Here is a 65,000-nt window from a genome sequence, read left to right on the forward strand (position 1 = left end):
TGTCTTTCTTCATGTCTCTCTCTCTGTCTCTCTCTCTCTCTCTCTCTCTCTCTCTCTCTCTCTCTGTCTCTCTCTCCCTCTCTGTATCCTAATGTGTCTGCTATGTCAAGTTCCCAAACGCCAGGGACCTTGACAATGAGGGATGTGTCGCAGTCGGCCAACAGCCAGATATCTGAGACGGGTGAAAAGAAATAAGAAGGGAAGGCTAGGATCTCTTTTTTTCCCAGACACACACCCACACACACACACACACACATACAGACACACCCACACACCCACACACACACACGTAAGACCGCCATACAAAGACACACAAACGCACACAGCCGTACAAAGACACACACTATCCATTTTAGGTCAGTCGAGGCCAGATGCGCTGTGTGTGCGTGTGCATGTGTGCGTGTGCGTGCGCGCGCGTTTGTGCGCGCTCCCCTGCAGATACAGTGGTGTCTATTGTGTCTCTCTCGGCATCCACCGTTTGGCACGCCAGTCATAGCAAGCTGGCCAATTGGTCGACATGCACGTAGCGATGCACAATGCGCCTTTAATTCTTCCTCTCGCGGGAATCTCATCCCCCAACTGGACCACGTGCTCAGACCGGCTTCTCGTGTGACACACACACACACACACACACACACACACACACACACACACACACACACACACACACACACACACACACACACACACACACACACACACACACACACACAACAAACGCACGTTCATAACGGGCGGTAAACTAGCCGTAAGCGAGCCGCACGGGGACCCGCTCATGTGACCACTAGTTCACTATCTGCCACAACCTTTCAAGGAGCAATTGCAAACATATACGTCGATCAAGGTTAAAGTCAACTGACCACCTGTCAACTCACTGAGAAGGAGGCGGAGGAGGAGGCTTTGGTGTTGATGGCTTAACGATGGTGGATAAAGTGAAAACAAAGTATAAAAGTAACACGTTGGGTGGGAGAAATGGAAATATTTGAATAAAGCGGGCAGAGAGAGAGAGAGAGAGAGAGAGAGAGAGAGAGAGAGAGAGAGAGAGAGAGAGAGATCCAGAAGTGCAGACAACGGTCCAGTTGTCCTTGTGCAGATCAGCAGGTGCATCACATCACAACAGCACGCTGCCTAAAAAAGACACCATGTGAGATTCTATTATGGACGTCATCGTGCGCCCCACGATCCGAGAGCGACACTGGCCTCTAGTGGCCGAACACGGAACTGCAAACTATTTTCTGCAAACTATTTACTTTCAAAACAGTTAAAGGAAATAGACTGAAAGACCCGTCTTCAAACTCTATTTCCACAGCCAGTCTACGAGTCCATACGCTGAAGTACCCTAGCTCAATTTGAAATATTTCGCCTACAGATTCCATATTTTTTCTACCATAGAGTTGGAGGTTTACATACACGCAGGTTTGCTTGAAATATCTACATTTGAAGTTGCTACCGACATAACAGAAGGCCTCAGATCAATTATTTAGCGCTTGGTGTCAGATTTGTAGACCAAGGCCTCCCCATTAAAATATCAGAAGGATGAGGATGACACACGTGTTGTGACATGTGTTCCCTCATCAAGGCCCATGTTAGAGATCCATAGACGCTGGGCATTTATCTGAAAACTAAACATTCCAAAGTTTACTAAATAAGCAACACACCACAGCTCTGTACATTACTGTATATGTAGGCCTAGAGGCTTTTTATGGCTCTGATTGCAAATATGGGAATAATACCAGTATGAACACTAGTTCTCGTCTGACCTGACGATTAAAAGCAATATATTGTAAGCAATGATCAAATATGAAGTGTGAAGATAAAATATGATCTTTAATACTGCAAAGATGAAAAATACAATTCAAAGTAAAAAAATAATCTTCATTAAAAAAAACAGCGGGAAAACATCTCAAATATCTTTGCCTCTCAATGAAGTTAGTTAGGGTTAGTTTTTGGTTGAACTTTGATTGTACTTGATTGTGTAATGTTATGTTGTGCATTAAGAACCGTTTCAGTCCAAACACCCATCTGTGATATTTTTATGACCAGCCCTCTCTCGCTTCGTACATGAGATCTAATACCCTACTCTTGTCTCAATGTATATGAACAGTGCATGGTCTTAAAGAAAGAGAGACAGAGGATCCTGATACGAGTCCTGATCCATCCCTGAGGTGTTCTGAGGTGAGAGTTCTGAGGTGAGATTAATCAATTAATGACACTTTGGATTCAAGTCAGTGCATAGCATTCTTTCTTTCCTCAAAACACGTCATGTATCATTTCATCATAACTTCTTCATCTTTCAATCTTTTCAATCTTGTAATAATATAAGAATAAGTGTAATAATTCAGTGGTTGAGAATCTATCGATCCGTCATACTACAATCTCAACAGTGTTTTCATCGGAACGGGTGTATCAAGGCAGGAGCGTTGGCGTAATTATTGATGGGGCTTCCCCGGCTGTCCTAGGATTGGTTGGTTTACAGGAAGCTGGGCGGGATGGCGTTGTCGAGGTCATCGTGGTGAAAGTAGGCCGGCCCGTGGAGCTTGGCGGCGGCGTGGAACTGGCCGTGCTTGGCCAGAGGGGAGACGTACAACATGACCACACCGGTGGGGTTGACGGACACCGTGAATTCGCTGGTGTCCTTCACGGTGCCGACCTTCTCCATGAACACCTCGTAGACCTGCAGGAGGAGGAGGGCAAACAGAGAGAAGACAGAAGACAAAGGAGCTGTGAGTAAACAGTGTTTTTCCATCCGCAGCAATGAGTGGTCAAGCAGGGGGGAAGGCTCAGCGTTTGTCAAAGGCGTTTGCCACTGCAAATGATCTCGGCCAATCACAACTTTCAGACTTGCTTCACGGTGTATGTCTGTCGACGAGTTCAAAACATAGCCCTGGCACTTCCTCTCTAGGAGACACTGATGCATCCTTCGCTGTTCTCCAGCGAGGACACATCATGCGTCAGGACCCGTGCATTTGGATACAATGGCGATTGAGGACACGGCCAGAGATTGAGGAAGCAACAACGAGTGGTGTTAGAGTGACCAGATCGGTATTGGAACACAGCCGGGGAATACTAGAAAACTTCCCATGATGCATTGGACCCGGATGGGACTAGGCACAGAACCTAATGACCTGAGGGGTCAAAGAGGAAAGGGAAAAAAAAAACAAGATGGGGGCCCTTCAGGAGGTTACGGTCAACCGACAGACTTACCTTGTAGATGCCGGCGGTGTAGTTGAGTTTGCTCAGAGATATCTGGTAGCGGTAGGGCATGTCATTGCGCCTACTGAAGAACACCAAGGCACTGTTGTTGTCAGACAGGGGGCGCCAGTACACGTCTATACCACTCTTCTCCTGGGGAGAGAGAGTGACACAGCGATGACGGTGGGAGCCATGTGATGTGTGATGATGAGTCAGCAAGTCAAAACCACCCGGTAAAATATTTTAATAGCAGAAAGCTATTTTAATAACATGTTTGCAGGTTAACCAATGTATAGAAAAAAGTATATATATATATATACACACACACACACATCTAACTAGGGTAATAAACTAATAACATCAAACTTCTGTTTAAATAAAAATAAATCCACCGTTGTGATTTATTATTTTTTGCTAAAAGCACCACCAGTAACTTCTTGTGAAAAATAACCTCACCTTCAGCAGGCGTTTTCCTTGGACGCCCATGGGGTCCTGGTTTATGCTTATGAGCATCTTGTTCTGCAGGATGGCGCGCGCTCCACTGCTGATGGTGCGCAGGTCGTTGGACATGAAGAGGGGGGCGGCCATGATGGCCCACAAGGCCATCTGAGATCGTGATTGGTCGATGCTAAGGCCGAAGTTGCCAATGATCAACTACAAAAAGAAACGGGGCAACAACAAAAAAATTCTGTACTTTCGGCAAGTAACACACACGTTGAAATATGTACTTAAAGGCGATGGCAAAGGATGAACAACATAACGAAACATAGCTGGATCACAAGGTGTGTGTGAGTGTGTGAGCGAGAGCCATACCATATCAGGGTCGTTCCATTTGCCAGGCCCGGCGACAGGTCCAAGAATGTCCTGGTTGTTGTAGAACCAATCAGAGATGCTCAGGACGCTGTCCCAGGAGTCCTGGATGTCCCCGTAGTTCCTCCACAGGTTGCAGATCTCCCCAAGCTGTGTGTAGTTCACCTGGGAGGACATGACACGACACTGCATATCCTTTCTCTGTTTTTGTTTGTTTTATTATTAAGTGTAAACTGAGAGTTCTAGGAAAGAGGTGGGCATGTTCATTCACCCTCATGGTTACAACCCACAGCATCTTTGTGATACTTTTGTATTGTCACAAATATAATAAATGACTGTGCTAAATAGTTACTAAATAATTGTTGCTGTGACACCCATGTTCATGAGCAATTATAATGATAAACATGTTGTCTTTTCCCCATCTCACAGACAAACAGGGTGTGGCTCAAAGTTTTCTTACTGTTTATTTGACTCTGCAGGTCCCATAAGACAAGTTCAGACTGCCGTCAAGTCAATGTTATTTGTTTAGCCCATTATCACTGTTACTGTTGCAGGATATAGGTGGCATGAGAACAAGAAGGCAGAACAGGAACTAAAATAACAAGCCTTGACTGGCTGCAATACCTTCGGTGGAAGACCACCCTGGTAGGCGGGCCAACTGCAGGAGTAGCCAATGGGACGGCCGGTAGCGTTCAAGGCCTTTGACATGCGTGGGTAGCCTATTGAAAAGAGATGATTCTATTCTAGGAACAATCGATTGATACCTTCAAACACATTCACAATGACAATAAAAAAAAAACACATAGGATTATCTTTACAACCAAGTACTATTACACTCTAATAAAACACTCTTCTCTCCTCAAGGACTTCCTTACCTTCTGCCTGTACGCTCGCGTTGGAATAGCAGCCGTCCAGCTTCAACATGTCGACCCCCCAGTCGGCAAAGGTCTGGGCGTCTGTCTCGATATTGTCCAGGGTGGTGCCCGGGTATCCTCCGCAGGTATGTGTGCCCATGTCCCCGTAGATGCCCAGCTTCAGGCCCCGGTCGTGCATGTAGCGAGCTAGCCTAGCGATGCCCCCGGGGAACCTGGGAAATAAGTTAAACATTTGGTTAAACAACTTCCTCGCTGCTTTGCACACATCAGCACCGTAGTGTGTTAAGATGTGTGTTTCTATGCCAACACGAAGAGGATGTTTAAGGATGAAATAGTACAATTATAACCCTGATTCACATATTGGCCAAACTAATTATTAGGCTGGATGAAGCGATGATGCCTAGCAGGGATGGGTTTAAACAAAAATGACAGGATACTGAAGAGGCAGGAAAATAATATAAAAAAAATCTTATAAACACATGTCTCATGAAATACATCAATCACACCTTCATCTTTAAGGTTCTTATATTTGGTGTTAACGCTCTTGTCTTGACCCCATTCTACTTGAATGCATTAGGTAACTTATTTTTTCTTTATTGCCCTCTTGTGCTGACACTGCTGAAACTAACAGACATTGCACCTCCACCACCCCCCCCCCCCCACACACACACACACACACACACACACACACACACACACACACACACACACACACACACACACACACACACACACACACACACACACACACACACACACCAACACATTCTAATCTCTACTGAATCTGAATCTTTGGCCTTTTTGGTCATATGACATGTCATGCAACAACTGACTGTCTGACTGACTGACTGATGCTGTACTCGTGGCCCTTCCTGACAGGGCCTCTCCACTACAGAAGTGCACATACCGCTTTGGGTCAGCCTGCAGCCGTCCCTGCTTGTCTCGCTCCATGGAGGCCCAGCAGTCGTCTATGTTGACGTAGACGTAGCCTAGCTCCCTCCAGCCGTCCTCCGACAGCCTGTCCGCCATGTCCTTGAAGAGGTTCTCACTAAAGGGGGGGGGGGGGGGGGCAGGTCAGCAAGGAGAGCCTCTCCGGTTAAAGAAGCTTATATGGTGGCCATGATTTTGGGTCGTGTTTTAAAAGATGGTGAAAAAATGTATCTTACACATACAATCTTACACCTGATCCAAATATTTGCATTGTGTGGTCTTTATACCAACCGTATGTTTATATAGAAACATACATTTAAAAACAGAAGGGGCATTTTATGGATTGGCCAATGCAAAATACTTGCAAAAAAAAGCTAAACTGATAAGAGTAGGAAGGACTCCATAGTACAGGCCTACATGCTATGGAGTAGTACTCATATTATTTATGCCTTGCCTGATGCAGTTCTTGGGGTCTCGCTCACAGTCAATGTCACAGCGATATCGTTCCCATGCCAACCAGCCCATCGGAGGGGTCCTCATCAGTCCATTGTCCAGGGCCAATGTACACGCAAGGGCTGAAGCAAGAATTGCCACGGCCACGTGCATTTCTGTAACACATATTAATGCAATTAGGCGCTGTTTGCAAAACAAACTGTGTAATAGCTCTACCTTTGTTGAGCTATTACATAGTAACAGGTGACTTTCACCTGACAGGGTGTGACCCGCTTTGATGAAAGGTCCTTTCAGACAAATCCATACAAAGCCAACCGGCCAGGCGACTTTTTGCAACGGCTCAAACAATGTCGCTTTAAGTTGGTAGATGTTTATATCTTCCGTTGCTGAGAGTAGTAGCGACTATGGATGCCAGCAATGCAACAGTTGCAAAATGCATAATAAATAGCTCAAATTTGTATTGCGACTGAGATGTAGATTATGGAGGTTCGACCGGTTGGCTGTGTGTTTCTGGTTTCTTTTTGACTTGCATAAAGTCATCCAATAATAATAACAACAGGACTCTGTCTACTTACTCGTTACTCAGAGGGTTCACCGACGGGTCAACAAATAGCGTTTGACAGTGAAAGACAACACAAACGCAAGATCTCCGTGGTGTATATCTCAGATGTACCGTGGTTTCAATAAACACCTCGGTTCTAACAGCAGTAAGGTATATCCACAATTTAAAAAGGGATGGCTGAGGAATGATGAGGAAGCGCACATCACGTGATACATATGATCACGTGACAAAGCATTTGCCATCAGCTGATCTGGGACCGTTGCAGGGGAAGGGGCTACATACAGGGGCGGGCCCTACATACATGGGCGGGCCTTGGGCTGGTCTGATTTCCTTTTCTTTGATGTTTGCATAGACGTTTGGCGAAAGGCAATAAGGGTCAACCCAGAGTGATAGAGATCTCTCTATTGCTCTGGGTCAACCTATCTATTTATCTATATGTGTCTGTATGACTGCCTGTCTGCCTGTCTTTATTAAAATTAGGGGTGCAGTTGGTAAGAGACAGCTATTATTTGATTGAAATTAGTTGGAAATTAAACTAGAAACTAGATCGTTTCTGAAGGACAAAACGTATCCATCAACGAGTCAATCGATTCAGGGGATTTCTTTGTATAAATCGTTTATAGAGAAAATCAAAATAGCTATAACTGTAGCGACAACTCAAGCCACTAGAGGCTGCTAATGCCGCATGATAAGCAACACATGAGTCCTCTCGCCAAATGATAAAGCAACACATGTTTCTTGCATATGATATTTTCAGCCAGAGTTTATTGCTTCCTTATTGTTCGTTTTTTGGGGGTTTGGGTTTTGGATTATTATCAGAAAAGAAAAGACGATGACACAAATACTATATTTCACGAAGCCAATCTGATCTATTTTTTTCATTGTGAGATAAGGAGAGAACCATGATGCAAGTGCAAATTGTTTACTGTAAAAATAAAGATTTATAGAATATAATAGAAAACAACTATCCAGCCTGAATCAATTCATAGGCCTATACATATAATTTATATATAGTGAACCAACCAAACATTTTGACTGGCATTACATTTCGTCAATCAATTAACTATACCTATTTCCTCCAAAAACATGTATTTATTTGTATTTACTATTTATATATATTATTATTTAATAAATATCATACATATCATATCACAGAATGGGCGGGGTTAAGGACACGAACGGTACGAACTAGGAAGACTAGTAGCCAGGTAGAAAGCGAACGACACAATGGCAGAAGAAACCCTCGGTGAGCTCTTCAGCTATAAACACAAGTTACTTACACGCAAACACATATTGGTAGAGCATCAATTAATTTAGCATTTCCCTACACTTATGTTTCTTTTCGTGAATATTCTTGTTGTAAACAAGTTATGGAATAAGGAGTCACGATAGGCCTGCATTATGCAAAAGTGTATTGTTGAGAGAACATTGGCAAAGTATCTCTGCTGTCATATTAACAGATTTGTTGTTCATTTAAACTCGTAATATGTCAGAAATAAATCCATTTATATTTTTGTACTCCCAGTTGTACATTAGACAGCAACTTCCTGGTTTCTCTTTGTTCTTAAAGGGACAAGCCCCTTAAAGAAAAGCCTTTTTTTTATCTGGTCCGGGTAGGGGATTTAAAAACGATAGAAATAATAACAACACATATATTAATTGTTATAAAGTAACATGTACTTATCATCTGTCCAATACCATCCAGGTGCGTTAGCCACAGCTAAGATCGCCCTAGCAGGTGCGGCGGCGGGGTTTGCCTTGGGGGACGCGGCGCTGATGGCGGTGGACCCTGCCCTGATCGCCGATGGCCCCCTGGGCAGCGCCACGGGCCTGGCCATGGTGGCGGACAAGGTGGGCTCCACGGGCGTGGCCGGCGTGATCGCCTGCCTCGTGTTCGCCGCCACTTTCTTCTCCCTGGGCTTCGGCTTCAACTTCGCCTCCCTGCTGATGCCGACTCTGGTGCGGTGTGGGGCGCCGCACGACGGTTGTCTGATGGACTGCGCGGCCGGCGCCTTCGTGGCCGTGGGGGCGGCGGCGGCGGGGCTGCTGGGCGGCCTGGCCCCGGCGTGGGTCTCCCTGGGGGCCCAGTGCGCCCTGGTGTTCTCGGCGTACGTCCGGACGGACGTCAACGAGACGGCCACCGCCCTGCTGGTCATCTACATCACGCTGCACGCCAACGCCGTGCTGGGCCGCATGGGCGTCCTGCTGGGGCTGTTCGCCGCGGCCATGAGCGTCTCGTTCATCGTGGGCCTCCGCAAGTTCCTGCGGAAGCGGTGGACGCCTCCGCCGCCGTCGGCCGCCCCGCAGCCCGGCGGCCTGCTGGGGCAGCTGTCGCTGAGCATCGTGGTCGTGGCCTCGCTGGGCTTCCCCATCGGCCTGGGCATCGGTGGGAAACCCGCGGAAGCGGGCGCCGACGGAGCGGCGGCGGCGGCGGGAGGAGGCGGGGGGGAGGCGGCGGAGGCGGAGGTGGCGTCGCTGCTGGAGGCGGTGCTCTGGGTGGGGGTCCTGTTCGCCCCGCTGCTCGGCGCCTCCCTGGGCACCATGGGCGCGGTGGGCCTGGGGCCCCGGGGCGCGGCACGCGCGGCCATGGCGGCGGCAGCGGCGTCGTGCCTCGCCCTGGCCGTGGTCCTCCCGGCATGCTCGGCGGCGGGGTCCCGCAGCTGCCTCGGGGGGATCCTGGGGGCGGCGGCGGCCACGGGGCTGGCCCTGGCGGCGTCCCGCGTAGCACTGAAGGCGGAGCACCGGGCCACCAACGTCGTCCACGGCGCCGTGGTTGCCGGGGTGATGCTGGGCGTGGGGTACGCCTCGTGGTCGTCTTCCGCTCCTTGGTATCAGCTCCTGGCGTCGGCCCTCACCGTGTCCCTCATCGCCACCATGGCGTTCTTCTGCGGGGCCCCCAGGAGTCCCTTTAACCTGCAGTACGGGCCGGGCTCGAGCGCGGACCTGATGAGGCAGCTCGGCAGGGAGACGGTTTCCACGGGAGCGGCGCCGTTCGGGGCGGGGGCCCTGGGGGCCGCCGCGCTGGGTACGGCGGCCCTCGGGAGCCTGGGGGCGGTGGGGGTGGCCATCGCCGTGCTGCTGGCACTCTGGAAGACTCTGAAGAGCATGGCGGAGCAGCCGGTGAAGGCTGCGGCCGCGCACGACGACTGAGGGACGGATGGTTAGGCTGTTGGGACTGGAACGAACCAATAAGTCTGAGAATGAAGGGGAGACCCAGCAGTTAAATGCAAGACATACTGACATGCACAATATTTGTGTTTATTTGTGTCAATGCATGTACATGCTTTTATTAATTAATTGTAATTTGTTTTCAAATAAATACATTTGTTGTTATTATTCGCGTGAGAATAAACAAAAAGCAAATTGTATGTTATTTTTGTGAAAATCTAAATCGAGAGAAGAATTTATATATTGCTGGATACTATTCGAATCAAGGATACCATTAGAGATAACGATACAAATGCTTACTCACTAATCATATTGGTTACTTATAAAAAATAATATATTGCAATATTCAAATATTACGGTAGAAGGTAGAACCTCTAAATTTCACTTTTCTATTTCTATACCACTCGAGATCCCTCTCTAGACCCGCTTGCCTTGTGGCTCTTGGTTCGGTTTCAACATGGCAACAGTATCAGAGGTCTTGTTATTTGAGACAAGTTGGTGTTGGGCGGGGGTTGCCAGTGAGGCGGGGAGGAGTGGAGAGAAGGAGCGAAGAGACTAACGTAACCCTTGAGCAGAATTAACACCTGATGGTGTTTGGCTGTATAGATACTCAACGATATCCTTCCCTAAGCATCTCGGGAACAACCTTTTTTATACGCTTTTCTGTTATTGCATTATTTAATTGTAGACTAATCCTTCTTTCGTTTTTTGCGTTACTTTTATCTTGACAAAGACGGTGGAAGAAGTCAACTGATTGGATATCAAACTCAAGGCTCACCAACAATCGGTACATTTTAAAATGCTTAATTATTATTTTTTACCTTGAACACTGGGGGACTGAACCTTTTCACAGTCTGGGAGCTGTTATAAGAGGCTATGAACGGTGGCGTCTGCATAGCCATTCATAACAAAAAAACTGTAATTGTTGTGTTTTTTATTCATAAACATTCGATCGTTTTGTATCAATTTTGCAATGCTGGAATTTCTGCGTGTAGGTGTATTGGATTATTGCCTATCTTTGGATGTACGTTATTCCACATGTCATTAAGACCAAAAGCAACCCAATCACAATGGAACGTGGAATTTAATATTTTCTTTCAAGAAACTCTTTTTTGAAAGAAAATGTGGTTTGGATAGTATAATTTTATGACCCAAACGGATTACCTTTACGCAGTTCCGTTTCGGCACCAAAATGGTTCTAAACACCGTCTCCACGACAGACACAGACAATTCTGCTGCAAGTTATACAGAAAATCCTGACCAGGAGGCCGGCCAGGCGGATGATGGAGTGGCTCGGACCCACGAAGTGACCGTGCGCCAGGTGGGCTACTGTTTGTGCCTGCCGCGCGTACTGCGCCTCAACTTCGCTCCCCTTTCCCTGGAGCGTCTTTATCAGACGTACTTCCGCCAACAACGGCAAGAAACCATCCCAGTGTTAGTGCTGTTTGCCGCTCTTTTCAACAGCTACATCATCATCATGTGTGCCGTGGTGTACACTGAGGACAAATTGGCAATGGTGGTGGTGGCCGCCGTAGGGCTGGCCCTGGACCTTATCTTTTACGCACTTGGTCATTTTCAGAAATTCCCTAAAGCGCCGGTGGCTCGGGGCGCCGTGCCCTATGTGCTGTGGCTCATGGTAGCTGTCCACGTCCTGTGCTACATGCGTCTGAACTACAACCGCTTCTCGCACGCCAGTGACTCCGTGGGTTGGCAGGCGTTTTTTAGTTTCTCCTGCTTTCTGACGTTGCCCCTGAACTTGGTCCCCCTCATCCTGCTCACTGCTCTCTCCTGCGGCCTTCACACCCTCATCCTGGGGGTGTCCGTCGCCCAAAGACTGATGGACGGCCAGCAGGGCCCCATGCTGGTGAGACAGGTAAACAAAGAACCAGATGTAGGCATGGAGTAGTGTCAATCTACCCGTTGCGCACACACAGTCCAGAAACGAGATGCGAAGAGTAAAAGCAGACAAAAGCTGGGCATGTAGTGTAGGCTACATGAGTACAGGGAATGTGGGATGAATCGATAATTTATTTCTATATATATTTCAGGATCGTTTAGCGTGATAAACACATCTTGAAATCGAATCTGAATCAGGGGCATTGCCCTCTAGACATCGGCCATATTGGATTGCATATTTTTTGCTGACTGATGTGATGATGGCAGCCTGTCCTTGAACGACCTACACTATTCTCTCCCCCCCCCCCCCCCCCACTCAGCTGCTGGCCAACCTGATCTTGTACCTATGTGCAGTCTGCATGGGCGTGCTGTCCTACTACATGGCGGACAGGAAGTATCGGACGGCCTTCCTGGAGGCACGTCAGTCCCTGGAGATCAAAATTACCCTTGAGGAGCAGAGTACCCAGCAGGTAGACCAAAGAAGAAGTGCAAACAAACACACACACACACACACACACTTCTGTGTGTGAGGCTAAACAGGCAGCATAAGTACACTGGCAACTTTATATATGTGTGTGTGTGTGTGTGTGTGTGTGTGTGTGTCTCGTGTGTATCTTCTCACCGGTGTGTTGGAACACCCTGCCTAATTAGGATGTGTTTTGTTCAACTCACAGCTAATAGGCTGACATGCTTTGGGACATGCTTTGCTGCTCTGTTGAGCTACTGTAGATGATGCCTGATGGGAGAATAAGCATTAGTATTCACAGGCGATAAAAACTAACCACCACTAATGATTTGACGTAAGTGAACAAATCATTTAGATTTCATAATTTCATTAAAAAATATTTTACTATTTATTAGGGGTGTAACAAAAACCGATTTGAATCGGAAAATCGATTTTGATTTAAAAGATGCAAAGCTTCTGAATCAAACTGAATCGAATCGTTCCATTTTAAAAATTTATCGTTCCTGAATCGTATCGTACCCCATGTATCGAGATACGCATCGAATCGTCTTTTATTGGAGAGATGCACACCCCTACTTTTTATGTTTTTATCCAAAGTGACGTCAACTTAACTGAACAGAGTACCGATTAGTCATACGAAACAGGGTTAATATTTGTTATTTTATGAGTGGTAGTGCAACAAGCTATCATAGATATAACAGTTCAAAGTGCTTTCTACATTTCCTACAACAGCTCAACAGTGCACTCCAGACTACTAGAGCTCAAACAACAGAAATCAGCACATACATTTGATAAAAAAATATCAATCAAATGACGTAATTACATATTAAGCATACCACAATTACCACTGAATGCAAAAGAATAGAATACCGTGTGGAATGAGGAATGGAAGAACGTTTAATCTTGCCTTTTCCAGCCTCATCCATCTCGTCCCTAAGCTTACACAAAGAGACAAGGCTGTTAAAGATCGAGTCAAAGTGCCAGGATGTTTCTATTCACCTCATTAGCTCTCTCCCATGTTGTTCATGTGGTTCACCCAGTGTGACTCATAGACTGAGCTCATGAGAGATGGAGGGTGGGTAAATTAACATAAATAGAGAGGTGGAAATAGTGTGTGTGTGTGTGTGTGTGTGTGTGTGTGTGTGTACGTGTGTATGTGTGTGTGTGTTTGTGTATGTGCGTGTGTGTTGTACCTTTTGCTTACTGTAATACACTATAAAGTAGTTTTATACAAATCCCAACCACGCACACACACACACACACTAACTAAAGTACCTGCAATACGCTATCTTTGTTTCTAGAAGTGGATCTTAACACCTGTTGGTTGTTCTCTGTTTGTAGGAAGAGTTGCTGTTGTCCATCTTGCCCAAACACATTGCGGATGAGATGCTGCAGGGCATGAAGGAACAGGCCAATCAGAGTGAAGGCCAGCAACAGCAGTTCAACACCATGTATATGTACCGCCATGAGAACGTCAGGTTAAACATAGTCAAATGCTTTCTCTTTCTTACATTTTCTTAACACTTATCCTAACACAGATCATAGAATAATAGTCTCCTCTCGTCAAACATAGCAAGTAAACATACATTTTCATGTTTACATAGCAAGTAAAAATACATTTTCATGTTTACTTGCTTTTAATAATAAATAAATGTATAGACAAAAAAAAAAAATCACTTCACGTTGAAAATATTTGTTAGAGTCAGCCAGCCAGAGCCAAAGACAATTGAGCGAGTCAAGATAGTGAAAGTTATTACTGCCTGTCGGGTTGATCATCTTTATTGATTTCCTTCCGTTCCAGCATCCTTTTCGCTGACATTGTTGGCTTCACCCAGCTGTCAGCGGCCTGCAGTGCCCAGGAACTAGTGAAGCTGCTCAATGAACTGTTTGCGCTCTTTGACAAACTGGCATCGGTGAGTTCACATACTGTACTGTTCTACAAGCAACAGTGTCACATTCTATCTTAGTCTATTCCATTCTATCCTAGGATATTCAGTTACCCTTGTCAAATACTCAAAACAATATTCTATCATATCCATCTTTATCCAGTTCTATTCTGTGGTTTATTTCCCCTCAAAAAAAAAATAATAACAGTCAGTGTATGATGCTTTGATCCTACAAACCTTTCTCATTGTCTATAAACGTCCTTGAATCAACTATAGAGACATGCTAAATACCAGACTGTTTTGCTCTTCTTCCCTGGTCCTACAGGATCACCACCAGCTAAGGATTAAGATTTTGGGGGACTGCTACTACTGCATCTGTGGCCTACCAGACTACAGAGAGGACCACGCCACCTGCTCCATCATGATGGGTCTAGCCATGGTGAAGGCCATCTCGTAAGTGATGGAACTGATTTCAGCCAATCAGAAACAGCGATTTACTATTTAAATTGCTCTCGCTATTTTATTCATTTTGATCAAATCACTTCTACTGGATTGAGATACATCCCGGTGAAGCAGATTGGTAGGGGGCTAGGACATCTTGCTCTAAGATGCCCCCCCCCCCCCCCCCCCCAAATATTTATGCAGTTAAACTGGTTTAATGTTCTGTCGTCTGCTGTGTGTTGAACGTGGTCTGTCTTTGCGACACACGCTGGTTCCTCTCTGGTCCTTCTCCCTCCCCAGGTACGTGCGGGAGAAGACCAACACGGAGGTGGACATGCGCGTGGGGGTCCACACGGGCACGGTGCTGGGCGGCGTGCTGGGCCAGAAGAGGTGGCAGTTTGACGTGTGGTCCACCGACGTCACCGTGGCCAACAAGATGGAGTCGGGGGGCATCCCCGGGTGAGAGATGGAAAGGATGGGGGGGATTGTTAAACACACATTATTAATATGTGTTTATGGCTACACACGTGTGTGTTTAATTGAGTGTGTGTGTGTGTGTGTGTGTGTGTGTGTGTGTGTGTGTGTGTGTGTGTGTGTGTGTGTGTGTCGTCTTGTGTGTGTGTGTGTGTGTGTGTGTGTGTGTGTGTGTGAGCATGTGTGTATATATTTGGGTGTGTCTGTGTGTCCGTTTGTGAATGTTTATGTGTGTGTGTGGGGGGGGGGGATGTGTATGTGTGGATGTGTGAGCATGTGTGCATCGGTCTGTCGGTCTGTGATTGTTTGTGTGTGCATGTTTGTATGTATGTTTGCATGTGTGTGTGTGTGTGTGTGTGTGTGTGTGTGTCTCTGTGTGTGTGTGTGTGTGTTCAACAGGAGGGTCCATATCTCCCAGAGCACCATGGAGTGTCTCCACGGGGAGTTTGAAATGGAGGCGGGGTGTGGGGGGGACAGGTGTGAATACCTGTTGGAGAAGGGCATTGAAACCTACTTGATCCTGTCCCCCACAGCCAATGGCACTGGGGTCAATGGAAATGTAAGAGATTTACACTCATAATGTAATTATCTGCTTTCGTCTGATTTTCAAGATTATTATTACTGCAAAGAATGTGCAATTGTTGTTATTTTTAATTTGTCTATCTATTAGAATATATCTGATTGTAATATGCAGTATTCTTGACCATTAATTCTCTGTAACCGCTTAGTCGTTTGAAAGAATGTTAATCGACTATACATTTAATAATCAATAAATCCTTTCATTCATTTTATTTTTGTTATCGCATGAGCTGTCCAGCTACGTGTATGCCACGATTAATCTGTGGTTAAATATTCTTTATAATTTTTAATGTTATTGATAATTTTTCGACAAAGAACATTTGATTGACACTTCCCCCGCCCAATGTCTGCCCTCGGCAGCAAGGCACACTGCCAGCTAGCAACTCCATACAGCTGATAAACACCACCGCTACCAATGGCAACGCTGGCTCTAACCTGGCGGTAGCCACAGAGAATAAGGTAAATGCCAACACAAACACACACATATAAAAACATTTATTGATTTATAATTGCTGAGATTGTTAAGATACATGTATGTCTCCTGACCTCTCTGTCCAGCTCTGCCCCTTCAATTTTTAATGTAACCTTTTGTTGATATTTTGATTTCATTTTATTCTTGTATTTTGTCTGGTTGTTAAGTGTCTTTGAGTGTCTAGAAAAGTGCGACACAAATTTAAAAAGTATCTGTATTATTATTGTTATTATTAAAACCTAAATAAATAAATAAAATGACAAACATGTTTAAATCTAAAGTGTGTTTTGTGTAGGGGGTGATCACGGTGAGCGGTGGGGTGAACGAGGAAGAGGGGCTCAACAATAGACTGCAACAGCAGCTGCTGGACAGAGAGAATGAGAACATGTGAGGACAAGTAGAACAGGAAAATCTGAGAAGTGGTGTGGTTATGGGAGAGGACAGATTCATACATTTGTTGAATCCCTAAACATCAAAAAATGACTGCTTGTACGCGACACGCCCACACATACACACTCATACACTATCTCTCCCTGTGGGTGTATGTGAATGCCTGTGTGTGTGTGTGTGTGTGTGTGCGTGCGTGTGTGTGTGTGTCAGTATGAAGGAGCACCACATGAACCCCTTGTTACTGCGCTTCACCGATGGCGAGCTGGAGGCACGCTACTCCTCGGAGAAGGAGGGGAGGAGCGGCGTGGCCTTCGGCTGCTGCTGCGTGGTGCTCCTCTTCATCACAGCCATGGAGGTCTTCATCGATCCCTGGTGAGGCAGGGATCCCATCGATCCCTGGTGATCCCATCGATCCCGCACGCAGCCAACCCTTTATTCGTCGTAAGGCGAGGATGTGACAGAGCTCTGACGATCGTTCGATATCTGCTTAGACGATGGAAAGAAATTCATCGACTTATCGTTGGAAAAGCATTGAATCCTTTCATTCATTAGGGAAAAATACATGTTGCTCTGTTATGAGCATCAGAAATTCACATCTTTTATTTGAATTATCATGAGACAAAAAAAATCACTTAAAGCTCCATTAACTGGGTTAGGGTTAGGGTTAGGGTTGAGGAAACGATTTATCGACAATGAAAATAATTGTCAAGTTGCAGTGTTAACTACATATTAGGCACACTACTCTACTCTACTAAAGGTAGTAAAGTACCCCAGCACTATTCATTTTGTTACCAGCAACGTAATCAAGGTTTTGAACCAGAAAAACATTAGTAGAGACTGTCAGCGAAAATGTCATAATTTTACCCAGATATTACGCAGATGATTCTGGTGTTCTTCATGGTAGATCATAACATGTCATAACATGTGTTCCTGTCCTGTGCCAGGCTGGCAGTGAACTACGTGACCCTGGCCATCGGAGAGGTTCTGCTGCTCATCCTGACGGTGTGCTCCCTGGCCGCCATCTTTCCCAGGGTGAGAAGAAGAAGGATATCCTAATCATAAACACAATGATCATGTCTGTGAGCTGCGGTCAGGTGGGGGAGAGGGGGTAATGCGTCCTTAATAAGGACACAATACAGTACAATGCTATGCAATAGCAAAACCAGACTCATTATGAGGGGGTGCCTATGATATGTAAACAGTGTCATAGTTTCAGATTAATAACTTATCTAAGAAAAACAGATAGCTGTTCTTCATTTTGTCTGTGAAAATGATTGTGGTTTTCTTTTTTCTTTGTCCTTTTTATTTGATTTGTGTATTTTAAAAACAATTTTCAAAGAAATTATAATATATTATAATCACTTTTTAACCACTTTTTTTCTGCTCTATGTATATGGGGGCGACACAGAGGTTCTCCAGGAGGCTGGTGTCGTTCTCTGTGTGGCTCGATGGCACACGCTGGGCCAGGAACACCTGGGCCATGGCCGCCATCTTTTTGCTCACCATGGCGGAGATTGCAGACATGGTATGGTCAAAGACACAGAAACACATCTCCATGAACCAGTTCTTCTGACTGGAGCTTGCCTTTGTTTCTGCCTTCCTCCACGTCCTCCTCTATTTTCCCATGTCAGGCTACCAGTAGCTTTGTGTAACAAGTGTCTGACAAGCAGGTCCCAATGGGGTCCATTATTGTGCTTTAGCTGTCTGCCTCATCGCCTGCAGGCTAATTTGACTGCCCCCCCGCCCCTCCTCACCCACCCACACATAGACACACCTCCCTTCCCCCTGGAGGGACTGCTTGTTCCACACATTGCTGCCTTGATTTCTTCCCAACTAGGCATAGACAGAGTCGCTGAGCACACTCATTTAAACCTGAACTGTCAGATACACTAGCTGGTGGCAGTCACAGGTGACAGCTGGGAGTTATCAAGGAAGCTAAAGAAACGGTTCGTTGCTCACCATGAGTATCGAACTGCAAAGTGTTGCTTTTACTATTTCGGTCCTCTGTAGAAACCCTTAAACAGTAACTCAAACAGTTAACATATTCTTTAATGCTGCATTTACAAACAGAAGCAATCAGATTTCCTTTTTTCAACCCTTCGAATCAACCCCATCCTGGTTGATTTAATCACACAGTTGTAATGATTTGATATCACATTCCATGTCACATATGTGATGTATCCCTCTTTATTACTGTACTTTTCCAACATGCAATATCATCTCCCATTTCTCGTCTTTATTACTGTGATGTTCTGATCTAACATCTTACTGCTCCTCTTTATTACTGTGATGTTCTAATCTAACATCCTATTGCTCCTCTTTCTTACTGTGATGTACTGATCTAACATCTCATGGCTCCTCTTTCTTCAAATAATGTTCTGACGTCCTTGCTCTTATGTTTGACCTCATATCCTACCATCCTCTCTCTGCCTCTCGCTGCCTCTCTTCCGGCCCACCACAGCTGAGCTGCGTCCCCCTCCTGGTCCACGTGTACAACACGAGCCGCGTCCCTGCCCTGGAGACCCCTCTGAGGGAGTTGGACTGTGCGGAGAACCCCAAGCACTACAGCTACATGGCGGTGATGTCGCTCATAGCAACCACCATGCTGGTGCAGGTGAGCCACCTGATCAAGCTGGCACTCATGGTGATGGTCGTCACGGCGACCGGCGCCGTCAACATCTTCAGCTGGCGCGACATCTACGACGTGTACGACTTCCTGGGGTTGGCCGCACACAGGTGGGGAAAAAAACGGACGCCGCATAGCACTATTGATTACCAAATTGACTAATTTAAAATTCAATCATGCAGTGCTTTGTTACAATGCATACAATTTTGACACGATGATATAAATAACTTGCAATAAAGTCCTCAATGTTTCTGACAAGTGGAACTATATTTTGATTTAAAAAATTTAATTATTATAATTTTTTTGACAGCAAACAAAATGTAAAATATTTCATCTTTCTTTCTAGAACCTTCATGGTACCGTCCAAGTACCTGATGACAATGATGATCATCGTCATGATGATCAGCTTCTACTACTTTGCTCGACTTGTGAGTCTGTCTATTTTTGTTATCTTTCAATCTATCTATCTCAATATCTAGTCTTTATTTATACTCTGACAGTGTAGTTCTTACAGCCCATCCCAGGGGATGTATTCACACCTTTATATAACCAACTCTGACCTTTAGCCTAGTCATACTCATTTCATCAAACTAACACACACACACACACACACACAAACACGCACACACGCATACACATGGATGTGTAGGTGGAGCGTCAGTCGAGAAAGCTGTTCCTGTGGAAGATTGGAGTACATGACCAGAAGGAGCGGGTGTTAGAGATGAGGCGCTGGAACGAAGCCCTGGTCACCAACATGCTGCCAGAGCATGTGGCCAGGCACTTTCTGGGCACCAAGAAGAGAGACGAGGTGTGTGTGTGTGTGTGTGTGTGTGTGTGTGTGTGTGTGTGTGTCTGTGTGTGTGTGTGTGTGTGTGTGTGTGTGTGTGAGTTTAGTGTGTGTGTGTGTGTGTGTGTGTTTGGTGTGTGTGTGTGTGTGTAGGGGGCATGTCCTTTGGCATGCATGTGTGTGTGAGAAAAAGAGAGCCTGTGATAATCAGTGTGTGAATCTGTGTGTGAAAAAAAAGTTCAAGTGAAATTGCTAAAATCATGTCTGCCCAAACCCTATCCGTAGGAGCTGTACAGCCAGTCTTACGATGAGATAGGTGTGATGTTCGCCTCCATACCAAACTTTTCTGACTTCTACACAGAGGAGGGTATCAACAACGGAGGCATCGAATGTCTTCGGATCCTCAACGAGATCATCTCTGATTTTGACAGCGTGAGTCAGCGGCCGAGAATAAAGTGCTACGGATGTGCCATTTTTAAAGGAAAGGATTGGAGAGAGAAGAATGTCACATTGTGTATTGAACTTCCTCCCTCAGCTATTGGACAAGGATGGATTCCGTTTCATCACTAAGATCAAGACCATAGGAAGCACCTACATGGCCGCCTCAGGGGTGACCCCAGAGAGTAACACCAACGGATACACCAACCGCAAGGTACCGCCTCATAGAACCACAGTACTGACCCAAGACAACTACAGCCACACAGACAGACAGTCAGTACCCTCTACAAGGTTCTCACATCAGAAGGAATCTTGGGTTTTTGTTCTTGCCGGTACAACCATACTGAGTAGTGATGGATTTCATGATTCGTTTCCTTGATTCAGTTCGCGTCGGTTAGTTCGCCAAGAAGAATCGTTCAGAATCGTTTGTTTGTTCGTTCTTTTCCGGTAGCGGTGAATCATGGAATGCACAGTTCTCAGCTGAGTCAGTCAGACTCAACTCCTCCCTCGTTCTCAAACGATCTTGCAAATGGTCATCAATCAACACACATCAAAACATTACAACTAAGTTCCTTTCAGCTGAGGAGCACTTCATGTTCGGAATCGGGATGTTGTTGCCCAGGCCAGTCCCTCTTCACCACTCTGCTAACTTAACACAGTGAACAGCGAGTCAGCGAGTGGGAGTCGAATCTGGGAGAACGAAAGATAGAGACGAACGAGAGAGAACTGAAACGAGGAATCAGGTCAGTTCGTTCTTGTTAAAGAGTCGTTCCATCAAACTGATTCAGTCGCCAACGACCCATTACTAATACTGAGAGGAATCAAGAGAGTTGTAGTACTACAAAAGCTTAAATTAACGTAAATATACTGTCACCTGGGCGATTAAAAATGTTGCTTTTCCTCGTCTTGGCAAACACTTTCAAACACAACAACGTCACCCCATAAAGACAAATCATCCCATGAATAATTAGTGAAAAATGACCAAAAAAAACAATACTACTAACAAAGTAACTAAAATTGCATGCTCTTATACTCCCAAAATGGCTGCTGTCATTGCGGTTTGGCATTGCGATGCACAAGCCCTATACAGCTACCCATGTCTGTGGTGTGACCGGCTCAGCACCAAAGTGGATTCTGCTGCTACTGACAAGAATAACAATTCTCTGTATTTGTGTCCAACCAGCCAGAGGACCAGTGTCTGATCGAGCGCTGGCAGCACTTGGCTGACTTGGCAGACTTTGCCCTGGCCATGAAAGTCATTCTCACCAACCTCAATAAGCAGTCATTCAACAACTTCATGCTCCGCATTGGTCAGTGTGCATAGGGACCGTTACTTACACTTACACTACACTGTGTGTGTGTGTGTGTGTGTGTGTGTGTGTGTGTGTGTGTGTGTGTGTGTGTGTGTGTGTGTGTGTGTGTGTGTGTGTGTGTGTGGTTGGGGGGGGTATCTTGTGGTGTTCATGTAAGGTGCATGTTTGTATGCTTGTTTGTATGTTGAAGCTTTGGTTTCATCCCTCGCAGGTCTCAATAAGGGGGGGGTGCTGGCTGGGGTCATTGGGGCTCGTAAACCTCACTATGACATCTGGGGAAACACAGTCAATGTAGCCAGCAGGATGGAGTCCACAGGAGTGATGGGAAACATACAGGTACTCCACATCTGCATGCATGCACACACACACACACACATAATTTTGCTTCATATTTACTACGGCTACGATTATATTTTATCTTCTCTGCCCTCAGGTGGTAGAAGACTGCTATATGATTCTGAAGGAATATGGCTTCCGTTTTGTCCGAAGAGGCCCCATTTTTGTCAAAGGAAAAGGGGAGCTGCTCACCTTCTTCATGAAAGGCAAAGATAAACCCAGTACTAATGGAAAGGGACTGGTCAAAACCATCCTACCACACCAGGTGCTGGAACTCTCGTGACCATTAGCACCTACTACAGCATCCATAACACACGCATGGTTAGATGTGTATTCAAACTCCCTTAACATATTCACACTTATATTTACATAGAGCTAAATCCGTCAAAACAACTAGTTACATGAAGCATCTGCAATTAGGAGGGTATTAATATTTTCTTAAGCAATCATATGCACTGTAACATCTCTTTTTCCATTGAAAAATATATTATTTAAAGACTTTATTCTGCTTATTTATATTCATGAAGCTGGGCAATCATGTTATTGGATTTATTACAAATAGGTCCCTGCTTCAAGTGTTAAAGCTTAGACTCAACCAAATTATTTTTTTCTAAAGTTCATAGTTTGTTGTACATAGTTTGTTGAGGCAGCATTGCATATTGTTGTACCATTTTTCAAATTATTTGCCTTTAATACGTACCAACAACCACACTCTCTAAAATATAACAGTAGCCTAAGCTTATTTAAATGAAAGTACATTAGTAATATCTAGCCAACCTCTAGATGTCAGCATTACAGCCCATATAAATATGTCTTCATAGTTGAATCTTGAAGATGTACTTTATTATACTTCCATGCACCAAGTTCCATGCATTAAGCGTAATAATTTCGATTTATTATAAGTTTTCAAGATAAAGAAGTTTATGTTTAATATAATAGTATTGTATTTATTGTATAAATATGTAAATAATGAAATTTGTATTAAAGTTGAATGTACTACACACTTGTTTGTTTATGTTGATATGCAGCATCGTAATTTCTGAATGGGGGAGAGCAACAGAGATGGTAAAATAAATGCATTAGGCATGTTACATAGCCTTATGAATACGTAAAATATATGACCAATGTAAACATTAATTACCTCCGTCTGACCAAGCATACGTTTTGTCTAACTCTAATTTTTAAAACAAATTATTGAACTTCAGGTGAACCAAAATCAACCATAAACCGGATAGTTTAAGTTAAAATCCCCTCTGAAATAATCCGTTATTCTAATGAAAAGTTTAAACCGGTTTAGGATTTCCAAATTCTGCGTGTACAACATGCATGAAACGTGACGAAAATATAGTGAAGATGTAAACACGGCTGTCTCTCGCGGTGAGACAAAAATAAAATTATGAAACATAGAAATTGTTAATTTATTAATTATGTTAAAACGAGTTTTGTATGCAGCACTGTAAACTCCTGGACGGTAACTCTACCCGGAAACATGGTAGTGTAGGAATTTCCGGTGACGTCAGCGCGTCAGGACTCCATTAGTGTTGCAGCTGTTTGGAGAATAACAACAAAACGGGGGCGACTGTCAGCGTTTTCGCACTTGTCAGTTCTTCGCAGTTCAATAGGGACGAGGTGTCGACACGACTGGGAGCTGAAACCTCCTTTCCCACCCGGAGCATCGCCGGCTTCTAACCACGGCCGCTCTCGGTGAGGAAACTCTGGCCTCCGCTTCCTCCTCCTCCGACTCGGACACCGGCGGAGCGTCGCCGCCCCCACGGAAGAAACACCGAGCCTCGGCGGCGGAGGGAGCAGGAGAGCCCGTGGCGTCAACAGTCGGAGCGGGCCTTCACGGTGTTGGACTCGGAATTGCTACCACTTCTTCTTCTCCCTCTCTCCATTCTCAAGCCACCTCCGCGATTCATTTTAATCGAAGTCTAGTCAGCAATCTCGGCATTAATATGCAGGCAAACGGAGCAGGACAGGAATCATCGGAGCTTTCCTGTCTTAATAGCGCACAAAACGGGGAGTCATCCTCGGGTAGTGGGACACACTCGAACGGGCTTCTGTCTAGCACAAATAACGGGAATGGTGTCGGTACCAGTAACGGGGCTTCTACCGGACCAGGCTCCGGGACCGTCTCGACGGTTTCTGGTTCTGACGCCTCGTCGAAGAAGAAGAAGCGACTCTCTCAAGCGGAGGAAGATGTCATCCGATTAATAGGACAACATCTCCACGGACTAGGGCTAAAGTAAGTTCACCAGATCCGCCAATTGAACGAAAAGCTTAAACCCATGTAAGCTTGTGGCGTATCCACCCCCGATGTGTGTGTCGAGGGTTAAAACTGCGAGATGGCAGACCATCATCGTCCCAGAGCCATCAGTGCGTTGGACAGACACAAACATGGGGGGATGGGATAGCTGTGAGCTCTGTAGTTCAGAGAAGAAGGGGTCCATCTTGCACAATAACAGTGCTAGCTCTGTGGCTAACTTCACTAGCCTGCGTTCCAGTGTTGTATTTGTCTAACTGCACGTCTTAAAACACAGTGGGATGTGAACCTTTGGACTGAACACGCATCCATCGTGCTCAGAACAAGGGGGAATCATCTGAAACAGGGTTGTTGTGTTTATTTTTTGACATAAAGCCCAATTACATCAATCCATGTAATTCACAACCCGATGGAAAAAAAACGGTTGTTGCATATCTGCAAACTACCAGTCTTGTATTGTGGCGAATACAATTAAATTAATCAGGCATGTACATATGATAACATTTATGTACCGAGAACTGTTGGACTGTGGATTTTTACCCACATCCGCCACGTTTCTCGGGTGTTTTCATCGTGGATGCACGGTCTTTAAATACCTGACAAACCATTCAGGGTCAGGCGTAGTTGCATTAACACACGGTTATGAAAACTGTCCAGAGTTATTTTAGGGTTCAAATCACGGATGCACTCTTTAAAGCCGTTTGGACTGTCATACGCCAGGACACCATCGCATAGATTATCCAGCTATTTATTGTTTATTTGCATGTTTGTATCCGCACACATGTTTTTATCAATTTATTCACGAAATGAATGCACGTTGACAGTACACATACACTTAAATCACATAATGCCATTTCATATTATGACGGTCATCCATGGCATGTGCATTGTGTGTGCGAGTCATTCCTGAAGAAGACGGATCGTTTCTCTCATTGGCGTAGTATACAGTTTCATGGCGGCCGAGGAATGCGCGTCAAAACCAGCTGTTTTAGATTAGAACGGTGGGTTTCATTCTAATTATAGTATAGCGTCCAATGGACGAACCAAGCCTCTGCGAGAGATTTATTTCTAGTCTTCTGAGTTTGGATCGGCCACTGTCAACATAGTGACCCGAAAATACACCATTAGATTTCTAGACCTCCGCAGCTCTCGGCTAAGTTCACTGTCTTGTGTTAAGCCACCATTGCACGGCAGTATAAAGTAGAGACAAGAGCAGAGAATGAATGCCCTACTCTGAACACACGGCTGCTGTTGCTGCTGCGCCATTCCATTGCTACCTGCGGATGATGTCATTCTGCCAAAGTGTCAGCAGCCCCTTCTTCTCCCAGTCGGAAATGGTCACGAGCATCAACTACCTTACAAAGCAGTTGATGGGTTCTTTGTTTATTGATTGATGTCTTGGCTATTAAGTGCTCAACATTTAACAACGTGTCTCCTTTTCAAAGCCACATGAGTTATTTCATTGAGTATTGTAAACCAATCATTAGGCATACCCAGATTCATAAAAAAGGCTTACATTACAACTGTTTCCTTTCACCTTATCAACAAGTGCACGGTAGGATAATGGATCGCAGTGATATCTTAACTCTGTAGTTAGATGTAGCTTTAAGCTGTGAAGTATGCTGTTAGGAACAAACAAAAGCACACATTCAATTAGCTATTTCACCATCTTCATAACCCTTTTAAGGTAAAATATGCGGAGGCATACATACGTCAAATAGATGCACATTACAAAACCACATACCTTTTCCAGATACACCATAGCACAAATAAATAAACAATCTCACCCTGCTGTGACATTGTAGCTCTCTTAAGTTTCACAGGTATGGACATGGACAATGTAAAAAAAAAAACACATGCTAATCCTGCTCTAAATGGTAGTCTCTTAATCCAGCTCTGCCTTAGTTAAGAGAATGGTTGATGTACACGTCCCCTGATCAAGATGTAGTTGACAATGCCTTTAAACACTCTTTGAATTACTCCATCACCATTTTCTCACCCGTCACCCGTCTTCCTGTGTACTTCCTCTGCAGTCAGACGGTGGACCTGCTGATGCAGGAGTCGGGGTGCAGACTTGAACACTCCTCGGCCACCAAGTTCCGCAACCATGTCATGGAGGGGGACTGGGACAAGGTGTGTGTATGGGGGTGACCAGTGACACGCTTATGTGGTCAGAGAGGCTGTTCATTTGAACTTCAGGTCCATTTTGGCATTCATCGTCACCTTATATGTCGGGTGTAAGTGTCTCTGAATATATAGGGCTATAGGACAGTAGGATTTTCCTAGCTTCAATCCATTAGCATATCTTTCCACTATGGCGGCATTGGATAAACAGCCAAAGTGTACTGGCCTGCAGCCAGAAGCAATCGTTGTCCATTTTGAAGGAGTAATAAAAAAAAAAACTAAACTAATTTACCCTGAAACCTGGTTTCCATAGCGAGGCAATACCATAACCCTAGCTAATAACATTTCCCTCTGTGACCCTTTGACTGTATAACTCATCATCAAGGGTGGGTGGAAGGAAAGCTATGGCTGGCTGATGGCAATATAAAGTCCTTATGGGCTGCAGTTAAAAGCAGAATGCATCTTCTGTTGTTTTCTAGAGTTCACTAGATTCCCTCGGGTGGCATAATACCCCAAGAGGAACTAAACATACCTGTCAGTGGTCGCTCATGTAATTGTTCCTGTGGTGAGCTGCAAGAGGGCTCCATTATTTTTAAAGTTAATAATGAAAAAGAAGCAACTCCCTCACCATAGGCCTACTGAGTTTAAAAGGTTTGTCGACGCCAAAGGCTCTGCAGTAAAAATAAGTCGTATACTGAACAATAACCAAGTGCAAATTGCAATAAAGAACATGTGTAATAGTTGTTTGTACAAATGGCTTGTTAGATCACTACCAAGCCTTAAGCTTGGCACTTGCTCCCATTTTTATATTTTATATTCAATCCATTTTTGAATCACTCCTATGACGTACCATAAAGTAATGGCTTCATGCAGATCCTAAAGCCATCTCATAAAATGGACGTTTATTTTGTTGTGTATACATTGTCATTTATCTTCCCCCCCCCCCGTGCCTGCATAGAAACTGCTGAGCTAACCATTTCTCTTTTTGTCCCTCTATCCCCTCATCCTCTTTGTGTGGGACCAGGCTGAGAATGATCTCAACGAGTTGAGAGCACTGATGCATTCTCCCAATGCCATTGTGGTAAGCTCCCTCCCTCTCTCTTTCTGTATCTATCTATGTCTCTCTCTCTCTTATGTCTCTGCTCGGGGGGCGGGATTGGTTCTAGAACACATGTCACACACTACAGGAAGGGTGGATGGTTCAAATCAAACCAACAGTCAAACTTTTCTGGCTGTGTACAGGATGGATACTAATGCAAATAGTGCCGTCATGTGTGACCCCTTAATGACATGGCCATCCTGAAATGCTGGCTGGCACGGATTCATTCCCCACCTATCCAGTGACCCTTCCCCATAGCAGCCCTGCCACATCACTTATCATCTAATCATTTAATTCAAATAATTAACTCATATAATTGCATGTTTAAAGAATGGACAACATAGTTAGACAGAGGTTGTGACTTTTTTGTAGAAGTTTTTAGAGGCAAAGGTGTCAAAGTACTATTACAGAGGCGTATCATGACTCAGTCATTGTTAAGCGTTAATGGACCATGTTAGTCAGCATTTAACAGCCCCCCATGTTGAAAGAAACAGTCCCGTTTTATGCTAAAATCCATTGACTAGTGAAGGATTATCATTTGTATTCCATGCAAGGGTTGCCTTTTCTTTTTTTACTTGCAGTCGATGTAAGTCCTAGAACGATTGCAGTAGTCATGTGGTCGTTCTTTACAAATAATCTATAGAGCCAAAGTGTGTGTGTGTGTGTGTGTGTGTGCTTTTATTTTGAGGGACTGTCTTATATTTGCATGTATTGTGAAGTTTGCAAGCCTTGAACGCCTCTCCGGGGCTGTGGCACAGACTGCAAAGTTCAGATAAGAAACAGTCTCTTAGATGTCTGCATGGAGCTGTAGCCACGAGTGATTCACACTTTATTATCAGTCGTCTCCATTATAATTGACCAAGCGTTCAGTTAGCGTCGTAGGAGCACCACTCCCAGTGCCCTAAAAAAACATGCAGTGAAGCCTTAAAAAAAGGCATGTCAAATGACGATAATTGTCTTTTTGATAACTTCCATAGTCATGGATGTAGCGCGGACGTGGTCTCATTCCGTACTGCGTTTCTCTCCTTCCCTCCCTCCTCTCTGTGCCTTCCCCTCCCCTCCTGACCACCGGGGGGCGCTGCTTGCAGCGGATGAAGTTCCTTCTGCTGCAGCAAAAGTACCTGGAGTACCTGGAGGACGGCAAGGTGCTGGAGGCCCTGCAGGTGCTCCGCGGCGAGCTCACACCGCTCAAGTACAACACGGACCGCATCCACGTCCTCAGCGGGTACACAACCACGTCCATCACCTACCCCCTGTTCCTCACACTCATCCATTCATAGAGCTCCAGAGGCTGCCATAGTGAATCGACCCGATTCTTCCCTATGGTCAGACATCTAGAGCAGTGAATCCCAAACCTTTACTTGATATTGTCATCGAAACCTTCCGCGATTCGCCTCCTATGTAAATGTATGTAAATACACACGCAGTGGCCGAGAAAAGGGTGCCAGTGCCACCACTTTACACAATTATTACTGCAAGTATTATTATTGTAAATGCCTTTAATTTTTTTCACAAATACACTGTGTGTGTGTGTGTGTGTGTGTGTGTGTGTGTGTGTGTGTGTGTGTGTGTGTGTGTGTGTGTGTGTGTGTGTGTGTGTGCGTGCCTTCAGAATTACATGAAGGAAAGATACGTGCTTAACCCTCTACTATATGATCTTTGTGTGTGTGTGGACCACTGCATGCACCTTTGTGTAATAAGCTGCAACCCCTGTGCCGGTCCTGTTCTCGAGGTCACCTCTGTCTTCACCGGCCTCCCCATTGAGTGTGCAGCAGAAATAGAGAGAACAGAATCTCCTTAATGAAAGCCGCTCCCTAACACATCCATGCTAAATGGTCGTTAACAGTTATTAACCGCTAAAGTTGATGCCACTCTCACTGATCCCTACCTCGAAGGAGACTCCTCACCTCGGATATCCACTTTTTTGACAAGAATCTACTAGCACTGCACCTTTTTAATGGAGACGGCATTGAAATATGTCCACCATAGTTCATTCACAGTTCATTCAGAGGACGTACAATAGCTGTGAACATCCTGTTTTTTACTTTTTTTTTCTTCCTCTTCCCTCGTTATTTTGCCGTTTGCTTCGTTTTAGTTTGTTCGTTGTGCAGATGTAATGGAAAACAAACCACACTGGTTTGTTATGTCCAGACCAACACGTGTGTGTGTGTGTGTGTGTGTGTGTGTGTGTGTGTGTGTGTGTGTGTGTGTGTGTGTGTGTGTGTGTGTGTGTGTGTGTGTGTGTGTGTGTGTGTGTGTGTGTGTGTGTGTGTGTGTGTGTGTGTGTGCGTGTGTGCGTGCGTCACCCTAGCTCTGGAAATCATGGAAGTTACTATGATCTGGTCATTAGTTACGATCCATATCCGTTAAGCACCTACAGAAACTCAATAGGTCTTTCCAGATTCAATAAGAGATGGGAATGGCTGAGTGATTTGTCAGCTGCTCATTCTTGGTAGCCTGACATCCATATCCATAAGACTGCTCATTCCTCTCTCATCTGCATTTGAATCATCAACCACCTACCAGACCGGACTTATGTCCTTGACACTTGTAATCAGAAGTACATCTGTTGTTTGTAGGGGAGGATGATCTAATGGACGAAAGGCTGCATATGAGCAATGTATTCCCTCACAATTCTTAAAGCTACATGGCACAAGTTGGCTTGTCTGATTCCCATTGGTCATTGTGCTGTAAAGACAATTTGTTCATGAAAGGACTTTTCTTTTACCAAAGGTATGGAAATACTGTGTTTATTCCAGATAAACAGAGATAGAAAAATAATAACAATCTCCCATTTTCATCAAAGCCTTCTCTCATCAGAGTTGTTGTTTGCATTTCAGGTACCTGATGTGTAGCCATGCAGAGGACTTGAGAGCCAAGGCAGAGTGGGAGGGGAAGGGCATTGCCTCACGCAGCAGACTGCTGGACAAACTACAGAGTGAGATACACGACGCGATACAATGCACCACTCATCCAAACAGAATAACCACATCTTTTGCAGAGAAATTGTGTGTGATATGATGATAAACGTCAGGAATATCCACGATTCAACCAGCATTCATCCGTCTCTCGATGGCTCTCCCCTCCTCTCTCTCTCCCCCCCTCAGCATACCTGCCGCCCTCGGTGATGCTGCCTCCGCGGCGGATGCAGACGCTGCTCAGGCAGGCGGTGGAGCTCCAGAGGGACCGCTGCCTCTACCACAACACCAAGCTGGACAGCAGCCTGGACTCGGTCTCCCTCCTCCTGGACCACGTCTGCAGCCGGTCAGTAGCGCAAGGGGCTAGCATGTGCGCTACTACTGGCATGCGGTAATAGAACGACCAGCATTTGTAGCTTATGCTTTGACTAACATGCATGCCCATGCTATGAGTAGCATTTGCTAATGCTATGAATAGCGTGCGCTAATTCTATGACTAGCATGTGTGCTGCTGTTATGATTAGCATGCGCTAATGCCATGACTAGCATGTGTGCTAATGCTGTGACTAGCATGTGTGCTAATGCTACGATACGCATGTGTGCTTATGCTACTAATAGAGCTAAGATAATGTGTTATGATGAGGGGGGGGGGATATTTGTTATTTGTTTATATTTGTTTAGAAGTATTGAAACTAAGCATCTGTATTTTGAAAGTAATTACTGGGAATGATAAGTTTTCATGACCTACAAAGAAAACATTTATTAATGCTCATAAAACGGTTGTTAACAGTTGAATAGGGGTAAACTGGTCTTGTGTTGCATGTAATTGGTTGTGCCAAACCCTGGCCTCTTGTGACCACTGAACTCTCCTAATTTCAGGAAACAGTTCCCCTGCTACACGCAGCAGATCCTCACAGAGCACTGTAACGAAGTCTGGTTCTGCAAGTTCTCTCACGACGGCACCAAGCTGGCCACTGGCTCCAAAGACACCACTGTCATCGTTTGGCAAGTGGACCCGGTATGTGCGCGCACACACACACACACACACACACACACACACACACACACACACACACACACACACACACACACACACACACACACACACACACACACACACACACACACACACACACACACACACACACACAGAGAGTGTGCGCGACCCCGTTCAGACGTTGATAATTCTTAAGCCATGCTCTCACCAGTCCCTGTTGAGTGCGATGCTTTTCATTCGAACAGTCATTTATAAATAACCACACGGTTCAACGGTTTAGTGAACGTCACAGTCAGTGAAAACTCCCTCATTCATTTCAGTGTCTTTAAATCGACATGGTAAAAAAAAAAGAAGCATAACAACACAGAAATAAATCTACATTGTGGTTCACATGACAGGCCTCCAATCCAGTAGGAAAGCAATATTTTTAGTCAGCCGTGTCAAAGTGTTTATCCCTGCACCCATTTCCATGCACCAGGAGACTCACCAGCTGAAGCTGCTGCGGACACTGGAGGGCCATGCCTACGGTGTCTCCTACCTAGCATGGAGCCCAGACAACACCTACCTGATCGCCTGCGGACCCGACGACTGCTCCGAGCTCTGGCTCTGGAACATCCAGGTGCATACACACACAGCTCGGCCCAGTATATACACCCTTACCCTCCCCACCCTCCTCCCCTACCTGTAGACGGGTAGACGCCGTATAAGTGACATCAAGCATAGATTCCATTCGACAATTTCCCCTGTCTGGTCATCCACGTGAATCAGGATTTTCCGTGAGGTGCATATTTGGTGCCTGTATGTGTGTATACACCAAACCATGGAAGAACTTTTCTGTATCAAGGTATCGGGTCCAGGATGTTGTAATGTTGGGTGTTGTCCGCGTTGTGTAAGCCTCGCTCGTGTTACTCTGTTAACCGCCCCTCTGCACACACACAGCGGAGGGAGCTGGGAAAGTTCTGGAGGCGCTGGGTTGGCTCGCCCACGGTCTTCAGTGTGAACATTTTTAAATAGGTGAACAAGTGGCCGCTTGATGGTAACACAGGCAAATCTCTGTGTGCCCGATAGTCTCTCTCCCCCCATAGATATTCCATAAGCCGTGTACTCAATGACCCCGTCTCTCTTTCACTCCCTCTGCTGTCATTTACCCCTCCCCCACCGTCCTCCTCCTTTCATTCCTCTTATTTCCCCTCCCCATCCCCCACTTCTGCCCTCCTTACCCGCCTGCTTGTTTTTCTCTCGCTCTCTCCCTCGCTCTGCTGCCTGTGGCCCCCTGGTGGCCAGACGGGGGAGTTGCGGACCAAGATGTCCCAGTCCCATGAAGACAGCCTGACGAGCGTAGCGTGGAACCCCGACGGCAAGCGCTTTGTCACGGGGGGACAGAGGGGGCAGTTCTACCAATGTGTGAGTACATCGCGCTATATTTAATTACGTGCATAGATTTTATAAATATAATTTAGTGTGTGTGTGTGTGTGTGTGTGCATTCAATGGAAGAACACATGTTTTTTTTTTTTTTATATCGACATGGCATATGTTTGTTCTTCATAAGCCTTTCCTCACCTTTTTTGTTTGCACACTGATATCAACTAGAGACACTGAAACTGCATGGAGGGTCTGTGGGGGAGGGAGGTGAGAATAACAAGCCGCTGCCATGAGGGCGGTTGTTTGGACTGGGGCAGGCAGCTCACTGGACAACGGATCCTCCCAGATATTGATCAGGCAGCCGTGAACCCTCTGAGCCCATTTTCTGCTGCTGTTGTTGTTGTTGTTCTCGGACATCAATGAGTCGTGGCCTAGCTGTGATGTGCGTGTTTCAGTCATGGAAATGGGTCCATTTTAAATGTATTTGTCAAAAGCAAGGTTTTGTTTTTATACAGCCTTTTGTGGTGAATAATATATGGCAATCTTATGCGATCTATGTTTTCATCCTGTTTTGATTAACATATTTAGATTTGTAGCATGCATTATGACACTTATGTTATGCATGCATAATTAATGACTACCAAGGAAACGTGTCCTTACATTAAGGAGGGCAGAGACCTCTATTCTAAGATGATGACATGGTTTTCAGGCTTCTACTGATGAGGGGGCGGGAGTAAGACCCTGTGAGAGTGTAGTGAGAGAACGTTTTATCCATCAAGCCCTAAATAGGACGAAAACAATTCAATTAGTACAATGGGATATTTTGCAGTGGTTGTTCCCAGTTGAAAGTGGTGTGTTTTTATTCACTTGGTGTTAGACTAAAGGTGGCGCTGTTGCAGGCGGTCATTCTAACATGCTGTACATTCCAAGGTCAACCGAGACGGTGCATGTGGTTATCTGGCATAGATAATCCTGTGTGTGGGGGCAGGGTGTGAGAGTGGGGGTTGGTGTGTGTGTGTTAACTAGGGTTGAGCTCTTCGTTTAAAAATTTTAACTGCCTGCTAATTGAATGGGCTTATAGGTTAAAATATTAGATTATTTGATTAATTGCAACTTTCTTTGTATTGGCATTGATGCCTTTTTATGGACAGGCTAGTGAAGAGAGACTGGTTTGTGCATTCAGAGCAGAGGGTTGTTACAATGAGTACTAGCGGGCTTAGTCACCCAGCTGCCCTCTGCAATCAAATATGATATCATGTCATATTTAAATTAATTGTTTTTGCCAAAGGTTTTCGCCAAATGTTATTGCTAGCACATTGAGTGTCTGCTTGACTACAGAAACTTAATTATCAAATATGGGCATTTAAGTGTGGTTTTCCTGGTGGTTTTTTAAAATGTCATTTTAGTTCATTACAGCATACAGTAATGAGATTAGTTTATTCCATGCCTGATAAAGAATAGTGAAATGGTACTCTTTTATGAATTATCTGGAAATTTTAGTCACAGATATAAATATAAATTTTATGTGTAGTATTAAATCAAATTGTATGTAAATCGAATGGAATTGTGTCCTTACCAATACCCAGCCCTAAATGTTATGTACTGGCATGATTCTTGCAATTTGTGGATTGTGCCTTCATGGTTGAATGAACTTATTACAGGATGCGTCCGCTGAATATGTGTACCGTGTGTAGGACCTGGACGGCAACCTGCTGGACTCCTGGGAGGGCGTGCGGGTACAGTGTCTGTGGTGTCTAGGCGACGGCAGGACGGTGTTGGCCTCGGACACCCACCAACGTATCCGCGGTTACAACTTTGAGGACCTCACCGACCGAAACATGTACGTGCGTCTCCCGTTATGGGCTGTAGAAACACAACTGGATGGTGGTTTTCCTTGTTTATGAATGGGTTACCCTAAGCAGCACAATGCACTGCCATAGTGCATTGTTTTAACCAATGTTTTTTTTTATTTTTCCTCACAGAGTACAGGAGGACCACCCTATAATGTCGTTTACTGTTTCAAAGAACGGAAGATTAGCTTTGTTAAATGTAGCAACTCAGGTGAGTCAAGTGTCACATTAACATCACCTACGCTACCTCTGTGCCGGTATAGTTATCATGTAGCTCAACCTTTCTGCACTGGATAGTGAATGCTAAAATTAAAGATCTGATCAAACTTCCCAACCAATAAACAATTTTTAGAAAATGTCATTTAATTAATATATATATATATATATTTTTTTTTTTTTACAAATTGCCTTTCTAACCCCCTGCTACGTTTGCATTAGGGCGTCCACCTGTGGGACCTGCAGGACCGGGTACTGGTGAGGAAGTACCAGGGAGTGACCCAGGGCTTCTATACCATCCACTCCTGTTTCGGAGGACACAACGAAGACTTCATCGCCAGCGGCAGCGAAGGTGCAGACGTCTCCCGAGCCGATGCCATAGCATGACTAATGAATGGCTCCTTGTCCCGAGACCTTTAATGCATGTAGCGCGGGCTCCTTCCTTGTCCTTGCTCCAAATCCCAGCCATGTGCTTCATCTGTAATCTCTTGGAGATTAGACTCAAGAGTTTTTAGTTATTTTACGAGGTTACCATACCAGTATGACTCAAAAATGTGCATTGCATACGTTTCCTCCAGGGAAAGAATATGCATTATATTCTTAACGCACAATAATCATGTAAAGTTTTTTTTTTAGCTCCCGTACGGCTCATAGGTCTAGAGCTTAACATCAGCCTATCTTCCGTGAAACTTTCCCTGTTGACACCTTCCTGTCCCGTTGACCGCTTCCTGTTCCACCCCCTCCCCAGACCACAAGGTGTACATCTGGCACCGCCGCAGCGAGCTGCCCATCGCCGAGCTGACGGGTCACACGCGCACGGTGAACTGCGTGAGCTGGAACCCGGCCATCCCGGGGCTCATGGCGTCCGCCTCGGACGACGGTACAGTGCGCATCTGGGGCCCGGCGCCATTCCTCGAAACGCAGGAGCCCGACGGACTGAACGGTAACCAGCACTAGTTGTTCCTCTAGTGTCACTCAGGGTTGAGTGACGGCTCCCCCGTTCGTCGCTGTGTTTATCTTGCAGTTTGGTGCCACATCTTTTTGGGGCGGGTGCTACTGGCATGAAATGTTTGTTTCTAATATCCGAGTTGGCAACGTTTTACTTGTGTCATGGCACTTTGTGACTGTATTAATCAGGTACTTTGTGTTCCTCCCCAGAAAACTGCAGTAACATGGATAGTTGATGGTGACTGAAAGTACAACAGCTGTCGTCTCTCCAAACAAAAACCACAAGTCCACGACAAAGAAGCCGGGCCATTGACCTCCAACAGCAACCAGAAGAATATCAATCACAAACAAAGTCAACAACAACAAACAAACAAACACCACCTAAGAGCAAATAAAAAAAGCAAGAGGGAAAATTCAAACTGCCTTGTGCTCCGACCCAGATGAAAACTGTGGAGGTGGCGGGATTGAAAAAAGGCACTCAGCACACATCCAGGTCTTCATCCAAACCCCTGATTGTTACCCAGAGATTTGGAAAGCCAGTCGTCGGCTTCCACCACCCTCCCCTTCACAAGGCCCCAGGCGTCCAAAAGTCTCTTGCAAGAGCCACCTCCACCTCGGACTAGGAACCCAACATCGTGCTCCCCCACCCTCCTTGGTCTCCCTCAAAGACAGACACTGCAGACTCGGCGTATAATCTTTGGACGAAGTCTGTCTGCCTTTCTATCCCTCACATATATATATACATATATATATGTATATGTGTGTGCGTGTATATATGTGTGTGCGTGTGTGTGTGTATACATGGAGACCGGCATGGGGGTGTTCTGGGGTGGATGGTGTACAGGGGGGTATAGCAACTCTTCTGTCTGTGTTTTTTCTTCTTGCTCTTCTTACTCTAAGCTATATTCTTCGCACTTGAGTCGTTGGAAGAAGGCTACAAAAAAAATCGTAAAAAAAAACACTGGTCAACCAACTGACAAAAGAGGACACAAAAAAAAAGATACTGCTCGATGTTGAATTTGTTTTCTTGATAATCCCAGCGTTATTCCCGTTTTAAGAGGTGACTCTTCGCTTGGAGTAGAGAGCGTGGCCATTGAAAGCTTTAGTGTCAAGAATACACTGTCCCTTGGGTTCTTTCATTTAGGACAAAGTTGCTTGGGGTTCTGTTTTATTTTATTTTATTTTTTTTCCATTCCCGTAATTATACAATCTGAACCAGAAGTATCTGTGGTGTTGTCTGTAGGATGAAGCCCCCACCCAATCATCACACAGTTGAGCTAGCTACCGCACATCTCCCCCCGCCCCCTCCCCTCCAAAAGAAGACGTAAGCAAGAGGGACTTTAGTTGCATATCATTGGCGAGAAGACCGTTGACTGCAAAACCAGGGCTTTGCTTTACCGCCATTTTCTATGACCTCTGTCTAAAAGACACGCTCGCAGACACAAAGGAGCATCAGAAACCCCTCTCTTTGCACACTAATGACTACACTTGTTGTGTATGCGTGTGTGTTGTGTTGTGTATGTGTGTCTGTCATTGTGCATGACCACATTTGTGTGGATGTCGGCGTGTATGATGGCAGGGGCATGCATACCTGTGTGTATGTGTATGTGTGTGTGTGTGTGTGTGTGTGTGTTTTGTAAGCCCGTGCTAAACTTACACCAGCAGAAGAAACTTGCTCTCTCCCCCCTCCCTCCCCCCCACTGCTGCCCCTCAAATCCACCAGTTAATATTGTAAAAGGCTTTTAAATACAATCTTAAGTTATCCAAAGCCCCATAGCGACCTCTATCTGTGGAACTAATGAAAACTTGAGAGCCATTTTGTAAAAACATTTTGCTTTTTGCTTTTTTAATCTGGGGCTTTTCTTTTACATTGAATCTGTTTTATATATAAATATATATAAATATATTTCTCCTTACCACACATCCTTCCAATGATGATTTGTTGGCATTGGCAGTCTTACTTTGAAGGGGGTAACCCGGGTGGAGTTGAAGGTGTGTTCTGACCTTTTTGATTAGTTCTTTTCGCCATTAGTTGTAACCGGTCGCGTTATGAGTAAAGGTTGATTTCAAAGATGTTCATGATTGTAATCACTGAAGTTAAATGGTTGAGCGTCACCCAAGGGATAGAGGCAGCAATAACCAGAAAAGCTACAAGTCCAGGGCACTTGGGGAATGTTTCTAATTTCGCGAGACACAAAACCGACTGCCTTCCGCGTCACACATTTGCACAAACACCTTCAGTACGTTCAACCCTCCTCCGTTCCCCCATTGCACTTTGACTGGTCTTTTGCTTTTCTCTTGAGACAAAGACCGGAATCCATTTGGTTATATTCTATCCAAACTTCTGGTGTCAAAATCCACCGCAAGTCTGAATACTAAAACGTTTAGTTAATGTTGACCCATCCTGAGGAGAGCCCCCCCCCTGTTTTGCCCTCCATGTGACCTGACACGGGGGTGGAATATAATATTTTACATGACGCATCAGGGAACACAAACCCACGCGTACAACGCATAACGGCCTCATTTTGAGTTTGCCACACATGGAAGGCTTGGTAGGATAACTAAAGACCTCTCTCTCTCACACACACACACACACACACACACACACACACACACACACACACACACACACACACACACACACACACACACACACACACACACACACACACACACACCAAGTTGATCAGTGGCCACGGCATCATTCAAGGATTTCTTCCCTTTTTCAGATATGACTATTTGATACAGACTGATAAAAAGGTTTAAAACAATGCTTTTCTGTCTGTTTTTATTGAACTTTTTGTTACTTTACATTTTGTTCTCATATATATAATTTTTTTTTTGGTTGACCGCTATCCCTGTATGATTATATTAAAATATAACTAGACATTCGGAGTCCTTTTTATTTTTAAATCCTCCTAGTTCTTAGTTTTTTCCTTTTGCAATTATTTTAATATATCTACCACTACTAATACAAATCAATATGCACCGTTTAACACCTGTCGCCTAGGAGTATGACTATTTTCAGGTTCCAACTATCCACCCCTCGCCTTTAAAAGAGATACCTTCATGTGAAACTCTTCTTCGCATGTTTCTGTTGTTGAAGTATAGCTCTCTTTCTGGTGTGTGTGCGTGTGTGTGCCAGCTTTTACCCGGCAGTCGCTAGTCGTCTACCCGTTATCCAAACCAAACTCATGAGGCTTACACACAGTGGGCTTTCCGTCTGGTGTGCGTGGGTCATTCGTCTTGAAACTCATCGGTCTCTGAATTCAGTTTTAACTGCTGGACCGGCGGATGGGCTTGCATCTCTTCCTCTACGCCGATGGGACATTTCAGAAGATTAAAGGCTAAAACCTTCAACAACAAAAAAAACCAAGAAGCTTTTTTGCAAGGAAGCTCCACATGTATCTGCTGGTGGCATATTATGTGTCTGTATGCAATTTGGTGTCTATTCCGTTATTTGGTGGGGTTTTAATCAGGGGAGCTGTTCCTTATTCTAAAATGTCTTATCCCTCTCTTGGGTCAGTAAAGTGGTCATGGAGGAGTATTGAGGGCTAAACTGTAGCATCTCTGGGCAGTTCATTGGTTTTGGGTGGGAGAGATGTGTGGGTTTGAGTTGTACGTGTTATTTACAAAAGTGATTGTACTGTTTTGTATCATTGTGTAGAAGAAGTGTTATGTATGCATATTTTCAATAAAGATTTCAGGGTTTTGAAAAAATAATGTTGACCTAACTCAAGGGTCAGAGGGTTTTCACGGCTCCTAGCCATATCTGGTAGTAGGCCTAGTTATATTTAATATTCATGTGCCTCTCTTATGAGAGTCTATCAAGACAATTTTAGCAGGGTTTGATAATAAAATACGCGGTTGATAAACCTCAGCCAGGACTGGGTAAGGTTTTCGAGCGATCGGACTGGGAAGTATTCATATTTTACTAAGCCACACATCCACCAATGAAGCACTCAGAGAATTTATTCTCTGAAAATAGGCAATCGTTTATGAAACGGTTCAGACCACTGAGCAGGATAAATAGGAGGGGGGGGGGGGCATAAACAAAACCTTAACAATATATGAATACAAATTATTTTAAAGTTGAGTTGGCTTCTATTAAATATATATTTTCACTTACATAAATTCAGAAAGTATTTATTTATTTCTCATTCAAACGTCTCGAATTAATTCTCGTTAATTTCATGTTTCAAGCATTATAAAAATATAACATCCTCAGTAGGCCTACATGTGAATGAGGCTTTGACATTCAACACTCACCGACATGATGGACTTTCAGTCTTCCTTCTTCTCAACCGCAACCGGAACAGGTAGTATTGTGGGCGGGGCTGGATCAAAGTTTCTAGGCAGGGCTGGTCATCCAGCCACGCATTCCCGCAGGCATTAGCTTCTCAGTGGAGGAGGCATTGGAGGAGGCAGTGGTAGAAACAGTGGCGAAGAAAGAGGAAACAGTGATGTTTGTTCAGATTTTCCAAAAGTGCAGTTTAATTAAATATCAATAATTGTGGATGGTGGTCTTTCGCACGGTAATACCTCACCATCCACAGAACCAGATAACATATGGGCATTGGCAGTGTGCGAAATACGGGGGGGGCTGCCCCCCCCCCCCCCCCCCCGATTAACCCATGAGACACCCTGAAAGCCTGAAAAGCAAAATTTGAAGGGGGTCTCAAATTTCGTAAAAAAAATTAAAAAAAAGTATATATATATATATATATATATATATATATATATACCTTTTATTATTATTATTATTATTATTATTATTATTATTATTATTATTATTGTCACTAATGGTCATTTAAATGTGTTTAAGCTCACCATGTCCAGTAGGCCTATTCAGAATTTTTAACATTTATTCACAAATATGTTCTATTTTTTGCCATGCGGAGCCAGCCAGTCATGTGCGCGTATGCAAATTAGCCATGTGCGCCAAACAGAAGAAGGGCCCTATCTTGCGCCCGGTGCAATTGACTTTCTACACCGACTCATGTGTCGTTGCTAGTTTGCACCCGGCGCAAAGCTGATTTTCCCCCGCAGCAACCAGGCACCACTACACTTGCGCCTGGAGAGGGCAACGCAATTGCGCCACTGACCGAAAAATACCTGGTCTATAGCGGATAGCGCAGTTGTTGTTGCTATTTTGACGTGCAATGGCAGGTCGGAACGCTTACACACACGTAGGCTATACACACAGGCATGCAAACTTTCGGCGAAATTCGCCGTTTTTTAAACAAAATTGGCTACTTGTGTGATTCGTGGAGATCCATTGAGAAAACATTGGGGGTGGGGGGGGGGGGGGGGGGGGTCTACAGTCTGACGCAAACGAGACGATAACTAAATCCAAATCAATTTAGGATGACAAAAACTACGACGAAATCTTTTGACACTTTCGCCAACGAATAAAAACGAGACGAAAATGTAAGCGGGACGATTTGGGAAGCGATCCAATCAGAACTAAGCTCTTTATGTGGGGAAGTAGGCCTACTGATCGTCCCGCCCGGCAGGTCAACTAGCAGGCGCTTGCTGCGTCGCAAGCAAGTGTCCCTTTGTAAACAGTTTGGCGCAACAATCACCGGTTAAAACACAACCAACTTGAAGTCATTGGCAGACGAGTCATCCCGAAATTCACGCAAAGATAAGCATACTTAACCAGTTTTTTTTCTTTCAAGCTAATGTTATGTGTGTTTTCGCTAAAATTGAGAAACACAGGATTCACTGTGCTTTCTGTGACATGAGAGAAACAGTAAAAATGAATACTAATATTTTATAAAGAAAGCTATCTTAGTGGGAAAGCCACGCAACAGATAGCCACGGTTACATACAGTAATGTTGTTATGACGGGAGAAAGGAGCAGAAATATAGTAGGCCTATAGAGACAACTTAAGATAAGATAAATGAAGTTGTTTCATATCACAACAGTTTGGTCTGTGTATGTATATTTCACTTAATTTTAGAAGTTAAAAAAAATAATAATAATGATAAAAATAAAAAATATATATATATATATATATATATATATATAAAATTATATGAAAAAAATGTGTTTAAAAAAATTATTAAAAAAAATATTTAAAAAAATTCCAAAAAATAAATATGTAAAAAAATTATATAAAAAATAATTGTATTAAAAAAATAAAATAAAATAAAAAATATGACCTGCGCGAAATGTTTTTTTTTTTTTTTACCTGCGCGCATCATCGCAAAAAAAAACATGCGCGCAGGTCCAAAAAAAAGACGCGCGCACAGGTCCAAAAAAAAGATGCGCGCGCAGGTAAAAAAACAACAACATTTCGCGCAGGTCATATATATTTTTATTTTTTATAATTTTTTTAATACATTTTTTTAATATAATTTTTTTTCTATACATTTTTTTATATAATTTTTCTTCAAAGATTATTCATACGTGTGAAACTATAGAAATACTATAGAAATAGCGTGTGGATTGTGGAAACATTTATTTCCATAGGGCTGCATGAATGAACATGAATGAGTATAGTAGGCTACGCCATGCGTTAAAATGATGATAATAATACTGTGGGGCGCGGCACGGATAGAATGAGACAGGAGCCCAGGTTTAAGCGGTCAAACAACTTCCGTGCCCCATACACCGCACGACTCCGGGAGTTGCCTTTATTTGAATATAGGACACGATAACACAGAAACACGGCACACCTGACCAACACAAATAACACTCTCACTCACGGTCACGATCACACTGCACATCACACAATAAGGGAACAGAATAAAGAACCACCCAACCACCAACCCCAAGGTGATCCAGGGGGCGCCGAGAAGGTCCAAACCCCTACCAGAGGTGCACCCCCCAGCATCCCTTGCGCAGGACCCCCATAGGTGTCCACGGCAGTGGTTGCCACAATACATTCAAGCAAAGTATATTCCAGGCTTCCAAAACAAAATCTAGTTTTAGGGTAAATTATTGGTTAAATTATTTGGGAAAGAACAGCTGATACAGCGGTAAATTGTAGGCCTTTTAAATCAATGCATCTGCAAACACCGTACAGCAAACACATATGTTCTTGACCCAGACATCGTGTACAAGCCCATTACTTTTAGGATTGATGAGTATTTGATCGTGAGAAAACATCGTTTTACCGCGAGTGAGTGTTTAAAAGAATGAATGAATGCGGGTGATGCTTGGTGCGCGTGTGTGCGCGCCCATCTGTCTAAACACACAAATTAAACACGTAACGCATAATGCAGTCCATGGCGATGTATATTAACAGGGGGACACGATAATGTATACAATACTGGTAACAAACGATGTTTGTTAATGTATTGCCGCATATCATTAAATATACCCACAGTTGCGGCCATCGAGGACCGCGTCCGCATATGTTTTAAGTTGTCTTTGCCGCAATTTACATGACGAATCAGTGTTTCTGAAGTTGGAGAAGAAAACGCTATTCCATGTGTTAATTATGCCTATTATTTGGCCATAAACTGAGCCATTTGAAGTTTGAAATTCATGTGGTCATGCATCTGTCTCAGCGGAGACTGCAAACGCGCTGTCAAAAATCAACTTGTCAAGTCAAAATGCGCTGGCTCTTAAAGGGGATGGGAAATGCCACTCTCATTGGTTTATTGCATGTTACGCCCAAAACACACCTAGGCTTTCAGCCCAACCCATTTTAGATTTGCGCCTAGGTAGCAAAATCTGACAAGGGAGCAGAAATTGGCAGAACACCGGGCGCAAAGCTCATTTATCTCGCCGTCATAATAGCAACAGCGCCATAGAACCGCCCACAAAGTACTTTGACTTTGCGCCTTGACGTCTGCTAAGTATGCTATAGGCCTACTGCATGAGAAAAATTTAGATCGATATTGCGCAACAAACGGGAGATGGGGACCACCCCGAATATTGAAGGGTATTTCGCACACTGGGCATTGGGCTTGATAGGGTTTGTTTTGCACAAGCGAGTGGGAGGAGCGTCGACACTGACGTCCCGTTCAGCCTCGCCCCCTCTGCTCACTCCCTCTCCGTACCCTGTTTTCTTTCGGAGTCCTCTCCGCTCTGGTGCCCCCTCAAAAAAGCTGTCTGGAAGAGCTGCAGGGCTGTATAGATGGCAAGCCCAGGTCCCACGGCAGTCATGGCGGCGCCGTTGGCCCACTTTGAGGAGGACTGGCAGGACTTCAACGAATTCCAGCCCTCGTCCTCCGAGGCGCCGGATGAACTGGATCAGGTGAACTCGAATGCGAGCGAAGCGGCGTCGGGCCTCGACGCTCCAGCCGACCCCGAGCACTGCTTCTCCGGGGAGTTCTGCGGCTTCGAGTCCATGGAAGACCTGGTCCAGGACTTCGACGCAAAGCTGAGCGTTTGCTTCCGAAACTACAACACGGCAACGGAACACATTGCGCCTATCAGGCCGATCACGGAGGAACATTTCCTGAAAGACGACGAGTGAGTATGAATACCGTGCTGGATGTCAACTTTTTGACCGTACTGGTGTTTAAAAAGGCGAGCCCCGTAGCTCACGTTAGCCAGCTAGCAGTCTAGCCTAGCTTTACTTCATGTGATTAATCAGAGTTGGGCAAACATCTCGGTGGCAAGCGACCAACAGAACGTTCGCGACCTCTTTAGACGCATTGCCCTCCATTGAGTGACCTATTTCTTATAGAAGAAGTATTATCTGATTTTATTTAATGGGGAAAACTCCCCAATTGTTGCACCTCCACGGACAGCTTGAATCGGCCTCTTTGTATGGGAATGCCTTTGGTCGCAAATCCACGTCTGTCATGTATGAGTGCCTTTCTGTCATGTAGCGTTTGAAGTGTTTTAGTGTTATGAAGTGAGGGAACGCTTCCCCGATTGGGTTTGTAAAAGTGGCACTGTTACAACTTGTTTACTATGGTTTATCATTTCAACTGACGTGTTTGTAAATAACGCCTACATATAAAATCATGAATCACGCCCAACGTCAGTAACAACGACGTTGTCCTGATATATCATTGCTATGTCCTCTATATGAGCCTTTCTATTTTGTTTTGTGTTGGATTGGATTTCTGTGTTGCAGTGGTGATGTGGCTTAAAGTCAGACCCACCCATTAACAGCCTGAGGGTATATATTATCAGCTGATCATTTATTTGATTAACGTTTGATCAATCATACAATTGTAAGTTTTTATAGGTTTAATAGATCATTTTGTTTGATCTTCAGAAAATCTTGATCCAGAAAACTGTGATGTATCGTCAAAGTAGCACGATCTGAGGAGCTCAATGTCACCCGCAAAGCCACCTTGTATCGTATTGCACATGGGCACGGCAATGTTATGTCAACACATGACCCCTCACAAAATATCCAACCATTATCCACATAGACTTTTATCTTCAGGGGATGAGACCCTGTTGCATATGCGGTGAAACAAAGGATAGGGGGAGAGTTTAATAGGACTGTTTCCCCTGTCGAAATGCTTTGCTAGCCCTTTTTAGCCGGACGTGTTCGGGCTGTTAACTAGCCAGCCGTCCATCCAGCCACCCCATTGCTGGTTCCAAGGGCAAGGATGGCAACAGTGTGTCTGCTCAGTGTCAGTTTGGCAGAGCCGTGGGTGTGTGTCTCACTCTGTGTGCATCTAGGGCAGAAAGGAGAAGTAGGCGTCGTTTTTATAATGGCTGTGTATCAGAGGAGCTACAAAAAGCGTTAGGCAATGTCTGTTCTTTGGTAGCACAGTGGGGAATGGGGATGCATGTGTTAACATGATGCCAGGGACACTGTGACATCACTCGGGGGTACAAACAAAACTTCTCCTCCATGATGCAGAGCTGACCTGACATATGGGGTCCCTCTACCACCCCCCCCCCCCCCCAACTGCTCCAAGCCACGGAGGCAGTGGTCAGAAATTAAACCACAAAATTGTTGATTTCTCACAGCGTTCACACACACTGTGTTTGCCCAAACGCCCTGTGTTTTGCTTATAGTGCCAACATGCATAAGAAGAATAATGACGAGGCAGAAAAAGCATGAATCCTGCCAAATCCAAAAATAAAGTGGCTTGTACACAGTGATATTTCACCTCATGTATAATAACCATGTTATTATCGGTTGTCCTGAATTGCGAGGGAATTCAGTGTGGCACGATGAAGCTGTAAGTAGGGGCTCGTGCTGCAGGTGGGCTTCTGTGAGCGAGTGGGAGGCGGTGGAGGTCATACCACCGCCGACTCATGCCGTGTCCCAGCGATGCGAAGAGAGGGGGGAAAGGAAGCCGATTGATTCACGCCTGTTTTTGCATCTCTCGTTCTCTCTGTGGTCCCAGGGTGTGGAACGCCCTGAGCGATAACTATGGCAACGTGATGCCTGTGGACTGGAAGACCTCCCACACGCGGTCCCTTCACCTGCCCACACTCAACCTCCGGCCGCACAAGGTACCATGCCCGAGTCTCTGTCTCTGTCTCTCTGTCTCTCTCTCTCCGTTTCTGTCTCTGTCTCTCTCTCTGTCTCTGTCTCTCTGTCTCTGTCTCTGTCGGTCTCTCTCTCTCCGTTTCTGTCATCCTGCATTAAGTGGGTAGAAAGCCTGTATTGTTACAGCACCAGCAGAATAACTGTTGAGTTAATGGTATTATCATTACAGGGTTTCTTGGTAGTGCTTGAGGCGGCAAGTGGTTATCGATTCTCCTCCTCCTACCAAGGAGGAACTCTTGGTTATCCTGTGCTCGCTCCGCAGTCTTGCCTTTTGTCCACTTCCTGTAAAGAAGTTTGCCATTTGTACTCCATTCATCTTCATGCATTGTGTGTTTGATTTAATCTCTCTCTCTCTCTCTCTCTCTCTCTCTCTCTCTCTCTCTCTCTCTCTCTCTCTCTCTCTCTCTCTCTCTCTCTCTCTCTCTCTCTCTCTCTAGGCGCTGGACAACCAGTCCCTGGACCTCTCTGAGGACGAGGAGCTGCGTGAGCAGATGGACATGCACTCCATCATCGTCTCCTGCGTAAACAACGAGCCCCTGTTCACCGCGGAGCAGGTGAAGTACACACATCTTAAATTAATTATTCATGCATGTCACCTCATCACACCTTACCTCGTGTATAAGAATTCAGCTTATGAATGCTCCAAATGTACATGTGTCTGAATCTTCTGTAAGCCACGTTTGATAAACGTGTCTGCTAAATGATGGAGACGGATCACAATAAAAATTTTTGGTTGTCCATGTTCGTTTACAAATGCACTCACTAAGGCACCCTAGCTCAAATCTTTAGGGTCAAACCTTTAGGCCCGGATCAAAAATAATGTATTTTAACAGCTGGGGGTGGCTAACCCTTATTATGAACCAATCGTTTTGCACTGCTTTTGCATTAGAAAATATATTTTGGTCATTAGTTGGTGATATATCATGATTTTTTTTTTTATTTCTTGCATTTGAAACGAGAGACTTTGCATTAGGCTAGGTTTTGGTATATTTACATTGATTTAGGATGGAAGCGTTTTCTAATGTGTGTGTGTGTGTGTGTGTGTATATGTGTGTGTGTTGCGGTGTCCCTCCCAGGTGATCGAGGAGATAGAGGAGATGATGCAGGAGTCTCCTGACCCAGAGGAGGACGGCGGCAGCATGGCCTACCAGTCGGACCTCTCCAATCTCTCTGAGGACCTCCAGGCACTCAAACACTCCCAGTCCAACTCCAGCTACCAAGACCGTAAGACACACACATCCCGTGTGTGTGTGTGTGTGTGTGTGTGTGTGTGTGTGTGTGTGTGTGTGTGTGTGTGTGTGTGTGTGTGTGTGTGTGTGTGTGTGTGTGTGTGTGTGTGTGTGTGTGTGTGTGTGTGTGTGTGTGTGTGTGTGTGTGCGCGCGTGCGTGCGTGCGTGCGTGTGTGTGTGTTATAACTGTGTGTATGATTAATTACTTTCCACTGCATGCGTTTCACTACATAATACAGACAATGCAAATATGCCTGGGTATACAGCTTAACTTTCAGATATAAATTGGATTGAAAATAAAATAACCAGGACAAAACAACATCATCCCTTTGTCCTTCCCATTTCCAAAAATGGTATGGATCTAACCTAATACCCCCCACCAAAAAAAAAAAAACAGAACTTACAGCATAATCATTTGTTGTTGTAGCTGATTCAGCAGTAGAAAAGAGAGCAGAAGAGAGATTTTGAAACAACCAAAGTTACCTCCCTCTCTATCGTTTCTCGGCCATTGAATAGTATTTAATTTCCTGTACCTGTGATTGACATTTCGGACTAATGAGATGTCCTAATTAGTCCGAAATTAACTGGGTGTAGTCTAAAATCTCAATTGGCTCATACAGGGGTCGGCGTGCACAGAGTGTCAACTCAAACACAAATTTCAATCACTAATAGCTGTCTAAGATGTCTAAGACATTTCTAAGAAATCACAGTCAAATAAAAGTTCTGAAATCTTTCTTACAGCCCCTTTTAATTCCCCATCAAATAAGCGGTAGATCGTCCGGGCCCTACAACCCTGCTATACACCTGCCTTTCCTCCTCCCTCAGGGCTGCGGCAGCTGTCGGTGTGTGAGCTGACGGAGGCACTGGAGGAGGTGGAGACGGCCATCGGCCGCTACAGCGAGGAGCTCATCCAGGCCCTGGCCCTGAGGGACGAGCTGGACTACGAGAAGGAGGTAACGTGAATGCTCCTCTGCTTTTACGCCCCCGGACATCACGACAACAGTGCATTGGACTGACCTTGTGACTGATTCAAGCCATGGACGGCCAGATGGGTCGAGGATGAGATGTGATGACTTCACATTCACTTTCTATTCTGTCTCGGTCTTTTGCTCTCTCTCCTCTCTCGCTCTGTCTATGAAAACTATTTATAATGCAATGATTAATTATTATGTGACCTCCAGTGTGTCCACTTTCCTAGCGTTGCATAATTCTTGCTAAGTGCACTTATCACTGCAAATACCACAAAGAGCGAAAGTCATGGCCAAGCCAACGGAAAGACATGGTGTGCCTCTGGTTGACCTGTGTGCATGTGTGTGTGTGTGTGCATGTGTGCGTGTGTGCGCAAGCAGGTGAAGAACAGCTTCATCTCGCTGATCATCGACGTGCAGAACCGGCAGAAGGAACAGCGAGAGCTGCTGCGCAAGAGGAGGAAGATCCGCAGCACCACCACCATCGGGCCCAACGGCCAGCGGACGGCCAGCACGCACGTCCCGGGCACGGTGAGAACCCCCCCCCCCCCCCCCCCCCACCGCACACTTCCCTCACAGGCTCCAGGTTACAAAGACCCGCGCAGTGGAGAAGCACATGCATGTGGATGTAGGAAGATGGAATGGATGGGATCAAATGTGTTCTTTTTGTGTGTACAAATGTAAATGTGTCACAGGTTTATAGGCAGGGTCCAACATGAACCTTTAGAGTTGAGTCCTTCTACCTGTCAGAGTGGAAAAGCATTTCTTTTTTTGATGTAACCCTGCATATTTTTACCGGCCAAATGGTCAAATCTATGTGCCTTTTGCTGACGGCCGGTGTTCCTTTGAGACCCTGTTTATGGGTGTGTGTAGTGGACTCCCAGCCAAGAGGTTGTGCGTGTGTGTGTGTGTGTGTGTGTGTGTGTGCGCTCTCAGACGGTTTGGGTCTCTGTGCCAAGATGGCGTGGGTCTCTCTCTCTCTAACCTCCTCCAAGTAGGAGTCTTTTCATTCTTTCTCTCTCTTTTACTCTTCTCCTCCTTTCACCGTGCTCTCTCGCCCGTAGCTCCTCACTCTGGAGGGATTGTCCACGGTCATTCAAAATGGCCTCCGTCAAACTTTCGGCGGGCCAGAAGGGGACAAGCAGGTGCCCCGTCCTCCTCTTGCTCTGCGTATTTCCTCCAGCCTGCCTCTCTTGCTTTCTGCTTTTCCCCTCCTCCTCTTTTATTTATACATGCATGACTGTTTCTTTCCGCACAGCTACCCTTATTTTTTGGTTGGACGCGTTTGTTTTTCCTTTCTATTTCAGTCTTCAAATACATTTTGCTCCGTTTGTTTTTGAATGCTTTCAACGTGGGATCGCCTTGACTTTTTGCTGCTGTCATTTCCAGTCACCCTTACTTTTCACCACGTATGTTTTGGTACACCAGTTGCAAGGCTGCTGCCCTTCCATTTGAATTGCATGAATAGCAGTGCATGAAAGATAACAATGTATGACAATTAAAAGTTATTGTTTCATGATCATTAAAACAGATATTTTATGTTTAAGATCAAACCATTATCATAGTCCTTTAAATGTTCATATGATTTATTATTTTGTATTTTATTTTGTCTTCCACTACTTCTGTTTGGTTTACTCACTATTTACTTTATTCTCTCTCACTGTGTGTCTCTTTCTGTTTCTCTTTCTCTGGCTCTCTCTTTCTCTCTTCTCTTTCTCTGGCTCTCTCTCTTCTCTTTCTCTTTCTCTGGCCCTCTCTGTGTGTTTCTCTCTCTGTCTCTGTCTTAGTATCTGACCACCGTGATCCCCTATGAGAAGAAGGCCGGCTCCCCCTCAGTGGAAGACCTCCAGATCCTCACCAAAAGTACGTGACTGCCTTCCCCTCTGCCCCCCTTGTCCTCCCCCTCCCATCATCCAGACCTCTGCGTCACGACGTAACGCTTTCTGTCTCCACCCCTGCTCCTGTCCTGTCTCTGCCCCTCAGTACTGCAAGCCATGAGGGACGACAGCGAGAAGGTGCCCAGCCTCCTAACAGACTACATCCTCAAAGGTGAAACACCCTCCCCCTGCCCCGATCTCCTGACTACAGCCTTATTACCCCCATGTTGTACTACCATAGCATGTCCCTTGGATAACGCTGCCCTCTAGTGGTTCAACATAACACACCAATGTTCATGATTATGTCTGGGTTATTTCTGGTGACCAAGCATTTTCTAGGCGAAGGGTTCGTGCTTAAAAGCACAGCGGAACACGCGCTCAGTGACGCAAACAACGCTCAAAGTGGCGACTCTTTTGGCCAGCCTTTCCTCTTTTTGACGCGTGCCTTCCTTGTGTCTCGTTGTGCTGCGTCATCCTCCTGCTAGCTCTGGTGTGAGCACGGGGGAAATGAAGGTTTGTAAAAGGCACTGATGCATCAAAAAATGTCTTGCAAAGTCCTGTCCTGTCCTGCACTCATGCTTCCTCTCACGCCTTTTTTTGTCTGTTCCTCTTTTTTTTTTTAAGTCTGGCGTGGTATATCACTCTTTTTTTTTTTTCTCCCTGCGGAAAACTTTTGCTATTTCAATGCTGTAGTGCATCATCATGTGCCGTGCCGTGCTTGTGGTTCGTACAGCTACAAATACCCTGAGAGGGGTGTGTGTGTGTGTGTGTGTGTGTGTGTGTGTGTGTGTGTGTGTGTGTGTGTGTGTGTGTGTGTGTGTGTGTGTGTGTGTGTGTGTGTGTGTGTGTGTGTGTGTGTGTGTGTGTGTGTGTGCGTGCGTGCGTGCGTGCGTGCTTGCTTCCTGGCTAAGCTTGTTGTACTAGAAGCTGGATATTATCCACTCTCTCAACTCATTCACCTCTCATCCACTCTGGCCTTCCCTCTTGGAAACGTAAGTGCCCCCTAGTGGGCGCCATGCCTCAATGCGCCGGCGACCGCCTTGCTTCAACGTACTGTGTGCGTTCTGCTGTTGTTTTCACAGTTCTGTGTCCAACCTGAAGCCCGCGGGGAGGAGCCAACTGTTTCCAGAAACCGTCAGGTCACCACCTCAGAGACTGTCTTGATCGATGCCTTCCTCAGAACCTACTCCCCCAACCCCTCCCTCTTCCAAATATGAACTTTACTCCTTTTTTATTTGTTAGGTTTGTTTTACGTGGCCATATTTTTGTTGGTTCAAAGTACATTTTAACAGCCGATTAGACCTGTGGTCTGTCGAGTTCACCTCACGTGTAACCTCAGTCTCACACACCGTTGTGTTGTCGTTTACTTTATGTTTAGATTTTTTAAATGTGTTTATTTCACTTTATTTTTGATTCTGCACGTTGACTTATTTTGTGTATTTAGCCAGTATTCAGTATTACGTCAGCGGCACGAAGCTCTCTGATTGGCCAGTGGCTGCTGAATGGTGAAAATGAAAGGATGAATGTTAGTTTTTTAAAATCTCGGGACACAGCAGAAATGGGATGTCGGCTGTCCCGTTTCTGGGAACGTTTTCTGAACCTTGTGATGTTTGCATCGCTGCAGTTCTTTCTTGGGAGGAGAACAGTCGATCAGGGTGTTCTCTGGTCTCTGAATCCGATCCAGCATGAATCTGTTGCTCTGATTTATGCTGAATTGGCCCCTTTTTTCGATTTGTCTCCATGAGGTACAAAGCATATATATTTTAAATTTGTAAGCAAAAGAACAAAAAGTTCACTCTAAAAAGTGAAAATCATCGTCGCAAGCATCGCTGCATGCCACTTTTATGCTTGGCATAGCTGCATCAGTCCGATAGAGTATATAAAATATGTATTTTTATTAAGAAAAATGCACCTATACAAAACTTCTAAGTAATGTCAAAAAGGGAAAAAAGTGTAATTAAGGTTTTAATGTAACAGATTTGACTGGGCAACCCGTGTTCAGTGTCACATGTGTTGTGTAGTGGGTCGTCGAGGCCAAGACAGACTTGGTAATGCCAGTAGCTACTCTTTGATTTACAATGAAAAGTTTCCATTCAAGTGCTGTTGTTCACCTCTGGACCGCAAGTAGCATTATTGGTTGTCCTTGGTACGTCCGGTTTCTTCCAGTAATGAATGGAATAATGTTAAAGTCAGGTCACAAAATAAACAGCATTTGTCTGAACAGGTGTTCTATGAATGTTCAATGAATATTTGATGTAGTTCAGGTTGTGTAAAAACCTTTTCTTCCGTAAGCACTGATGCATCTTAACCGCCTGCTTGCACACAGATGAGGAATATGTCATTGCTGTTGTTGCGAAACACCCAGACAGAACGTTATACTTTTCTAACCTTTAATTATCCTATATTTTGTCCTCGTCATAGGTTGTTGATCAGTTGCCCCTACTTTTTAAACAGGCCATATCTCTGGAAAGATGGTAATCCTAACACACGGATCCCAAGCCATCCAAGCTTCACTTGAGCTCCTCTGTGTCCCCTCAAGGTCTCTGGTTCTCAGGTACCATGGACAGAGTTGGCTCTTTAACAGAATGGCGGTCTTGAAGGATCCGGCCGGTTTAACGACCCAACATTCCAGAGCCCATCATAACGTTTCGTCAGTGTGGCGTCGATATCTCCGCTACGAACACAAGACCACGACGCGCAGCTCACGAATTATGCGTCAGGGCTTCTGGATGTGGTTAATTTACTATGAGGTACCAAGTCACTCTGTGCGTAACATAGCTTAGCGTAGCTTAGCAGTAATATCTAGTTAGGTACTCTGCTCCGTTGTTCCCTAAGTTGTAGATCTTTTACTTTTAAGGTGGTGATGTCAGCTAGAGACAATCCATGCTCGGCTAGTATGTCCTTTTAAAGGCTGTTGTTGTCCTTCTGCTGTTGCATCACCACCGCGTCATGGCAACCTCTTAGTAGGGACCGCTTGAAGTTTAGACGCATGGATTAAGTTGTTTGTTTAATATTAGGTCTTTGGTCGTCATTGTCTTTATGGCAACTCTTTTGTTCCCACCAGCAGCGAAGAAGAGATACAGGGAAAGATTGGTACTGCGATACATATAGCCGTCGCACAAAGCAGCGTCCATAAGTGCGTTGTGGTAACGGCAGGGTTAAGCCGGGACGTTAGGAGAACTCTATGATGTACATATGAGCGGTTGACCTTTTTTTTTTATCAGGACATGTCCTTCCAGCTTTAAGAAGCATTCGTAACCCAGCATGTGCTGCATGCCATTGTGAAACGCATTTCGATGACCATGCCATGTCGAGCATTAATAACACCGCCCTGAAAAGGGTCATGATGCACGCAGCAGCACACAAGATTTGACCATTTTTTTCCGGCGCAGTTTGCACTTTTCACATGATTTGATAACTCGCTCAATTTGAAAAAAAAAATCTCAGAGAAAAACCTTAACGAGATGTTCAGTTCTTGAACTTACAAGGGAAGAGTTTTTAGTGCGGTAGAAGCAGATCTGGGACGCACGCTTCCTCTCTCAGGACGAAGCCCTTCTCCAACCCCCCCCCCCCCTCCTTCCTCCCATTGGGTCTTTTAAACTTGCATATCAGCATAATGGCGTGTTGGAGATTTATATTTATATATTGCAAAACCAGCAACATTAAAAGAAAAAAGGCTGCCTTTTTAAATGCCTGAAATTTGTATATAAATTCAACTCATTGATTTTAACGCAATATAATTCTTCCCCCTTTTTGGGTTGTTTTATGTTTACTGTCTTTATGTGGTATGTACTTGCAGTACATTAATTTATTATGTGAATGTTTTGTACCCATATTATTAACTTTAATGGCTCAAATGGTTTGGGCCCAAATTGCATTGCAACTCATTTCAAATAAATGAATATGATCATTTGATGCTCTCCATCATTTTATGCATCCTGGATTAAGCCCTTAATGGAACACGATCTATGAGCACATTTGTTATTTTGACATTTATTAGATAAATTCCATACTCTGCTGTTGGTCACGCATATCAAAAAGCTAAAATGAAAGCATATCGTGAAACATTAATAAAGCAAGATTAACATGTATAAAAGTACATTTGACAAACAATTTTGTATAAATTCACAGTGAAATCACTTCATTGCTGCTTCCGTTTCAACACTGTATACAATAGAAGATGATCACACTTACTGGAAAACCTAACCAAAAAAATGTCAAAGATGTTTTTACATTGATTAGTTATAAATCAGATGAATTGAGATCGGTAGAAGGTAAGAATGTAATGCATGGTTTCTGTTGAAATGTCATGACAAAAATCTTCTCTTTGCGCTATCTCCTCCATAAAATGTATATACACACTGTATCCCCCAAATGTCATCCATGACACCTGTCCAATCAGATTAATACTGGTTAATGGACGATATATGGTATGCACGGTATATGTCCAAGACAATCTTCTACAGTCTCCAGTGCTTCCATAGTTTAAAGCTGTGCTTCCTAATCTGGTTTTGAATGTTTAATACGTCTGTTGTGATAAAGAGTATGACGGTTAGCATGTAGCGCATGTGGCTACACACTTGATCATGAGAATGTTTGGTTTACAAGGTTGGGGTCAAAGCTCCATCCAGGGCGGTGGTGGTGGCGTCACAGGTTGGTGTCGGTGAACATGGTGTGCTCCTTCCTCACTGTGCTGAAGCCTTTGATGGTGTCCACAAACTCCTCGTCTTCCATGAACTACGAGGGAGGAGAGGAACAAAATGTCTTAAAGGAACTGTTTAGGAAACAGACACACTAGAACTGGTTTTACTTCCAGTGACCTTTGCCCTACTAACCCCCCCCCCCCACACACACACACACACACACACACAGAAATCATTATTGACTTTACAGCTAACTAGCATAAGATAAGAGAACCTTATTCTCTGATTGGTAGATTGGTAAGACACTTCTGATTGGTAAGAAATGTGTCCCCTGCTTAAGCGCCATAGACAATTATGCACAAATTGCGTACAGAACAGAAGGCCATACAGAACATACGGCTGCCAATCATAAAAACATCAAATACATAGTAGGCATGACTGCCATTAAAGTAGCAGGGGGTATCTTGTGCTGTTCCTCCGTTGCTAATATATAATACTTAGACGTGTACAGTGATAAGACAACGGCCTCGAGTGCTGCTGGCGGTGATGTGCAAAGACACAGAGCAGTATTTCCAGATCCCATGTGACACTGGCTGTGTCTGTTCTCCCTCCTTCCTCCTCCCAGTGCTCCTGGAGGTGCTAACAGGCTGGGGGAACAGCTCACACAGTCTATTAGACCTCGGGCCCGGCGGGGGTGCAGCGAGTGCTGAGGCCGTGTCTGTTGACGTTGTTTGAATGCGCGCTTTCACCTTTTTTTTAAATAGCAGTGTCATTACCTGTTGTTCCTGTGACACCCGCGGAACAACTCGTTATTCGTTTGACATTCAATTGAGAGAAATGTCATGGGAGCGATGCGGGTGCGGTGCGGGGATGGTTTCGTCCGTACATCAAGGACGCACCGTTAGTCATTTCATTTCGCTGACGTTTTTTATCCGAAGCTACATTGAGTGATTGTTGTTTTTAGATGCGTCATTCACGAGCAGAGGGTGAGGGCATCTCGCTGAAGGATGCATTAGTGTTCGAACCCGGGACCTTTTGTCTGGGGGTCAAAATCCTAAAATGCTATCCTGCATTTTACACAGTGTTTATGGAGGTCACATTAAGTGGGCTGCAGGTGAGCCATAATAGGGGGTCCTGGGGTGTGGGGGGCCCTTACCAGCCCGCTGTCGTGGCCCTGCACATGGGGGTCCCACACGTCACTGTCCTCCGCCAGGGACTTCCCGTCCAGCGCCTGGCTGACGCTCCGCCGCAAGGAATTCTGGGAAGGAATATGGGCCGAGCCGTAGACGGTGGACACGCTGAGGACCCCGAGCTCGGACAGGGGGTCCTCGCATTTGATATCCAGGATCTCCTGTGAAGGATAAGGATGAGGTCAAAGTCACAGACGCTTTCTATCAAGAGTGTCTCAATGCATACGTCCTGATTTGGCTGGAGGTCACAGCAGGGCTCTTACCTCTGCATGCATGGTGAAGCCCTTCAGCATCACGTTGTTGGAGAAGCCTGCGGTGTCGAACTAAATCACAAGGCAGGAGGGGGGGGGGAGGTTATCTTCCTCTCTCTCTCTCTCTCGCTCACTTGTCTGCCTCTCTCTCTCTCTCTCTCTCTCTCTCTCTCTCTCTCTCTCTCTCTCTCTCTCTCTCTCTCTCTCGTCTGTCTCTCGTCTGCACTAGGACTAGGCGCAGTGGAGGCCAAACCTTAATCGAAGCGAATGAAGTATAAGGTTGTAAGTTTAAGGTTGACCTCAAGAGTCCCCGGGTGTATCTCACCAGAACGGAGCTGCTGGGGGGGTAGACCGCGATGCGGTTCCTCTTCTGCTGGGGGAGGGACACCAGCGGGGGTCTTTCCCTGGTGAACGGGGGTCTGCTCAGAGCCTGGAGACAGTAGGAGGGACTTTAGGACAAGACTATGGACTGCACACCAAAACAAAGAATGGAATATAATTGATTGGATTTAGCTGAAGATTTAGTGTTCTGTTATCAGCAACTACATACAGAACTACTTAGTACTACTGGTACCATCAATGTTAAACCTGCTACTACAACACCTTGATACTTCTACAGCACTACCATACACCAATACTAATAGCATCTAGTTTATCTTTATATTTCCACATGGAAATCGTTAATGCATAAAGAAAAGGTGATCAATCGTATGGATGTAATCAACACTAGAACACAAAGAGTTTGTGCTTTAGTTAACACACACATGAATTAAACATGCACTACGGCCGTGTTCCCATTAGCTTCTAGTGGCTCGAGCTGTAGCTACAGCTACTGTGTGTGGAGGGAGGGGGGAATAAACCATTTGGGTGGATTGACTTGTGTAGTGCAAGTTACACAAAGTGCAGGTTTACCAATAGATGTATGCATACCCCCCCCCCCCCCCCCCCCCCCCCCAACATGATGACTGAAATGACACCAATCAACCACCGGATCACCCACCCTCACCTTCAGGACCAGCACCAGGACCCCTCCTTCCCCAGGACCCCCCCCCCCCCCCCCCCCCCCCGCTCACCTTCAGGACCAGCCCCAGGATCAGGGCCAGCAGCACCAGGAACACGGCGGCCATCACCACCGCAAACCACAGCTCCTTGTGGACCGGCATCGGGGCCCCCGGGCCCCCCTCAGCCCGCTCATCGCTCCCCACTGAGACCCCTCCAGGGCCAGAGGAGGGTCCCGGGGGGTCTGCGGAGAGGGAGGCGGGGCGGGGCGCGAGAGATGGAGGGAACGAGAAAGAGAAGAACAATTCATTGGAAGAAGAAATGTGAAAGAGGAGGAGGACGATGGGAAGGAGAAGAAGACGAATGCGCGGTAAGGATGAAAAGCAAGGAGGTGGAGGTGGAGGGAAAAACATCATATGTAACAATATGATCAGAGGGTCACGCAGCGTTCATACGCTGTTGTTGTGGAAACAACAAACATTTAGTACTGGCAGTTCTACCTCCGGGACCACATGATCCATTCTGTCCTTATACATTTCCCATGAAGTCGTGTTTGTCTTGCGGAACATGAATTATAATTGATCTACAAAAGAATATCCAGGGGCACCGGCTGGTACCTGGTGGTTAACCTGTATCGTGTTCGGGGGCCTGCCCTGGGCCATAACAGGGACACCTCAGAGTGGTGTGCTGAAGAAAGGGGATCAGGCAATAAGGAGCACATGGTGCGGCCAATAAGGCTGTAACTGGACCCGGCGCTGCCGCTGTGTGACGGGCCGTCCTGCTCGGCCCCGTCCTGCTCGGGCCGTCCTGCTGGCCCACACGCCGACTATAACCCCAGAAGAAGACCTCCTGCTCTTGTGCTCTCCGTGGCCGTTCTGGGCTTCACCCTGTGGGGGACAGGCTGGTGACTCTGTACATACTCCCAACGGCTTGCTATGATTCATAATATAACGGAGAAAAGGCACCAAAATGGCGGCTTAGAACGTGGGTGACAACATGGGAAACCCTCCTGTCAGCACAGTTGAACTTTCCGTGCTGGGGTGGAGCAGAGGGCGGGGTAAGACAGCAGAAGCATGCTCTTTTGAATGAATGGGGGTCTATGTATACATTGGCGTGGGATCAGAGTGTGTGTGTGTGTGTGTGTGTGTGTGTGTGTGTGTGTGTGTGTGTGTGTGTGTGTCTCACCAACACTGGGCTCCGTGGTGGGGTCTTGGGCGCCCTTTCGCCGTGCGATGCATGGATCAGCAGAGGAGGTGGAGGTGGAGGAGGAGGGTTGAGGGTGGAGGTGGAGGAGGGTAGAGGAGGACCCCCTGGTCTCCGGCCTCCAGGCTCCTGGATCTCACACCTGTTCCACCTATCAATATTTCACAACCCGCCGCTAGGAACTCTCTTTCACCTCCTCTGCTCCTCTGGGGGTCCGGAGGTACAGAGGGAGAACCTTCTGGACTACGCTCCGGTCCAGATAGGTGCTCCTCTGGTAAGGGCGAGGGACAAAGAGAGTGCTGGGTGTCTCTCTCTCTCGCTGTCTCTCTCCTGGTCAGTTTCCCATGATCCCTTGCGCCTCCTTCAGCGGCGCCATAGCAACAACAGGTGTTGCAGGTGTCCGTTTACAAACAGGCGTGCGGTCAGGTACGTATCATTACGCTGATGCGGTGACTGTGTGTGTGTGTGTGTTTGTGTGTGTGTGTGTGTGTGTGTGTGTGTGTGTGTGTGTGTGTGTGTGTGTGTGTGTGTGTGTGTGTGTGTGTGTGTGTGTGTGTGTGGGGCTGCCGGCCCACATGATATGCTTCTAAGTCCAGAATTGTTTGTCTCTAAGATCACACACATTTATATAAGGTTTCAGGAAGGTTTCAAATTCACAACTTGGTAAAAGAAAACGTGGGAGTCAAACAATGTTTCCTTCCCAACTCTTATTAATACTTTTGTGGCATATAACTGTTCTGCTTTTGTCTATTTTATAATGTTAATTTATACATACAGTAAAAAAAAATGATAGAGACTCTTTGGATGTATACATACAACCACGAGGGGGCGCCAAGTAGCAGCCCTTTTGGGAGATTGGCCGTCAGCTTTATCATAAGAAGAAGTCTCGTGTCGCTTATAGGCCTACGTTATACTATTATTAAGCGACCTACTCTTGACATCAGATCAGTCTGTGTGCTGAGGTCACGTCAACCTCATGTGTCTCTGTGAAATATCAGCCTAATTTCAAGTTCAAGTCAAGGTTAAATATTTGAGATAAATATCATAATAGCATAGCCTACCAACATATCATAATATTCAATTCAATTATTTTATATTCTATATTCTATTCTTGGTGATACCATGATTATATTTGTATAATTTAATTAATTAACTAAGATACACATTATAAACAACTATAGCTTTCATTACTGTAGTGGTTTTAATAACGCACGACCACCATTACTACTATTGGAGTAGGAGTAGGCCTACACTGCAAACACTGACACAATGAAACGTCTGAAAATCCTATTTTAGTTTGCTTCTGTGTTTTGAGCTTAATAATATGAAGGTCATGTCAATATCAAATCATAATGTCACGTCAAACCTGGGTGGGCCAATCACTCGTCTTCCTCGGACACATGGATTAAGATTCCCGGGGAATCCCTGACCTTTGGCGACAACGCACACGAGCCACTGAATTATGTATAAAGCCAGATAAAGACTTTATTATGAACACCTATGAACAATCCCTTCCTTCAAACCTAAAAGAAAAAAAACGTTTGTAGCGTTTTCAAACTGTAAATACGAGGCTACTTAAATACATAAATATACGTTGTCTTTTTTTTTTTTGCTGTGAACCCCCCTCCCCCCCACCCTTACATTAACAAACTGCCCTATTTGATTTATATTTACAGAGGCGCGTGTGTAATAACCTAATCAGCATGCATACCCTCTGCTACGACGAGGACTGAGGGACAGTTCTTTTATAGAGGAAGTGATCTCACTCTTGAGTGCCAGAATCAGACCTTTTTTTCCTTTTTTTTTTTTTTACGGCCCATCTCGTGCCTCAGGCCCAATCCATCATTAAGAAGGGGGGGGAGGGAGGGGGGGGGGGGTGCAGGAGAGACACAGAAGCTAGACACGCACTAACTCATTTACACAGAAGGGTGGTGGGGGTGGGGGGGAAGGAATTATTCACCATCACTAGTTCACTTACTGACGGCTGGTATGGTGGCAAAAAAGAGAGAGAGAGAGAGAGAGAGAGAGAGAAAGGTCTCGCTTCTCGCCCATCCCCCTGCCACACCCCTTTTGTCCTCACCTCAGGTAGACCAGGAAGTTGGGCCAGAAGATATGGCACGATATAAGAAGAGGTGGGTTTGTGGGTTTGTTTTTTAACACTCTTTTATCGGAGTCCATCGTTTTTCTCTGTTCTCATTCGTTCCCTTTCCACGCCTTGTTCTGTCTTTTCTTTGAATTCCTCTCCTCTTCTCCTTTCCTGTCCCCTCCTCTGCTCCCCTCTCCTCTCCTCTCCCCTCATGCCTACTCTGTCTGATTCCATTAACTCTAAATGCTGTGACAAAGACTTAGTAATAGCAAGCAAAATCATGGGATGAAAAAAACAACAACTCTTAACCAAATGATTGTATTTAATCCGCAGTGCATTAAAAGCAAAGTACAACGTAATGTATCCCAAAAGAGATTTAAATAGGAATATTTAAATCTGCAAATGGAAAGCTGTGCGCGTGAGAGAGGGAGAGGGAGAGAGGGAGAGAGAGAGAGAGAGACTTAGGTGTGGTTGTGACGGTGTAGGCCTACCTATCATGCACTGTTGGTATTAAATTCCTTATTTACATAGGCTATTCATGTTCAGTAGTTTGAAAAACATCAGCCTGCTTTGTCCCTACATTTACGACTTTAACGGCCGTCCAATTATTCACTGGAGCTCCTGGGGGATTTTACCACATCGTAGTTAAGAAGAAATTAGTCCATTTAAATTACGTACGTATATGTCTTGAACCAGAGAGCCGTATTCATTTTTTTCAACATTATTTTTATTTATTTTTTTTGTAGTACAGTACAGTGAAGATATCAGTGCATGGAATGTTAGAGAGCCGTATTCTAAGTGTCTTAGTTTGCAGTAGTCCCAGTTAAAAAAAAATATTAATAAGCTACATAATTCTCGTTAATTTGTTTTATTTATGATTAGGTGTCACTTTATGGCTGACCAAGATTATCTCTACACATAAAGCTGTTAAACATGTACCAATGATGTATATCTCACATGATGAATACCTCTACTGTGATGAACACCTCTTTATATAGGGAGGAAGAAATACAGGAAGCGAGAGACACAGTGATTAACGGCTTTATCTTTGAGATTATCCATATGAAAGAGAGAGAGAGAGAGAGGTGGGGGGGTAGTGGGAGAGTGAGAGAGAGGGTCTCAGGTTAAAAATTCTGTTTTAATTGATGTTTGAGACTCTGACTCTGTTTTGGCCTTTTGCTCCAAAAGAAGTACAATGAACTTTGAACTGGGGTATCATCTTTATTGCCCAAGAATCCACCTGAGAATGGTACCGCTTACACACGTCTCACCTGAACAAGGCTTAGTTGCATCTTTGAACAGCATCTCTGTTGGCATTGGACTATATACATATATGTATGTATATATATACATATATGTATATATATATATATATATATATATATATATATATATATATATATATATACACAAATATATATATATATATATGAACACATATATACATATTAATTGTATATATCTATATATATATACATATATAAGTACACATCTATAAATATAGATATATATATATATATTTATATATAGGCGTACGTACAGTTTGAACCATCTCCACATAATATTGCTAGGTCACATATATTTCGTCACAAAAAAATATACACACGATAGTGATTCACTACCTTGCACTAAAGAGCAAAAACTTAAACAGCTTAGATTTCAGAGTCCTTCTTAGTTAATTTATAATATGCTTATTCCCTTCATTTTGAACAGGTGCGTGTGTTTCCTTCCCTTCGATTTATTCTCTTTTTTTAAACACGCAAAAAAAAAACACAAAAAAAAAACACCCAGCATAACACAGAGGACCACCACCGACCCCCCCCCCCCCCCCCCCCCCCCACCCAAGCTTTATGGCTAAAAAAGGAAAGTAGTGCACCACATTGGGGATATAGTTTATCATACAAAAAAGACATCAAGCCTCTCAGAATTCAAGTTATATGGCAGCCATTTTACGTTGTTAGGGTTACAGCTATGGTTCTACACACAACTCTACTACGACATAGTGTTATCATTGTTATCAATATTATTATCTTCAGTATTATTGTTCAAGTAGTTAGTCCACTTATAGCTAGCTTGGGTGAAAATGGTGATGGTATGGTGATGGTGTGGTGACGGTATGGTGATGGTATGATAATCGCGGTGTGGGTTGGGGGTTAGTGCTAGGCAGCTAGCAATCAAGCTAATAATAGCAAAAGAACTAGACGTTATTTTTACATTGTTTAAAAAAAATCTTGGGATTTGAGAGAGTTACACTTTTCTGGTATTCAGAAAGAACAGATTATCAAAGAAAAATAAAATGCAGAAATAATAATAAAGATATTAAATAAAATGCATTGAAGACAATTTTCTTTACAGCTGGATAACTGATGAAGTATTTTTCTTCCCTGAAAAAGTCTATGGGCCCCTGCGCTTTTTAAATGAGATGTTACACTGAGATATTAGTGTCTAATGTGAATCGCTCCCCACTTACATGTACGATGAATGTTTGACATAGTAAATGGAAATACAGCAACAATTATATATTTTTCTGTCATTACAGGCCAGGTTATTAGTTATCATTTGCTGGTATATTTCAAAATTAGTCTCAACTCTTTGGCAAGACTTACCTCTCCAGACACTCAAATATTATTCTTCATATTATTATTATACAAAAGGAAAATATAAAGAAAGAAGGCCCTCTAAAAGCACTAGAGTGGATGTTTGAACAGGCTTGAAGAAGGTTTCAATATAGAATAATCCACCGAGGATCTTCAAGTATCAGGTCTTTTGACATAATAAGCTTTACTTCAGGCATGTTACAGTTGTAGACACCTACAAGAGGCCTCTGGTTTACAAGAGACCAGGTCCGTCCTATTTCAACCATATGTTTCTATTTAGAGACAAATAAAGAAACAAATGTACCTAACCGCAGCAAAGTCGGCCGAGTAAGTGTCCGACGTCAAACTTGGGAAACCGCCGAAACTCCGGCCCCCGAGGAACATCGCCACTGCGCTGAATATCTTCACTGCACCGTTTAAAAAATGTTCATTCGCATCTCAACTGGAGCAACCCATAAAAAAACAACAAAGAAAACAAGGTTGTTTCTAAAAACAAAATGTCCGCTTGCTTCGGTTTCCCCACCTCTGGAATCGACTGCTTCCTAAACTCAAAACAAGAGTCACGGTAAAACGCAAGCCAGCGACAACCAAAACCTCCACCTTCTCACGCCCCCCCCCCCCCCACCCCCCGGGACGGTGCACCCCCCCCCAGTCTGCCTACGCACATCGGGGTGGGGGTGGGGGTGTGGGGTGTGGGTGGGGGGACAGGGGGACGGGGGGGGGACAGGGGGGGGGGGACGATGACGACCATGCCGACCATGCGCCATCGTGACATGGGAGTGGGGGAGAGGGGGGGGGGGGGGGGGCGGGGCTGTCAGGCCTTGGCGTCCAGCAGTTCCAGGAACAGTTTGTGCATGGGCACGCGGCCGTCCTGCTTGATGCTGCAGAAGTGCTGCACGGCGCGGGCCGCCGTCTGCCGCAGCAGGGGGAGGGACATGATGAGCTTCCCCGCCCGGCGGGGGTCCTCGGGGTGGCAGGACGCCTCCAGGTCCTGGAGGGCCGCGTGCAGGACGTCCTGCAGCCGCTGCACCGCCTCGCTGTCCTCGATCTGCATGGAGTCTGGGGAGGGAGAGGGGGGGGGGAGGAGGTCAACAGGGGGCGTTAAGGCTTTGTTATGGTTCCACGTCGATGCAACAAAAGGGGTTTACGGATCCATTTTACATCCTTGCGGACCCTCCTGGCGTCCACCGCAAGGGACTGACGTGCGCCTAACCTTGCGTCGAGGCTGTGATTGGTGCGCTCACTAAAACCTGACGCAGAACCAAAACAGGTTCCTGTTTTTTACCAAACAGAAGCTGTTTTGGAACCTGTTTTGGTTCACAGAACCAAACAGAACCAAAACAGAACCTATTTTGGTTCTGCGTCGGGTTTTAGTGAGCGCACCAATCACAGAACTCCGTTCACAGAGACAGGAACCTGATTTCGTTCTGCGGACGGACGAGTTGCGAACCGCGAGGGAAGAAGGGGGGGGGGGGAGACGGAGAGCGAGGGATCACAAGGGATGTGTGTGTGTGTGTGTTTGCGAAGGATGTCTTTGTGTTTAGTAGGAATTTATCTTCTTCTATGTATTCTGTTGGATGGGGGTTTTGTGCCTTTATGGACAGGGCGGTGAGAGGGGTACGAGGAACGTTTGTTGAAGAGAGAGAGAGCGAGCGGGG

At 45.1% G+C, this 65,000-nt stretch overlaps 6 protein-coding genes across 8 annotated transcripts in view; 4 read left to right on the top strand and 2 right to left on the bottom strand.

Moving 5' to 3' along the window:
- Window positions 1-1,806: 1,806 nt before the first annotated feature.
- Window positions 1,807-7,006, bottom strand: LOC311363980 (alpha-N-acetylgalactosaminidase-like). Its single transcript, XM_084483975.1, has 9 exons — window positions 6,836-7,006; window positions 6,262-6,415; window positions 5,785-5,925; window positions 4,878-5,089; window positions 4,627-4,721; window positions 4,006-4,167; window positions 3,649-3,846; window positions 3,205-3,345; window positions 1,807-2,674 (listed from the first exon to the last, which is right to left on the bottom strand). The coding sequence occupies exons 2-9, from the start codon at window positions 6,411-6,413 to the stop codon at window positions 2,471-2,473; spliced, it is 1,305 nt and encodes a 434-aa protein (XP_084340101.1). The 5' UTR covers window positions 6,414-6,415; window positions 6,836-7,006; the 3' UTR covers window positions 1,807-2,470.
- Window positions 7,007-8,007: 1,001 nt separating this feature from the next.
- LOC311364182 (uncharacterized protein) lies at window positions 8,008-10,324 on the top strand. The gene is made up of 2 exons (XM_084484197.1): window positions 8,008-8,068; window positions 8,528-10,324. The coding sequence occupies exons 1-2, from the start codon at window positions 8,050-8,052 to the stop codon at window positions 9,970-9,972; spliced, it is 1,464 nt and encodes a 487-aa protein (XP_084340323.1). The 5' UTR covers window positions 8,008-8,049; the 3' UTR covers window positions 9,973-10,324.
- An 858-nt stretch (window positions 10,325-11,182) lies between these two features.
- LOC311364125 (adenylate cyclase type 3-like) lies at window positions 11,183-22,377 on the top strand (the record flags this gene model as incomplete). Its single annotated transcript, XM_084484141.1, has 20 exons — window positions 11,183-11,863; window positions 12,207-12,356; window positions 13,694-13,830; window positions 14,154-14,265; window positions 14,564-14,691; window positions 14,980-15,138; window positions 15,553-15,712; window positions 16,093-16,191; window positions 16,500-16,591; window positions 16,805-16,966; window positions 17,539-17,626; window positions 18,003-18,119; window positions 19,056-19,330; window positions 19,567-19,648; window positions 19,870-20,028; window positions 20,293-20,439; window positions 20,543-20,659; window positions 21,629-21,755; window positions 21,970-22,094; window positions 22,192-22,377. 20 exons carry the CDS (start codon window positions 11,183-11,185, stop codon window positions 22,375-22,377), a joined length of 3,303 nt encoding a protein of 1,100 aa, XP_084340267.1.
- Window positions 22,378-23,603: 1,226 nt separating this feature from the next.
- LOC311363945 (WD repeat-containing protein 26) lies at window positions 23,604-37,193 on the top strand. Of its 2 annotated transcripts, none has more exons than XM_084483934.1 (14): window positions 23,604-24,339; window positions 26,391-26,490; window positions 27,506-27,562; window positions 28,669-28,805; window positions 30,421-30,518; window positions 30,688-30,889; window positions 31,378-31,516; window positions 31,974-32,114; window positions 32,780-32,899; window positions 34,553-34,698; window positions 34,841-34,919; window positions 35,147-35,276; window positions 35,673-35,867; window positions 36,083-37,193. In XM_084483934.1, exons 1-14 carry the CDS (start codon window positions 24,050-24,052, stop codon window positions 36,106-36,108), a joined length of 1,860 nt encoding a protein of 619 aa, XP_084340060.1. In that variant the 5' UTR covers window positions 23,604-24,049; the 3' UTR covers window positions 36,109-37,193. The 2 variants fall into 2 exon arrangements, with proteins under 2 accessions (XP_084340060.1, XP_084340061.1); XM_084483935.1 differs by having other exon boundaries at window positions 30,688-30,844.
- Window positions 37,194-43,922: 6,729 nt separating this feature from the next.
- On the top strand, window positions 43,923-54,277 carry fez2b (fasciculation and elongation protein zeta 2b). Of its 2 annotated transcripts, XM_084483878.1 has the most exons (10): window positions 43,923-44,303; window positions 46,154-46,262; window positions 46,737-46,853; window positions 47,376-47,523; window positions 48,354-48,481; window positions 48,878-49,027; window positions 49,561-49,641; window positions 50,284-50,359; window positions 50,480-50,545; window positions 51,456-54,277. In XM_084483878.1, the coding sequence occupies exons 1-10, from the start codon at window positions 43,966-43,968 to the stop codon at window positions 51,470-51,472; spliced, it is 1,230 nt and encodes a 409-aa protein (XP_084340004.1). In that variant the 5' UTR covers window positions 43,923-43,965; the 3' UTR covers window positions 51,473-54,277. The 2 variants fall into 2 exon arrangements, with proteins under 2 accessions (XP_084340004.1, XP_084340005.1); XM_084483879.1 differs by lacking the exon at window positions 49,561-49,641.
- Window positions 54,278-64,156: 9,879 nt separating this feature from the next.
- LOC311363573 (estrogen-related receptor gamma-like) overlaps window positions 64,157-65,000 on the bottom strand; it is a gene marked incomplete at both ends in the record, with an annotated part of 19,968 nt that continues 19,124 nt past the window's right edge. Inside the window, 1 exon segment of the mRNA XM_084483523.1 lies at window positions 64,157-64,401. Coding sequence (XP_084339649.1) covers window positions 64,157-64,401 — 245 coding nt within the window.

Source organism: Micromesistius poutassou (assembly GCF_964030765.1).
Source record: "Micromesistius poutassou genome assembly, chromosome: 19".
Classification (NCBI taxonomy): domain Eukaryota; kingdom Metazoa; phylum Chordata; class Actinopteri; order Gadiformes; family Gadidae; genus Micromesistius; species Micromesistius poutassou.

Bases quoted from the DNA above. Each gene is read 5' to 3' on its own strand.
- LOC311363945 (XM_084483934.1), top strand. From the start codon at position 24,050: ATGCAGGCAAACGGAGCAGGACAGGAATCATCGGAGCTTTCCTGTCTT. The intron at 26,491-27,505 runs GTGTGTGTATGG...GTGTGGGACCAG, and splicing joins TGGAGGGGGACTGGGACAAG to GCTGAGAATGATCTCAACGA. The intron at 31,517-31,973 runs GTATGTGCGCGC...TCCATGCACCAG, and splicing joins TCGTTTGGCAAGTGGACCCG to GAGACTCACCAGCTGAAGCT.
- fez2b (XM_084483878.1), top strand. From the start codon at position 43,966: ATGGCAAGCCCAGGTCCCACGGCAGTCATGGCGGCGCCGTTGGCCCAC. The intron at 46,854-47,375 runs GTGAAGTACACA...TGTCCCTCCCAG, and splicing joins CCCTGTTCACCGCGGAGCAG to GTGATCGAGGAGATAGAGGA. The intron at 49,642-50,283 runs GTGCCCCGTCCT...TCTCTGTCTTAG, and splicing joins GGCCAGAAGGGGACAAGCAG to TATCTGACCACCGTGATCCC.
- LOC311363980 (XM_084483975.1), bottom strand. From the start codon at position 6,413: ATGCACGTGGCCGTGGCAATTCTTGCTTCAGCCCTTGCGTGTACATTG. The intron at 5,926-6,261 runs GCAAGGCATAAA...CCCCCCCTTTAG, and splicing joins GACCCCAAGAACTGCATCAG to TGAGAACCTCTTCAAGGACA. The intron at 3,847-4,005 runs GTATGGCTCTCG...TTCTTTTTGTAG, and splicing joins AATGGAACGACCCTGATATG to TTGATCATTGGCAACTTCGG.